At 48.0% G+C, this 63,827-nt stretch overlaps 4 protein-coding genes and 1 pseudogene across 11 annotated transcripts; 3 read left to right on the top strand and 2 right to left on the bottom strand.

The window, feature by feature from the left end:
- Nucleotides 1-21,506: 21,506 nt before the first annotated feature.
- Nucleotides 21,507-23,335, top strand: LOC101769781 (high-affinity nitrate transporter 2.1). The gene has a single exon (XM_004952086.2). It carries the CDS (start codon nt 21,594-21,596, stop codon nt 23,175-23,177), a length of 1,584 nt encoding a protein of 527 aa, XP_004952143.1. The 5' UTR covers nt 21,507-21,593; the 3' UTR covers nt 23,178-23,335.
- Nucleotides 23,336-28,729: 5,394 nt separating this feature from the next.
- LOC101770188 lies at nt 28,730-30,574 on the bottom strand (annotated as a pseudogene).
- A 16,457-nt stretch (nt 30,575-47,031) lies between these two features.
- On the top strand, nt 47,032-48,689 carry LOC101769101. 8 transcript variants are annotated; one of them, XR_001164294.2, is made up of 3 exons: nt 47,032-47,511; nt 47,871-47,929; nt 48,194-48,689. XR_001164294.2 is itself a non-coding variant. In XM_012846799.2 (3 exons), the coding sequence occupies exons 1-3, from the start codon at nt 47,411-47,413 to the stop codon at nt 48,311-48,313; spliced, it is 294 nt and encodes a 97-aa protein (XP_012702253.1). In that variant the 5' UTR covers nt 47,032-47,410; the 3' UTR covers nt 48,314-48,689. The 8 variants fall into 8 exon arrangements, 2 of the variants coding, with proteins under 2 accessions (XP_012702253.1, XP_004952142.1); XR_002675876.1 differs by having other exon boundaries at nt 47,600-47,929; XR_002675882.1 differs by having other exon boundaries at nt 47,032-47,711; nt 47,745-47,929.
- Nucleotides 48,690-50,544: 1,855 nt separating this feature from the next.
- Nucleotides 50,545-52,334, top strand: LOC101768698 (high-affinity nitrate transporter 2.1). Its single transcript, XM_004952084.3, has one exon. It carries the CDS (start codon nt 50,610-50,612, stop codon nt 52,191-52,193), a length of 1,584 nt encoding a protein of 527 aa, XP_004952141.1. The 5' UTR covers nt 50,545-50,609; the 3' UTR covers nt 52,194-52,334.
- Nucleotides 52,335-58,196: 5,862 nt separating this feature from the next.
- LOC101768294 (high-affinity nitrate transporter 2.1) lies at nt 58,197-60,051 on the bottom strand. The gene has a single exon (XM_004952083.2). The coding sequence runs from the start codon at nt 59,963-59,965 to the stop codon at nt 58,385-58,387; it is 1,581 nt and encodes a 526-aa protein (XP_004952140.1). The 5' UTR covers nt 59,966-60,051; the 3' UTR covers nt 58,197-58,384.
- Nucleotides 60,052-63,827: the final 3,776 nt, after the last annotated feature.

Raw genomic sequence — 63,827 nt, 5'->3', positions numbered from 1 at the left:
GAAAGTTTACAAATAAACCCATATAGTTTTCAGAATACACCCTCATTTGGATTGTGACTATTAATCGTGATCTAATATTTTGCAAATAAACCCTCTTCCACATCTGTCATCTGGCTCTCCAGCCTCCCCCCTCCTCTCGATAGCGCCACACACCTCACCACCCATCCATCACAGGCGCGACGTCCAAAGGAAACTCTCAGACTTTTGCAATGAGTGCCGGAAACGCGCGATCCGCCATCTCCTCCAATGAACGCGTCGCCCAGTTGTAGTACTGTCTGTGTCTGTCCGTTGTCCCTAACAAGCAGAGCCCAAGCCCAACAGAAACAAGTGCTAGGTCCCAGTGTTAATGAGGTGTGTAGTTTGAGTTTGTTGATATGCCGTGTAGATATCTTTGTGTAAACAACCTGGACTTGTATCGGCCTTAGGGATAGATTCATCTGTTAGAGATTAGCTTGTATAGAGATCTCCATAGGGATAGATTCATCTGTTAGAGATTAGCTTGTATAGAGATCTCTCACCGGCGCAATGAAGGTACAAGAGGCGAAGATCGCTGACAAGGAAGGGAAGAAGCATCCCAACCCAGCGTTTGAAGAATGGGAAGCCAGGGATCAGCAGATCCTTAGCTTTTTGTTTGCGTCGCTGGGGAAGGACATCATGACGCACGTCACCTACTCCAAGACAACGGCAGAAGCATGGAACTCCATCGAGGCCATGTTTGCCTTGCAGACCCGTGCAAGGGTCGTCAATCTTCGCATCTCCCTGCCCATGACAAAGAAAGGTAACATGTCAGTGGCTGATTATTATACTAAGATGAAGGGCTTTGGCGACTATATGGCAGCAGCAGGACGTCCCCTCGATAAAGGAGAACTTGTCGAGCACATCCTCACCGGCTTGAATGGAGAATTTGAGTCACTGGTGTCGGCTCTGGTGGCAAGAGTCAAGCCAATTGGCATGGAGGAGTTGTACTCCCAAATGCTAAGCTTTGAGACCAGAATGGATCTCATACATGGTGGAGGTGATCACAGCTCGGCCAATTGGGCTGGGCGTGGTGGTCGCGGAGGCAGAAGGGCGCTGGACGTGGTGGTCGTGGTTGGGGCTTTGTGCCTATAGGGCATGCACCCCAGGCCCATGAGTAGGCCCTGAACGGCCCACTAAGGGACGTACTCGGATACGATCAGGACAAGGGGGCTACGCAGCAATAGGCGTATCCCACTCGGACTAGTTAGGTGTGCATTTGGAAACTACTCGGACCACACCGAGTAGAACTTTGTAATTATACCCGACTAGGATTCAGACTTGTAACCCTGCCCTCCCGAGTATATAAGGGCGGGTAGGGACCCCCTCAAAGACAACAACTCCAGTTCATCTAAGATCAATACAAACAACCCACAGGACGTAGGGTGTTACGCGATCTAGCGGCCCGAACCTGTCTAAATCGTGTTCCTTGCGTCACCATCGACTCCTTGATTCTTGACGGCCCTTGCCGCACAAAATACCACCTAGGGTACCCCCTAGGCGGGTTGCTGGTCTAAAACACCGACAGCTGGCGTGCCAGGTAGGGGAGCTCGTCGAGTTTCTCAGTGTGAGCTCGATGGCACCTATCGTCATCAAGCCTGTCTTCATCATCGAAGCAGGCGCAACTTTCGTTTTTGGATCCTAGCTCTGCATCGCCGACGATGCCGGATCATTTCAGCGCCAAATCATCAACATCCAGGAAAAGAAATCAGACGATTCGGCCAGGAAAAATCAAAATTTCAAAGTCAACAACCTCGAGTTCGACTACGCGTCGGACTCAACCCCGGTTCGGAGTAGTCGGTCCAAGTCACTTCTCAAATCAACTTCGACTCAGAAATGGCTCCCATACGGACTCCGCAAAGCAGCCAAAGTCTACCAAAGTTCCCTCACTCGAACTCAACTCGAACACGGGAAAGACGAAGACGACGACTCTGACTCGGACTATGTCCCAGAGATCCCACTGATAGGACCAGCCCAAGGACTGGTAATAACTTTAACAGCGCAAGGCAGATTCATCCACTGGCTAGGAATGAGACCATCCCTCCTCGCCCGCGACTACAAGTCGCTCCTTGTCGCTCATATAGACAACCTCCCATACCAGGAAGGTGTCCCACTCACTTCAAGCCGCAAGGAAAGTTCCACACAAATAGCAACATCAAGCTCTGGAAGCTACTACCTGTGGCGGATCCACTTCGGATTAGCTTGATCACGCAGGGTTAAGCCGCCTAACATGCGACACTCCTGCCTAAACCAAGTTAACACGAAGTGCCGTCGGATTTCATCCGATTAACCACTTGAACAGGATCGAGTTTAGCAACCTCACACGAAGGTGAGTGGTTCCAGAGAATACAACGAGTCCACTGAGTTAGGCAAATTTACCCATTTAGTTCGGCCATAAAATCCAACATCAGAGTTTTACAGGGTTCCAAAGAAACAACAGGGGAAAACACTAACGGAAGACTTCGTCGGGGTCGGATGTCCTGGTGAGGCCAGCCGGAACATCACTAATTCCTCTCCTCGCCGTCCGAGGAGGGATCCCACTCGACCGTCCAGCCCGGCGGGAGCTGGGGCGGCCAAGCGCCAGCAAGAGAGGGGTCGGAAGCAGCAACTTCACCTGAAAAACAGGAGCCACAACAAGGCTGAGCTGCTAAGCTCAACAAGACTTAACCGATAGGAGTAAGCTACTCCTCCTTCTAGACATGCAGGGCTTTATGTCTGAGGGGTTTTGTTTGCCAAAAGCACTAAGTAAAAACCTATTTTCCAGTTTTAGCTCCGGTTCTAGGTTCATTTACCAGTCTAGGTTTTGCAACCTATTCTAAGCAATCATAGAACCAAACAAGATGTATAGATAAATCAACAAACATGTCATCATCAGATTCCTCATTTACTCAGGGTGACATAGCGATCAAGCAATCTCAAGCTGTGAGAGGCAGACGAATCGATTCGAGTTCTTTAACCATGCATGGTGAACCTAGCCTCACAACATCCGTGCACCCGGAGGTCGCTTCCTGTGTCGGCCTTCCCCATCAATCCCCTAACCCGTGTCGGGCCCATTTTCTTTGGTGCAAGGTTCCACAGACCCGGCCTCTGCCGTCCCGTGACCACGCTTGCCACCATGTACGACAACCAGCAGGGGAAACTCCGTTCCAGGAACAATGGGGCGACCGCTCACGTCTAGGTCCAATCCGGTACTAGGCTTCCTTATCCCATACTAAGTATGAGGCTAGTACTTTCAAACACTTGATCACGAACACCACCACTGTCGGGCCTTAGCAAGATTTCATAGACAGACGGGGCAACCATCCGTCCACCAAAGAGTTACCAAACCCTGCCCTGTCCATCGTCCTTATAGTTATAACAGGAAAGTAGACATCCAACTCCTACAACTCGCGAGTGACAGGAAATCACTCGGCTTTTACCGTTTCCTAGTTAAGCAATGCAACTACTCGGTCCAACAGCTAGTGCTCAGATCATGGGGATGACTACGTCATGCATCTAGGGTTTCAAACAACTCCTATACGTAAATGCACAAGCATGTTACAGAAGGCATGCGCAAGTTTGGTAAAACACGCAGGGTTTTCATGCAACCGGGGCTTGCCTTCGAGCAAAGAGGAAGGAAACTGCTCGACTTCGGGGGCGACTTCGGCTTCAGCGGGCAGGAGCTCTGCTACACCTTCGTCTTCTGGCGCCGGGTGTAGCTCGTAGAAGCCGTCGGCGAGGTGCAGCTCTACACGAATGCAATGCAAAAGTTAGCATAGACGGTTATTTCAACAGCAACACTGGCTCGCCTGAGCCCAGAAACTCGCGACAAGGAGCAGGAGGGTAGGGAGGTTCAAGAGAGCGGGTGATGATCAAGAGGAAAGGGTAGGAAAGGAACTTATGATCTGATCCTTGAACTAGAGGATGTGATATACTAGGAATCCTCAGACACAGCGCTGAAGGGTTCCTAAATTTTACACATACACCCTCGGGTTGAAGAAAAAGATCACAGCCGAAGCCTCAGGCGAGGCGGATAAGGGTCGGCGGAACAGGTAGGGTCGGGCGAGACGGAACCGGGGTCGGGCGGATAGGAGGGGTCGGGCGAAGCGGACTGGGGTCGGCAACTCACCTTCTTCCTGAAAGGAAAGCTTGGGGTCGGAAGGAGGCAGACTTGGGTGGGGGGGGAAACCAAAGCTTTGAACAACGGCTAAGACCGGCAATGCTTCGGCGGCAGCGGGGCTTCTTGCAGATCACAAGTAAGATTTTACGCAGCACGGAGGAGCAAGCGGCTGGGTGACTTGGAGAAACTGAGGGGGAAGCTGAGAGGAGAGTTCCTCAAGAACTTGGTGTGTGGCGTTAGGAGCTCGAGCAGGGAGCGAGAGAATGGCTGAAGGCAACAATGGCGGAGGGAACTCCGGCGACTGGTGCATTCCTTTTATAGCTGCTGGAACGGAGAAAGGAAACGGCGCGGGAGAGAGAGAAGGGAGCGGCGCAAAGGCCGGGAAGAAGCAATGGAGTGCTCTGCCGTGGCGGCGATTGAGCGAAGAGGGCGGTGGTGCAGGACTCCGGGGGTGACGCCAGCAGTCATTGGGTTCTGCCGTCAGGGCGGCGTAGGAGCGGGTAGACCGGTGGTTGAGATTTGGCGGAAGGCGGGCGTCGTCGTGCGGAAGAGGTGATAGAAGCGACCGGTTTAACGGCGGTAGAATCGAGGGCGCACAGGTGAGAAGACAGGCAGCCGCGGGTGCGCGGGCGAGCGCGGAGCAACAGATTGTCGGGCGGCTTCTGACAGGGCGGGGAAAGGAGCTGTCGCTGCCGCGGTCGGGGTTGGCGATGGAGGAATCGTCGTGTAGCGGAGACCAGGCGGCGCGACTGTGGTCGAAGTGACGGAAAAGACGGGCGACATCGGGCTCTGGGGCCGGGATCTGGCGGCGTGATGATGGGCGCGGGAGGCGAGGCTCTACAGAAAGGTTGCAGAGGGGCTTCCGCCGCCATTGGGGAAGGGGGTGCGAGAATCCACTTGGTCGCCAGCCAGAGACAAAACTGAGCGGCGGCGTCGGAGAAAACGAGCCACGCGGTAGGGCGACTCTGAAGCGGGCATGCAACTCGAGTGCGCCTGTCGCGGAGGATCTGGGAAAAAAAGATCTCACGGGTCCACCGGGCGGATAGAACGGACGCTTGAGGAAAGCTTAGCAGGATCCGACGGTGGGCTGAGCTCGCCGGGGTCGGGATCGGAGTGAAGCGGGGAGGGGTCGGATCTCAGGGGTTGGGATCGGGCTGAAGGCTGAGCACTCAGGCGCGGTAAAAGCAAGGTAGATGACTATGATCAAGGGCTCCAATTAAGATTAACTCGGAAGATTAGGGGTCGGTCGTCACACTACCCAGACAGAGAAGTCTTTGTTATTACTCAAAATAACAACCTAGGTACTAGCCACCCGACGACTAGCACAACTCGACAACGTCTCAGAAGACGAGTCATTAGCTAATGCCCCACAAGATGAAACTTCTGAACAAAGAAACCAAAGAAGGATGCGCAATGCTACTCGGGCTGAACGCCGACAAACGCTGGCTACAAACATTCCCATCACCAACCTTGAAAGAGCATTTGATGCAGTACAGGCTCAAGAATACAACACTCCACTCGTGGCAATTGCCTCGATCAACCTCATATCAACGCTCATACCTCGAGACAGAGACAACGAAGTCACAGCTCAACTCGCGCAGCGAGGAAATGGACTAATCTCACAACTCGCAGAACAAGCTTACAAGCTACTCGACAAGGAATCTCCAATCCCGTCTGTTCCCCGCATTACGGCTCATCAAGAGGGCAGTAGAGGTGCTGCAGTTAACAACAACTTCAATGAAGTACAAAGGAATGACAACGAAGTAGTGAACCAACCAAGGCAACACAGCCAAGGCCCGAGTAAACACAACGCTCCAGCATGACAAAAAGACGTTGGGGAAGTTAGCTGCACCAACTCCGCAAAAAGTCCTCGCCATACTCAGAAAAATCATGAAGTATCAAATTTTAGCGATCTACAAGAAATAATAAACAGTCGGCATGAGCGAGAAGTCGACAATTACAACCACTTTCCTCCTTTCACAAATCGGGTAATGAGGACAAGATTACCCAAAAAGTTCAAACCAACAGGAATCACTAAGTATGATGGCAAGCAAGACCCAATTCAATGGCTACGATGCTACTCGTTGGTAGTCCAGGCTGCTGGGGGCAATAACGACACCAAAGTTATCCATTTTCCCATATGCATGGAACCCGCACCTCTGACGTGGCTTGAGTCACTCAAGCCTAGATCAATTGACTCTTGGGCAGACTTGACAAAGGCTTTCACCAACAACTATGCCGGCTCCATGGTTAGACCGGGCAACAAGATTGACCTAAGTCAAGTAAAACAGAAAGAAGGCAAAATGCTATGCGACTATCTGCGACGATTCTTCGAAAAGAAGACCACTATAGTTGACATTTCAGAAACAGACGTCATCGAGTGCTTCCAGAACGGACTCTACGATCGACGAACATACCAAGACTTTGGTAGACGATGACTAGCCAGTGTCAAAGACCTCAAAATCATGGTACAACAGTGGGCAAATGAAGAAGACAAAGAGCGAGAACGGTTCGGATCTCATCGTAACCGAGGATGCGACAACAACAATGACCAGGAAAGAAATCGACACAGCGATACTCAAAACAACTTCTCGAGTAATCAAAATCGCAAAAGGAAACCTGACAACACCATTGCTTCCATGACTAACTCCGAAAAAAAGAGATCCCGCAAAAAAGATGAAGGGCCAACCTTCACCGAACTACTCAAAAAACAGTGCCCATGGCACCCGACCAGCAAGCACTCGGCAATTGACTGTTACAGCATGTGTCGAGTAATGCAAGACTTGCCTGCACCACCACCTCCCGAAGAGTACAGCAAGAAAAAAGATAAGGGTAAGAACAAAGTCCACAACGACGAAGAAGGAGAAGGCGACTTCCAGACCGCCTCCAAGACAGTCAACGTCATTTTTGGCGGAATTCCAGGCACCGTCATCCAAGTGGGCCAGCAAACTTGTACTTAGGGAAATCATGGCCATTGAACCAATAGATCCAACACCGCTAAAATGGTCAGAAGTACCCATAACCTTCAGCAGAAAAGACCAGTGGACCAAATTCTCAGAGCCAGGCTTATTCCCTCTAGTACTCGACCCCGTTGTGGCAGGATCAAAGTTAACAAAAGTACTCATTGATGGCGGAAGCGGACTCAACGTCATTTTCGCCAAAACACTAAGGAAGATGTGCCTCGACGTCACAAAAATTCTCACCCCAACAGATTCACCCTTCTATGGAATCGTACTAGGAAACGCAGCTATACCACTAGGACAAGTTGTCCTGCCAGTTACTTTTGGAACTAAGGAACACTACTGAACTGAGTACATCAGATTTGAAGTCGCCAACTTTGAGACATCTTACCACGCCATACTCGGAAGGCTAGTGCTAGCTAAGTTCATGGCCATACCACACTATGTTTACTTGGTATTCAAAATGCCAGGGCCCAAGGGAGAACTAACGCTATGAGGAGATCTACGGCGATCTTACGAGTGCGACATCGAAGCCATGGAGATTGCCGCAACTTCTTAAGCACCTAGCCCCATGCAACAAGTTTTCACAGCTTCAAAGAAACTTCACCCAACTGAACTCGAGATCCCAGAGAACAAGTCGGGGTCAACTTCTTAAGCACCTAGCCCCATGCAACAAGTTTTCACAGCTTCAAAGAAACTTCACCCAACTGAACTCGAGATCCCAGAGAACAAGTCGGGGTCCACAAAGGTGAAACCAGCAAGCGAGAAAGACTTCAAACCAGTCGATCTCCAGACGGGCGACTCTTCCAAGACAGCTCTGATTGGAATAGGGCTAGATCCTAAATAGGAAACCACGCTCATCAGTTTTCTTCGGGCTAACCATGATATCTTTGCTTGGAAACCATCTGACATGCCCGGTGTGCCCAAGGAATTGATTGAGCACTCTCTAAACATTGATCCCAAAGCTACTCCAAAATGACAGCGCTTGGTTGTGGCCGCGGGAACACAAGCGGCGCCAACAACAGCAACCCGCGGCAAGGAAACTACACCAACAATCGCCAATACAACAACACCAACAAGAAGATCGCCTACCAAGTCTACTTCAAGAAGAGCCATACTGCTACAGAGTGTTGGCACCATTTCGAGGAGGATTACGTCTCGGAGGAGAAACATGCTGCGGCGGCTACAAGTTCATATGGAGTTGACACCAATTGGTATACAGGTACCGGTGCAACTGATCATGTGACTAGAGAGGTAGAGAAGCTGCAGATCAGAGATAAGTATCATGGTGGTGATCAGATCCACACAGCTAGTGGTTCAGGTATGAATATTAGTCATATCGGTCATACTACTGTTCGTACCCCTAATCGTAATATTCATCTCAATGATATCTTATATGTTCTTGAAGCAAAGAAAAACCTGGTATCTGTTCATCGTCTTACTACTAACAACTCAGTTTTCTTAGAATTTCATCATGATTTTTTTTTATTAAGGACTGGGCCACGAAGAACACACTTCTTAAAGGGAGATGCCTCAAAGGTCTTTATCCACTTCCTGCGCCCACGTCATCCACAATAAAGCAAGCATATGGTGTCACCAAGTTACCCCTTTCCTGGTGGCACATTCAGCTTGGTCATCCTGCTTCATTTATTATTAAGCAAGTTGTCAGTAGAAACAATCTCCATATGACTACTAGTGAGTCTGTATGCGATGCTTGCTAGCAAGCAAAAAGCCACCAGTTACCATATCCTAGGTCTTTCAGTGAATCTAAATTTCCTTTGGAATTTGTATTCTCTGATGTCTAGGGTCCTGCACCAAAGTCTATTGGGAGAAAACAATATTATATTAGCTTCATTGATGATTACAGTAAATTTACTTGGATCTATTTGTTGAAATATAAATCTGAGGTTTTTCAAAAATTCCATGAATTTCAAGCTATGGTTGAGAAACAATTTGATCGCAAAATTCTCACCATGCAAACAGATTTTTTTTGGGGGTGATATTAGAAACTCCATTCTTTCTTTACAAAAGTTGGCATTGTCCACTATGTATGTTGTCCTCATGCTCATCAACAAAATAGCTCGGCTGAACGTAAGCATAAGCATATAGTAGAAGTAGGGCTATCTCTTTTAGCTCATGCCTCCATGCCTCTGAAATGTTGGGATGATGCCTTTCTTATCGCCACATACTTGATCAACAGAACACCCAGTAAAGTCATACACGACACCACCCGTCTGGAGCATTTATGTCACCAAAAACCTGAGTATGAGTCCTTTCAGTTGTGCTCGTTGGCCACATCTTAGACCATACAACACACGAAAGCTTGAATTTCAGTCAAAGCAATGTGTTTTCCTTGGGTTCAGTGACATGCATAAAGGATATAAGTGTCTGGATGTAGCATCTGGCCAGGTGTATGTATGTAATTTTTGAGTAATCCATCTATCCCTTCAGCACTTTCTACTCCAATGCAGAAGCAAGGCTTAGATCTGAGATCATTCATCTACCTTCCTCTCTTTTAAATCTAGGTTATGGAGGTGTAGCAGTAGTAGATCTTGTGGCCTCAGCATACTGATCGTTTACATGAAGATTGTAGTGAAGATCAGGGAGAAAATCCAAGCAGAACCACATCAAATACTGATGCTCTGGAGCAAACCAGTGCTGGCGTGGGACACGAAGAAGATCAGCACGGAAACCTGCAGCGTCAGGCAATCGGATCATGTACAGGATCTACGCCAAGCTAGGCAGGCGGGAGCGCAGGCGAGGATTCTGCAGGCTAGCCTCGGTCGGGAGCCATCGCGCACAACTCCGGGACCGACACGTGTGCACCGCCACCCCCGCCAGAAAACGATGACGCCACGAGGCAGACGGGGGATGGACATTCTGTCTGTGTGGTCCCCACCTTGGGTGACGCTACCGCACGACGACATGCGATGACCAGCGGATCTGGATCTTCTGTGGGTGGATCCAGATCTTCTACGGATAAAAGAGCTTCTGCATCAATTGAATCATCGCTTGGGCCTCCTGATGAGCTGGATACTCAGCCACAAACTCGTCTACAACGTGGCATACAACGTCCAAAGGTATATACCGATGACACAGTTCGATATGGTTGTTTTACATCTATTGGTGAGCCTCATAGTGTTGAAGAAGCTTTAGGCAATAAGAATTGGAAGGATGCAATGGATATAGAGTATGATGCACTGATTAAAAACAAAACCTGGCATCTTGTCCTACCTATGAAAGGAACCAATGTGATAGGATGTAAATGGGTATATAAAATTAAAAGGAAGTCCGATGGAAGCCTAGACAAATATAAAGCTAGGTTAGTAGCTAAAGGCTTTAAACAACGTTATGGCATAGACTATGAAGATACCTTTAGTCCAGTTATCAAAGCCACTACTATACACATTGTCCTATCTATTGCTATGTCAAAGGGGTGGAGCTTGAGACAGTGCTTTCTTGCATGGCTTATTAGAGGAAGAAGTTTATAGGGAACAACCTCCCGGTTTTGTGGATGAGACGAAGTCTAAGTATGTGTGCAAACTTGATAAAGCTTTGTATGGGCTGAAGTAATCACCCAGAGCTTGGTAATCTCGTCTCAGTGCCAAACTTATTACTTAGGCATCCAAAGCTGACACTTCATTATTCTTTTATAACAAAGGCAGTCTAACCATCTTTGTACTTGTCTATGTTGATGACATAATAGTGGCTAGTTCAACAGACAAGGCAACAACAGCTTTGTTACAAGATCTCAAAGAAGAATTTGCTCTAAGGGACTTGGGTGACCTTCATTACTTCTTGGGCTTGGAGGTAAACAAGGTACATAATAGTATTATTCTTACATAGGAAAAATATGCAGCGGATCTTCTTAAAAGAGTTGGTATGTCAGATTGTAAACCTGTTAGTACTCCTCTTTCTACAAGTGAGAAGCTGTCTTTACATGAATGTTCACTCCTAGGGCCGAATGATGCATCACAACAATATAGAAGTATAGTAGGTGCCTAACAGTATTTGACTCTCACTAGACCTGACATTGACTTCTCAGTTAATAAAGTGTGTCAATCTCTGCATGCTCCTACCACAGTACATTGGGTGGCTGTACCCTCACTAACTGAAGGTTGTAGTACCTGAAAATACCTCTGAAGAAGTCGGAGGTGGGCACTGTCAGTCCTCTCTCAACGAAATGTGCAAGCATGACCGTCTCCTTCGGGTGCTCCACAAACTGCCATGCATTGCCAAAAGTAAGCCTCCACTCGAGTTCAAGTTTTGGTTGAAGAAGCTTAGCATCGACCAAAGCCTGGACCGCTGGTTCCTTCATCACAGAGTGCTGCCAGGTGATCCCAGGCGGCAGCGGCGCAGTCTGGTTTGTCGGGCCACACTTCGGCACCGGCAACGTGAGCTCTTTGCCTTTCTTAGATTTAGATCTCATCTTACTGGTGGCCACGGCTTCTCCTTGGGTTTTCTCCGGTTTCTTCCCCATCTTCTTAATGCGCATCAGTCAGTCTCGGAAAAGGTGGAGGAGGGAAGGATCGGTAGCAGATCTCACTCAAGGGCGAGGACAAGACAACAATGGCGGTGGCGGCATAGGGAAGAGCAGCAGCTCTAGATGCGTAGGAAAGGAGCACAAAAAATAGATCTACTAAAAATGACGTACCGATAATTACCACTGGGCCCCCCTGTTATATCTCCATCACCTCCAGATTCCAAGCGTCAATCAAGCAACGGTCAGATATAAATCAGATTTACCACCATAATTTCCAACGGATACTCTGACAAAGGTTTGACCATTTCATCGACTACAAATAATTGCCTAAGTGCTCGAGGGCTGCGGATACTATACCTGCTGGATAAAGTTTTCTTTTTTTTGAAGACTACTAAAGTTAGAGCAAAGTCACATGATTGACCCTCAGCATGATTCTTCGATTCAACCTAAGGCTTGGGGACTACTCCATATAGAGTGTGATTGTCATCGCACTACCATATAAAAAGTCTCAAGGAAAAGGTTACTCGAACATTGGAGGATGCTGAGAGTACCTTCCAGTCGCGCAACAGCACCAGTACTCGAAGGATCGGCCGCATCTACAACTCAGAAAGCACCAAGGAGAACTCAGGCGACGTCCTCAAGTACTTGTAGCTTTCCTCTCGACTACAAAGTACTCGAGGGCTTGTCGAGCATACATCCCCAGGCCCACGAGTAGGCCTTGTACGGCCCACTCAGGGATGTACTCGGATGAGATCAGGATATGGAAGGCTACACCACAGGGTAACGTAGCCTCCACAGACCCCTGAAGACTAGTCGGAATAGATAAGGAAACTACTCTACCGACTAGGAGTAGAATTCTATAACCATGTCCGACTAGGACTCCACCTTGTAACCCTGCTCCCCCGACTATATAAGGGCGGGCAGGGACCCCCCTCAAAACAGAAGCTAAGAAGTTCAATACAATCAACATATAGGATGTAGGGTATTACGCGATCTAGCAACCCGAACCTGTCTAAATCGTGTTTCCTTGCGTCACCATCGACTCCTTGATTCTCGACGACACCCACCATACAAAAAGACCACCTAGGGTACTCCCTAGGCGGGTTGCCGGTCTAAAATACCGACAACTGTGAAAAGAATTATGAGGTATGTAAAGCAATGCATTCAGTTGGGAGTCAAAATACAAAAGTCAGGATCTTCCTTGGTAAGTGCCTTCTCGGATGCAGATTGGGCAGGATGCATAGATGATAGAAAATCAATGGGAGGTTTTGCTATTTTTCTTAGATCAAATCTTGTGTCATGGAGTGCACGAAAACAAGCAACTGTATCAAAGTCTAGTACTGAGTCTGAATATAATGCCACAACAAATGGTACAACAGAGGTTATGTGGATACAAACATTGCTTGGAGAATTGGGAGTAGCAAGTCCACGAGCTGCAAAATTATGGTGTGATAATTTAGGTACTAAATACTTATTTGCTAATCCTATGTTTCATGCTAGAACAAAGCATATTGAAGTGGATTACCACTTTGTGAGAGAAAGGGTGTTGGCGAAACTCCTGGAGGTCGATTATTTACCCACTGGAGATCAGGTGGCTGATGGCTTTACAAAAGCACTATCAGTACGACTTCTGGAGAATTTCAAGGCCAATCAGTTTTTAAAGAGGTGTGTAGTTTGAGTTTGTTGATATGTCGTGTAGATATCTTTGAGGTGTGTAGTTTGAGTTTGTTGATATGCCGTGTAGATATCTTTGTGTAAACAACCTGGACTTGTATCGACCATAGGATAGATTCATCTGAGTCTTGTCACCGCCAGCAACTAGTCAGGCCGATCGATCTTGGCCGCATGAGGTGGATCCAACGACTACGAAGGCGGCAAGGAGTGGACCGTATTTCATTTACCGTCCACCCCAAGAATCGGATGTTGCTGGTGGGACGCGTCCATGGCACTTCCGATAGCGTCCTGGAGCCCATGCCCAACACGTGCTTGGCGGCAGTGCCCCTCTCCAGTCGACGTCTGCGACGCGTTGAGCTGTGGCGCGTCGAGGCCAACACGCCCATGAGGTCGGCCATGGGCGGCTCAAGAATGGCATTGTCATCACCGGAGTCCGTCTGGGCGCTGCTGTTCCCTGGCTTGTAGATGGCTTCCAACTCACTGAACAGCTTGTAGTTGCCGCGGCTCGCGGACGCGGTGCCAACGGCGGAAGCAACATTGTTGTCATTGTCAAGATTAGCGGATCAAGACTACAGCTAGTAAATTTCTTTTATGAGCGTAAGGCTTTGGATGGTGGCGTGAGAAGACATGGGGTTAGACTGGTTCGGGTAAGGAAAGCCCTACGTCCAGTATGAGGAGCTGCTCGTGTTACTCACGCAAGGTTTGTAGTAGGGGATACAAACGGGCGAGAGAGGGAGCCGGTCCCAAGTCTCTTGGGTGTGCACTGATGCTCGTGAGGTGAGTGTGTGTTTGTTCTCTTGGCTTCTGAGTCCCCTATCTCGGGGCCCCTGGTTCTCCTTTTATAGCGCAAGGAGGGTTCAGGGTTATAGGTGAGATCGGGTATCTTGAAGAAGTAAAATAGATAAGCTAAGTAAAGTAAAATATAAGGAGAAGGACCAAGTCCCCGGGTCGCTGTCTCCTACTCCGGCCTTCGGCTCCTGTCAGTGCAGCCACCGTAGGAGGGCGGCTGCCGTCGGATCCTGTCGCCGAGCATGATGATGGTGTCTGGTCGTGGCAACTGTGCACGTTGGGGGAGACGGCTGACCCCTGTTGTCCTGCTTACGTCCTGTGGAACACGGATGTCACGTCCCTGTCGCTGGATACGCTGGGCGCGAGAACGGGCGGCGCTCCCTCCTGTACCGAGCGGCGCATGCTATGAGTGCCCTATGGCGAATCAGGGGGAGCCGCGGCCACTATAGCCTGTGCGGTCGTGGCTACAGTGTTCCGCCCGGGTACTTGTGGCGGGTCACGTCGAGGGGCGCGGGCGCCTTTCTGCGCGTCAGAGCCACGGCGCATTTATGGCAAGATTGGTGGGAGGCCCACGAGATCCGCACCCTCACCTACCGGCCTGCGCCTGAGGCGGACCCTTGTCTTGTGGGCCCGGATGAGTCTGACCCCCTACGCCCAGGGTCGCGTGAGGCGGAGCCCTGCGGCGAGGGGTCGGGCGCACCCGACCCTGGGATCGTGGGTCGGGCGAGGAGGAGTTTCGCCATCGAGGGTCAGGAGTGTCCGACCCCGGGGCCCCGGGTCGGGCAAGACGGAGCGAGATGTTCCCTGCCCATGCTGGGTCAGCGGTAATCATCATTATCGCAGGTGGGCCTGGGTCTTCATGATTGTTGTTTTAAGGGGCATTAGGAGGTCGTTAATATTTTCCCCCAACAGTTGTCGTCGCCTTTCTTGAAGTAATTGGCCACCTCGGCAACAGCAGGCAGCACGGGGACTCTGGCGTGGTGACATTCTCCTTCCCCGGCGCCCTCTCGCTGCTACTCATGCTATGTAGGTACTCGATGTACAACGGCAGCCTGCACATCCAACAAGACCAACAATGTTGAGATGGATCGAAAAATTTGAGGATAGAGGAATTGTTGCATGTCTAGAAGAACAAGATACATGCCGGCGCAGTGGCCAGGCTTTGCTTCTTTCTTCCATATCATCGGCTGGAACCTTTTCGGCGAGTCAATCATCTATAGTAGAAAACGGGGAGTTGAAAAGTAGGTGCTCGAGTGAGAACGGGGTGTGTCCATTAGAGTTTGAGGAATTGCCATGCTCATCAGCATCAGCAGCATCGCCTCTTTCTCAATCATGCCACTGTTATTGCTCGTCCTCGCGAGGTCTCCTCACCGGTCCACCGCCGGAGCCGGCTCTCAGTGGCCGCCACCGCCGCCGACATGGAGCATCATGCCGCTGCCTGCTTCGCTGCCTCCGTCGTTAAGGGCATTGTTGGTGCCCCACGTGGTGTTGCTGCCATCGCATGGCGGCTGCTAGGAACGTTGGTCATCCATGCAATGCATTAGATTGAATTGCGCGCACCACGATGGCCGACACCGGCAGGATGGTTGCGCCATGTGTTCCGGCTCCACGGTTCGTACGATGGCCAGCTCCGTGTGTGCTCATAGCGACAAACCAGAGCCACCAACATTCACACTCACACCATCACGACGACAAACCGAATGGACGCGCAAGAACCTCTGCATGGCCAATCAAGCTCTGCAGCCAGCGGGGATGCCTTCCTGGGCGGCGCCGGGGCTCACTTGATATCAACAAAGCTCCGCGCCGCGCAGCGTGTCGTTGAGGTGAACGACGGCCCATTGCACCATGGTCCTGGATGACATGTCTGTGCCCGCAACTATGCAAGACGACCGATCTCGGCCGCATAGGGCAGATCCGATGACCAGGAGAGCCCAAGGGGCACAGTTGCGCGGTAACAATGGGTGCAGATAAAGGGATTTCGGTTTCAAGGATCCACAGATTTTGGAGCACCTTAATTGGCAATTACCTTTATATTTGGAAGAGATAAGATTTCCTTTCAGAGATGGTCACATTGACCCAAGGTTGACCCTTTTACCCACCAAACTAATTGGCTAAAGGCTCAGGGGCTGTGTGCCACGTGTCCATCGATAAAAAGTTTTTTCTCTGGATTTTTAAAGGGAAAGTGATGCAAACTACACATTGACCATCAGCCTGATTCTTCGATTCAACCTAAGGCTCGAGGGCTACTACATATAGAGTGCAACTTTCATCGCACTTCCATATAAAATTCAAGGTTGAAGAATACAAGACTAAGTTAAATAAGGCTTGAGCACATTCTAGCCGCATGATAGTTTTCGGGTACCTTTGAAGATTCAACTAGAGGAAGTACTCGAAGAGCACCAAAACTAATCGATAAAATCTACAAAGGTACTCAAAACTGCTACATTTGACTAAAAAGTACTCGGGGACTTGTTGTACATACATCTTTGGGCCCACCAGAAGGTTTGGACAGTCCTAAATATGGGGCTGGACACTGAGACGTATTTAACATGGAGACTATGGTGCATGATGGTGTAGTCTACGTGGAAAGATAGGAACTAGTCAAGGATTAGGAAAAGTATTCGTAGCAATAAGGGTAGAACTAGTCTAGTCGAATCCGACTAGTTTTCTTGTAACCAACCGACCTGTAACCCTACCCCCGGTAATATAAGGTGAGGCAGGGACCCCTTCCAAGGCAATGCAATCCAACCAACACATAGGACGTAGAGTATTACGCTTATCAGCAGCCCAAACCTATCTAAATCGTGTGTTTGCGTTTACCTTCGAGTTCCTGATCTCGAAGAGCCCCACTAACCAAAACACTACCTCGAGCTCTCCCCTCAGTAGGTTGTCGAGTTTAAACACCGATACGTACCTCATCCAAAATCCGACTGAGCATACATGAATTCCAATGTATGTAACGCCCCGTCCTCCAAAGCTGCACCGCCCAACCCTTCCGAGGGGCGGGCACGCGTACACATAGCACCCTGCTTACACTTTCGTCCTCGCTTCGTGTAAAAGGGTTAACCCGAAGGTGCTATGGCTGGTTGACGAAGGCTTATAAGTTGCCTCCACCCTTGCTAAACTAGCAATGTGGTACTAAACATGCGCACCTGCGCTAATGGGCCACACTGGGCCAACCAAATTGGGCCGGGTGTCACAATGTACAAGCATGATGCCATTATATTCAGGCCACGTTTGGTTCCCAGGTCTAAAGTTTAGTCCACTTAGATACTAATTAGGAGTATTAATTATAGACTAATTACATAATCAATTGCACAGATGGAGGCTAATTCGCGAGATTAATCTATTAAGCCTAATTAGTCCATGATTTGATAATGTGATGCTATAGTAAACATGTGCTAATTATGAATTAATTAGATTTAATAGATTCATCTCACGAATTAGCCTCCATCTGTGTAATTAGTTTATAATTAACTTATATTTAGTCCTCCTAATTAATGTCCGAAGATTGATGTGATATGGATTAAACTTTAGCTCAAGAATCGCATGCTTACAGGGTCCTTACAAAATAAAACTCCATACAGGGTTACAGTGTCTCCTTGGTCTGTCAGATGTGACGTGATCTTCCTCCTCCTGCTCCTCCTTTCGACTTACGATATTTTTGAGTACTGTACTAGGCTTTTGTAAGGCCCACACAACTCAATGAATGGATGACGGCTCAGTTGCGCCTTTCCGCTACATGGGCCTACCTGAGCCTCACAGGGAAAATAATCGAACTTTTTTTATTTTTTTATTTTTTATTTTAGCATTTTCCAAAAAAATATAGTCGGATGAAAAAATTGTAAAACTAGGTTATTGTCGCCAGCTGGGCCGGCGGTATAGGCGGCGGTAAGGTCTTACCGCCGGCTACCCCTCCACACCACATTTTCAAAAACTCATAACTAAGTTATATCAACTTGGATGGATATAAACTTTATATGAAACTTGTATATCTTGATAAGATCTACAACTTTGTAGTTAAAACTTTTTTCATTTGATGTCATATTGGTGCTCAAATAATCGATACAAGTTTCAGATCTAAAATTCAATTTTTAGATCTGAAATTGAGCAGCACACCTTCAAAAAATGATAACTAATTCATACAAGCTCAGATAGAAATAAGCTTTATATTAAAATTGTAGCCCTCGATGAGATTTACAACTTTATAGTTCAAACTATTTTCATTTGGAGCCATTTAATTACTGAAATAATTGACACAACTTTCAGATCTAAAATTCAATTTTAGATCTGAAAATTGTGTCGATTATTTGAGTTCTAATATGACATCAAATGAAAAACATTTTAACTACAAAGTTGTAGATCTCGTCGAGATCTACAAGTTTTATATAAAGTTTATCTCCATCCGAGTTGATATGAATTAGTTATAATTTTTTGAAAGTGTAGTACGGAGTGGTGTACCCCAGTAAAGATCCTTCCGCCGGCCCAACTGCCGCCTGGGCCAGCGGAAGAGCCTTACCGCCGGTCCAGCCGGCGACAATAGCCTAAATTTGCAATTTTTTCATCCGACTATACATTTTTGCAAAATGCTAAAATAAAAAATATAAAAATAAAAAAAGTTCAAAATAGTCGGCTTCTTCCTGCTACACACGTCCCCGCTCACATAAACCTTGACCCAGCCCAATCAAAGAAAAGGATTCCGAGCCTGCCTGATCTGAATATCTGATTGCCGTCAAACTCTTGTGTTTGGGACGTGAGTGTGAGATATTTTCAGCTCCCAGCTTCCGGGAATGCAGCAAGCTGGCGTGTACTATAAAATGCTTGGAGAGTACACCTCTCTCGCTCCATTAAGAAGCCAAAAGCCACCCTTTCAACGTTCCCTAACGGTGACGGTATTCTATACCATTGCTGCTTCCATCTTTTAATTAATACAAGAAAGAGGTTAGAATTATTGTGTTCAAGACTTTGTATCATCTCTATGTAATGTTCTTTAAAATCAATAAATAAAGCTTTCTTTATCAAAAAAGAGGGTGCCGTGTGTTGACAATATGAACGTTTGACTGTATACAGCCAACTTGTAAGCTGTCAACCAAGTTTGCAGAACTTGGACGAACCAAAGTGGATGCATCATACGTAACACAACTTGTAAAATCAAATTGTGAAATATGCATATACATTAGATCTTTTAATTGGTAGAGTCAAATGCCCTTGAAAGCAACTGCTAGCTAGCGACATGCCAACTTGTTGACAATAAGTAATCACGCATGCACTTACTTATTGTCAAGAAAGAGCCAACACCTACTGCTAGGTTATTTGCGACGGCAGCTTAGAGCTAGCTAGGTTATTTGCAATTTTGCATTGACTGGCCACATGAGGGGGTCAACAATAGAATTCCTCGTTCCTTTTCGATTTTTCAATAGAATTATTTTTGCATTTGACTACCTCCGAATTAGTGTGTGTGTATGCACAAATTAAATGCGGTGATTCAGGACCTCAAGAAACCAGAAGAGCTCCTTCAATTCGTCGGCAAACTTAACGACAAATATTGTACCGTCATGTTTTCACTCACGATTATTCACAAAGCAGCACACGTACTATGCAATCCGATTATTCACAGGCAGAGAACACACGATGCAGCTTGATTGGAGCATTTGGGTCAGAATTATGCATGTGATAGATCGATGTCGATCTCTGTTAGGGTACTAAGTAGATAACTGATCTTCCATCCAGTAGCTTTTGTCCCGGATAACTTTGGATCCGGGACTAAAGGGCCTTTAATCCCGGGTCTAAATTTTGTAGACTGGCGGAGCTCTTTTAATCCCGCCTGGTGGTTTCAACCGGGAAAAAAGTGGAGGTTTTAATCCCGGTTGGAGCCACCAGCCGAGATAAAATGAATTAGTGCCGGTTGGTTGCTCCAACCAGGACTAAAAGGACACTTTTTAGTCCCGGTTGGAGCCATCAACCGAGATAAAATGATTAGTCTCCGTTGGTCACTCCAACTGGGAATAAAATGGTCCTTTTAGTCCCAGTACCAACCGGGATTTATCCACCTCTCCAACTTCTCTCTCCCCCCTATCTAGCGACCCGCGCCCACCCTTATCTCCTAGCGACCTACGCCCGGCCCTGTCCCTTCTCTCTATCCTTATCTCCTAGCGCTCCTCTCCTTCTCCCTCAGCTCCCTTCCTCCCCGCCTCCTCTTCCTCTGCTCCCTCCCTCCCTCGCTCGCCCACACCGCGCCACCCTCGCCCACGGGGAGGAGGAGGCCAGGAAGGCAGGGAGGGAGGGAGCCGGGAAGGTGGGCGAGGGAGGGAGGGAGCAGAGGGAGCGGGCGAGGGCGGCGCGGGCCTAGCACGGAGCGGGCGGAGCGGCGTCGGCGGGCAGATGTCCTCGAGGTGTTACGGCTCTTGTTTGAGGCAACCAGGAGCGATGAGGTCAGGCATACGAGCTTCGGGCGGAGGCGAGATTTTTGGGTGATGAATCGAATTGCTTGGTTTCGAGCTCATATCGATCTGTTCTTTGCATGATGCGGGAGCGAACTTTTTTTTATTTTTTGGAAACTTTTTAGTCTCGGTTGGGAATAACAACCAGGACTAAATGGGGGGCTTTAGTCCCGGGTGAATGATCCGGGACTAAAGGACCCCTTTTATCTCGAATAATTAGTCCCGGATGGGGATCTATAACCCCTATCAACCGGGACTAAAGGCTCGTTTTCCACCAGGGGGTCGTCATCGACGGAATTATATATATAGGAGTATGGATGAAAATCTACAATAAGTATTTTGCAATTTGGATAAAAGTCGTCGACAGACCGGTGATCGACCAATGCAAAGCGCGCGTATGCGTCAGATGATGTGAATGGTGTTCGTCTATCCATCTCTGGCCGTTCGATTGCTGCAAAAGATGAAGCAGCTAGCTAGGTTAACTCGAACGGAACAAGAAGTCGGCCCAGCAGTAAACACGCAGCGCGTCAGCCTTCAGCTGCCTCTTTCTTTAATTTCCCTAGCAAGCAAGCTACATCCTGGCCTTTATTGGTCATCTGAAGCTTAACATATCAGTCGTCGTCGTCGTCGTCGACCAGCTGAAAAAGAAACAAGGCTTGCGGCAGCTGGCAGGTATGGCCATTTTTTTCTGCAGCAGGTCAGCAGCTGCTAAAAATCTAAACCGATTCTGGACACGCAGCCAGTTGCCCCCCCAGCAGAAGATTCTGATCCTGGGCCGATCCCACGGGATGAGGCCAGGGCCATTCCAGTTCCGGTGATGCGGCGCCGAGGAATCCCTTTCCTCTTCCAGCGCTGAGTACATCAAACTCCAATAATCCTTCACTCATCCCGTCAGGTCCAATAATTCGCCTTGTTAATTCAACAAACTCGATGACCCCTCATGTCGACGGCCTGGCACGAGTTCTCAGGCGCCAGCGTCGTGACCAAGATGCCCAAAATGTCAACTCCCCGGCTCGCTATATATACTCCGCAGATGCAAGCCGAAAAAGCTCCAACCAAGCACCAGCATTTGCGAACACCAACCACTCATCAACAAGAGCAAGCAAGCTCAAGAAGCTAGCTTGAATTAGGCTATGGCGGACAGGGAGCGCGGCGCGCCGGGGAGCTCGCTCCACGGCATGACCGGGCGCGAGCCGACGTTCGCCTTCTCGACGGAGGATGCCACGGCGGCGAGCAAGTTCGACCTGCCGGTGGACTCGGAGCACAAGGCCAAGACCATCAGGCTCTTCTCCTTCGCCAACCCGCACATGCGCACCTTCCACCTCTCGTGGATCTCCTTCTTCACCTGCTTCGTCTCCACCTTCGCCGCGGCGCCGCTGGTCCCCATCATCCGCGACAACCTCAACCTCACCAAGGCCGACATCGGCAACGCCGGCGTGGCCTCCGTCTCCGGCTCCATCTTCTCCCGTCTCGCCATGGGTGCCGTGTGTGACCTCCTCGGCCCGCGCTACGGCTGCGCGTTCCTCATCATGCTCGCCGCGCCCACTGTCTTTTGCATGGCCATCATCGACGACGCCGCAGGCTACATCGTCGTCAGGTTCCTAATCGGCTTCTCTCTAGCGACGTTCGTGTCGTGCCAGTACTGGATGAGCACCATGTTCAATAGCAAGATCATTGGTACCGTCAATGGGTTGGCCGCCGGCTGGGGAAACATGGGCGGCGGCGCCACGCAGCTCATCATGCCACTTGTCTATGATATCATCCGCAAGTGCGGCGCCACACCCTTCACGGCGTGGCGTCTCGCCTACTTCGTGCCTGGGTCACTACACATCGTGATGGGAATCCTTGTGCTCACCATGGGGCAAGACCTCCCCGATGGCAACCTCCGTAGCCTCCAGAAGAAGGGCGATGCCAACAAGGACAAGTTCTCCAAGGTTATGTGGTACGCTATCACCAACTACCGGACATGGGTCTTCGTCCTGCTCTACGGCTACTGCATGGGCGTCGAGCTCACCACCGACAACGTCATCGCTGAGTACTACTTCGACCACTTCAACCTGGACCTTCGAGTTGCCGGCATCATCGCCGCCTGCTTCGGCATGGCTAACATCGTGGCAAGGCCCCTGGGCGGGATCCTCTCCGATGTTGGTGCGCGCTACTGGGGCATGCGTGCCCGCCTTTGGAACATCTGGATCCTCCAGACCGCAGGCGGCGCCTTCTGCCTTTGGCTTGGCCGCGCTACCACACTCCCTGCCTCAATCACCGCCATGGTGCTCTTCTCATTCTGCGCTCAGGCCGCCTGTGGTGCCATTTTTGGTGTCACCCCTTTCATCTCCCGCCGCTCCCTTGGCATCATCTCCGGCATGACTGGCGCCGGCGGCAACTTCGGTGCAGGACTGACCCAGCTGCTTTTCTTCACCTCATCCAAGTACTCCACGGGCATGGGCCTGGAGTACATGGGCATCATGATCATGGCGTGCACGCTGCCCGTGGTGTTCGTGCACTTCCCCCAGTGGGGATCCATGCTCTTCCCGGCCAACGCCGGCGCCGTTGAGGAGCACTACTACAGCTCCGAGTGGAACGAGGAGGAGAAGAGCAAGGGGCTCCACAGTGCCAGCCTCAAGTTTGCCGAGAACTGCCGCTCTGAGCGTGGCAGGCGCAACGTCATCCAGGCCACCTCCAACACGCAGCCTAACAACACGCCAGAGAACGTATAGGAAAATTATTGAGTACATATATATGCAGGCATGATATAAGCAAAAAGACATGAGGTTGATTGTAGCACTGCAGCTAAGTGAGAAGTTTCTTGTGTACTTGTAACCACTTGTCTCAAATCAAATACAAACATTTTATCTTACTATGAGACCTTTTTTTTGCCTCCATGTTACTCTGTACAGGCATGCTACAACAAGAATATATGTGTCCATTCGGACTGCCCGGCCGGTCTGGCGTGAGCCCGGCAAGACCCGTTAATTTTTGTGCCATGCCGTGCCAGCCCACAGCCCACAGGCTGCACCGACGGGCAATGCCATTTCTGTGCCAGGCCGGCCCGTCGAGCACGGGCGGCTTTGGGCCACGCGAGGCACGGCAGGCCCCCGCGCCGCGGCCGCTGTCAGCCTCCCTCGCGCCGCGCCCGCCGCTGCCGGCCTCCCGTGCGAGTTGTCGCCACTCCCGGCCCCTCGTGCCCGTGCGAGCCGTCACCGCTGCCGGCCTCCTGCGTTGCCACCGCTACTGGCCTCCCGCACCGCTCCCACCGCTTTAGCCCCTCAGGCTACCGCCGCTCCCGGCCTCCTGCGCAAGCTGCCGTCGCTCCCGGCCCCTGGCGCCGCCGCTAGCCTCCCACGTCGCGCCCGCCGCTACTGACCTCCCACGCCACGTCCACTGTTTCCGGCCTCCTGCGTCGCGCCCGCTGCTCTAGCCCCTCAGGCCGCCGCCGCTGCCGGCCTCCCGCGCAAGCTGCCGCTGCTCCCGACCCCTCGTGCCGTCGCTGTCGGCCGAAGAGGAGGCGGAGGTTTGGAGAGGAAGGGGAGGATTGAGGCATGGAGCCATGTGAGAGATAGAGGAGGTGGCGGTGGGCAGCAGATAGGGTCACAAGGAGAGGAGATAGGGTCACAGGGAGAAGAAGGGGGGACGGGTGAGAGCTAGCAGGCTGTTGTTGGACCGGTAGGAAGGAGGTTAATGGGCCATTTTGGGCCGACACATTAAAATCATGCTGGGCCAGGCCACCCATCGGGCCGAGGGGCAGGCCCACACCTGTCATGAGCCATCACGTCGGGCCAGCCCGAGCTTGAAGAGTTACGGGCTAGGTCGGGCTTGGAACGGGCTAAAAAATCAGGCTTCATGCCGAGCTGTCGGGCTGTATGGACATCTATAGACAAGAACATAAATATTCCTAGTATTTCGATAGACTTAATCATTGCTGACAACTATAGCCATTGAATCTAATTTGTTCGAAAAACTCACAAACCTCCACCGTTATGAGAAAGAACCTCACATAACCTGTGCACACTGATTGTTCATCATTATGGTGAGCGGTCAGGCGACCTTCGGGTCCTCGACCCACCAGTCAGACCTTACCCAGTGTTTCTCGCTCAAGCTCCTTCCCGGTTCCATGATGGATTCTCCCAACATCGATTTGTGCCTGGGGCTTAATTTCTCTGCCAAGGTACGATCTCTGCTTGGTGCTTGGGTCACACCTCTCTTCCCAGATGATGCCTCAAGTTTCTAGCAATCTCCAATCACAACATCATGCTAAAAGAATCAATCCTATGGGAAGCATACAAGGAGAGGCTTGGTACTTCAGATTCTCATCCCATGGTATTTGACCTAGAACAGCTCCTTCAAATATCTGACAACTTACAATGCTTAGAGGAACCATTTAGTCATGAAGAGATAGACTCTGTAATTCAAAATATGTCTACTGATAAGTCTCCTGGACATGATAGCTTTAATATCAATTTCATTAACAGATGCTGGCCTCTAATTAAACTAGATTTTTATGACCTTTGGGCATCTTTTCATTTTGGAAATATATGTCTTTGAAGCATTAATGGTTCCTATATCACTTTATTACCAAAAATAGATGTGGCTTGTAAAGTGTCAGACTTCTGGCCAATCTCTCTTCTGAATACCTCCACGAAGCTTCTGACAAAGCTCCTAGCCAAATAGATTACGGAAAGTCATCATAGATATTATCCACAAAAATCAATATGGATTTATCAAAATAAGGACCATTCAAGATTGTTTGGCTTGGGCTTTTGAGTATCTGCATCTATGTCATAAAACAAAGAAAGAAATTGTGATTCTTAAACTGGACTTTGAAAAAACCTTTTATACGATCGAACATGAAGCAATGTTGACTATCATGAAACATAAAGGTTTTGGGACAGCATGGCTGGGTTGGATGCAGCAAATTTCAGTTCAGGTACTTCCTCCATCTTGTTGAATGGAGTCCCAGGGAAAACATTTCATTGCAGACGAGGAGTAAGACAAGGGGACCTCCTCTCTCCACTCCTTTTTGTTTTGGCAGCTGACTTATTATGATCTCTTCTAAATGATGCTAAGAGACTTATTACAATCTCTTCTAAATGATGCTAAGAGACAAGGGCTTCTATGATTACCAATTCTCCTCTCTCACAGTCAGAACTTCCCCAATGTCCAGTATGCAGATGACACGCTCCTTATAATGGAAGGCTGCCCCTCCCAACTGCAAATTCTCAAGAACATTCTTCAGTCATTTGCTCTCTGCACTGGCCTTACAGGTAACTACTCTAAGTCCATGATGGTGCCAATCAATGTTTTAGATGAAAGGTTACAAGCTCTATCTCAGCTATTTGGCTGTGCAATGGGAACTCTGCCATTCACTTATTTGGGTCTGCCTCTAGGTCTCACAAAGGCAAAAGTGGAAGAATTCCTTCCAATGGTGTCTAGATGTGAAAGGAGACTAGTCAGCACCTCATCTTTTCTGTCTCAAATAGGGCGTCTGGAATTAACCAATTCAGTTTTCACTACTCTGCCTATGTTTTATATGTGTACTTTTATCCTACATAAAACATTGTATAAACAAATTGACAAGTACGGAAAATATTGCCTTTGGAGAGGATCGGGTATTAACAACAAATCTCCCCCTAAAGCAGCTTGGGAGATGGTTTGCCTCCCAAAGAAAGAGGAGGGTTTGGGTGTTCTGAATATCAAAACCCAGAATGCGGCTTTGGTACTGAAATTTTTCATAAATTCTTCAATAGAGAAGACATTCCTTGGGTTCACCTGATGTGGGAGAAATACTACTATAATGGCAAGTTACCAAACCAAGTAAAGAAATGTTCTTTTTGGTGGAAGGATGTGTTAAAGTTGATCGACAAATTTAAAGATTTGGTAGTGGTTACCATTAATGATGGACAGACATGTTTACTTGGAATGATTTATGGAAAGAATGAGTACCTGCCTAGGCATATCCTCACCTCTTCTCCTTCACCAAAAAGCAACACATCTCGATTCAAAAGCTCAGGAAATAGTGGATATACAGCATTTGTTCCATCTCCCTCTATGAGCTCAAGCTCTTGACCAACTAGTTCATCTCGCTCACATTTTGGAGGACCTAGCATTAAATAATGATCCGATGTGTGGACATATATATGAAGGAACTCTTATTTCTCATCATCAAAAGTCTACCGCCATCTCACTGGCCATAGATAGGTTCACCGAGTGTTCTAGTGGCTATGGAAATCACGTTGTCAAAACAAACATAAAGTCTTCTTCTGGTTGGTACTTAAAGACAGGCTCAGGAACATTCTTATAAGGAAGAACATGTTCCATTTTTCATATGATTGTGTTCTATATCAGCATGAAGGTGAGGAAACCTTATTTCACCTTCTACTTGGTTGCTCTTTTGCTCAGGAATGCTTGATTCACCTTGGCCTGTTCTTGAAGCTTTCTAACGAGCCCTATGCAATTTTAGAAACCTTCAGAACACAGCTACATGTACAGTTCTTTATGGAAATTATCATTATTATTAGTTGGAGCATCTAGATAGTTAGAAATGATTGGATCTTTGAAGGGATCTCTCCTTAAGTGCAAACATGTTTGATCCGATTCAAATTAGTTTTTACTCAGGTTATTCTTAAAGTAAAAGAGGACTGGAAACTTCAAATGTCTTCATGGCTAGAGCAGACATTGTAATGTTTATGATCTTTTTCTTTTTGTGCTTTGTTTCATAATTTTTTTTAAGTTAACATCCTCTCTTTAATATATAATATAATCAGCAGGACCTTCCCCTCCTGTTCCATAAAAAGAAAGTTTCACTAATACCGGTCGTTTGAAATACAGGAGGCGTGAGTTTAATACGCTTACCATTTCGGAGAGAAGAAAAAAAAAAGATACACTCAATAAGTAAATTTGCTGAAACAGACGTCTTCTTTATCTAACCTCAATTACTGGTAGAAAATGCTACTTTAGTATGAAAATACTGTGCTCTTATGGACATCTTGTGACCTTATTCTGTTCACATGGACGACTTACCTCATCCAAAATCCGACTGAGCATAGCTGTGAGTTGATCAGCTAGCTTTGCCAAAGTTTGTATAAATTCAATGGCCATGCTAATTTTGTTAATAATAAGGCATACGCATTTCAGATAACTGTCGACTACTACCGGATCAGCAGGTCGCAACGATTGGAGGCAGCCAACATGTCGACGGAAGTGCATGCACATATATAAAAGAAACTGGCAGGACAGCTCAGGTACTTGTTGGCCCCATCCATAGGCTTATCACCAGCTGCTGTATGAAATATGCAATTGGAGATTAATTGGCTGATCTAATAATCCAATGTCAACTTTGAAGCAAACGAGACGTGCAAAGTCAAAACAAGCATGAGGTTCATGAACTGTTGCTGCAATTGTGTATAGGTCAATGAGTGAGAGCGACTGTCAGTGCTAAGTACATGGCTCGCTTGCAGATAAGCCAGCGCACGTTAACACTGTCATGCTGGAGGAGGTAGTGCCTGATACACAACCGGTGGGAAATTTAAGGTGAAATGATGACAGATCCAGAAACTAAGGTGTATTTTAATTTGAACATATCAAAATCTATAGTAAGTTTTAGCCAACAATTAGTCATGGGTTAGGGCATCAGGGACGGAGGCAATGAGCTCATTGAACGCGGAGTTCTTGCCTCCATTGAGCAGGTGGCTGATGCACCTCCACAATGGACGGCTGGACGGGGCCGTGGGGGCGAGCCCTGCTTACCCAATGGCTCATGGTGGCGGATGATGCAGCTGGGCGAGGGGCGCGGGGGTGAGCCCTACTTACCCAGCGATGCGCGGCGGCAGATGATGCGGCGCGTGGGCTCTCCAGTGGCAGACGCAGAGGCGCAGGCGAGCATGTCGAGGCGTGTGGCATTATGGTTGTTTTGCCATGGACTACTGCCGCTTGCCCTACTTGTGAACACAGGAGCAAAGGCTGGACCTCGCGTCAATTGCAGTAAAGTTTGGGGAACTTTTTACAAAATCATCAAGAGCTATTCCAAGGACTGCGGGTTGATTACGAAAAAGTTAAGAGACTTCTTTGAAAAATAACTATAACAGTTGGAAGAAACAACCGTACTTTAATATTAGGTAGAAATGAGATATCAATACTCAAAATATAGCGTTGGAGATCATACATGGTCAAACCATGCCTTACACTATGTTGTAAGAAAAAAATGATCAATATATATTTTTTTCATTACTTTCTCATATCAAAAGGTAGCGGCAAAGAAAAATATAATGAACCCTTGTGCACCTACTATAATCCATTTATGTATGTATACGATGAGTGTGACAACATCTAACTTTTTATGTGTACAACAGCAATACGTGTTACACAACAAAATGCAAACTTTGCCCTCACCGATACAACATACGTGTGCTTGTAACCTCAGAGTAGGAACATACGCACAAACACAAACAGCAGGAGTTTCTCTCAGACGTGCTCTGGCGTGTTGTTAGGCTGCGTGCTGGAGGTGGCCTGGATGACGTTGCGCTTGCCACGCTCAGAGCGGCAGTTCTCGGCAAACTTGAGGCTGGCACTGTGGAGCCCCTTGCTCTTCTCCTCCTCGTTCCACTCGGAGCTGTAGTAGTGCTCCTCAACGGCGCCGGCGTTGGCCGGGAAGAGCATGGATCCCCACTGGGGGAAGTGCACGAACACCACGGGCAGCGTGCACGCCATGATCATGATGCCCATGTACTCCAGGCCCATGCCCGTGGAGTACTTGGATGAGGTGAAGAAAAGCAGCTGGGTCAGTCCTGCACCGAAGTTGCCGCCGGCGCCGGTCATGCCGGAGATGATGCCAAGGGAGCGGCGGGAGATGAAAGGGGTGACACCAAAAATGGCGCCACAGGCGGCCTGAGCGCAGAATGAGAAGAGCACCATGGCGGTGATTGAGGCAGGGAGTGTGGTAGCGCGGCCAAGCCAAAGGCAGAAGGCCGCCTGCGGTCTGGAGGATCCAGATGTTCCAAAGGCGGGCACGCATGCCCCAGTAGCGCGCACCAACATCAGAGAGGATCCCGCCCAGGGGCCTTGCCACGATGTTAGCCATGCCGAAGCAGGCGGCGATGATGCCGGCAACTCGAAGGTCCAGGTTGAAGTGGTCAAAGTAGTACTCAGCGATGACGTTGTCGGTGGTGAGCTCGACGCCCATGCAGTAGCCGTAGAGCAGGACGAAGATCCATGTCCGGTAGTTGGTGATAGCATACCACATAACCTTGGAGAACTTGTCCTTGTTGGCATCGCCCTTCTTCTGGAGGCTACGGAGGTTTCCATCGGGGAGATCTTGCCCCATGGTGAGCACAAGGATTCCCATCACGATGTGCAGTGACCCAGGCACGAAGTAGGCGAGACGCCACGCCGTGAAGGGTGTGGCGCCGCACTTGCGGATGATGTCATAGACGAGTGGCATGATGAGCTGCGTGGCGCCGCCGCCCATGTTTCCCCAGCCGGCGGCCAACCCATTGACGGTACCGATGATCTTGCTATTGAACATGGTGCTCATCCAGTACTGGCACGACACGAACGTTGCTAGAGAGAAGCCGATTAGGAACCTGACGACGATGTAGCCTGCGGCGTCGTCGATGATGGCCATGCAAAAGACAGTGGGCGCGGCGAGCATGATGAGGAACGCGCAGCCGTAGCGCGGGCCGAGGAGGTCACACACGGCACCCATGGCGAGACGGGAGAAGATGGAGCCGGAGACGGAGGCCACGCCGGCGTTGCCGATGTCGGCCTTGGTGAGGTTGAGGTTGTCGCGGATGATGGGGACCAGCGGCGCCGCGGCGAAGGTGGAGACGAAGCAGGTGAAGAAGGAGATCCACGAGAGGTGGAAGGTGCGCATGTGCGGGTTGGCGAAGGAGAAGAGCCTGATGGTCTTGGCCTTGTGCTCCGAGTCCACCGGCAGGTCGAACTTGCTCGCCGCCGTGGCATCCTCCGTCGAGAAGGCGAACGTCGGCTCGCGCCCGGTCATGCCGTGGAGCGAGCTCCCCGGCGCGCCGCGCTCCATGTCCATCCCTCGATCTCTCTCGTCTTGCTGCTGCTCGACCTGTGTCACTGTGTGTGAGCTAGCTGAAGCTGCTAGCTCGATCGCTGTGGCTTTGTGCTTGGGATGCTGCTGTCTAGCAACGACAGGAGGAATTTATAGCTCTCGTGGTTGACATTCTGCACACAGTACCGATCAGTCGGTGTCTGGTACGGCTAGCTGCTAGTGATGGTGGAACCGGTGTTTGACCTTTGGGATCCTGGATAAGTACAGCCGACTATAGGCTGAGACGACAGGATTCGATCGATAACCTGCTGATTAGTTTTTATTTCTGATAATGAAACAGCAAAGCGTTGACACTGCGGCGCGGGTGCAGAAGAGGCAAGAGGAGAGGTTGGAAGAACAAAGTCAGAGGCTAACCTGCGCGCCGCATCTCCGGAGTTATTGCAGCTTGGGAGAGTGAGAGGGCAACCCATCCGGCTTTCCCGTGGCCTTGGATTCCTCCAAGGATCAGCCAATCCGTAAGCCTACTCCCGATAATATAAAACAAGGTGGGGATCTCTTCTAATACAATTTAATCCAACCAACATACAGGCGTAGGGTATTATGCTATTCAGCGGTTCGAATCTGTATAAATCATGTGTTTGCGTTTACCTTCGAGTTCCTGATCTCGACGAGTCCCACTAACTAAAACACTATCTCAGGCACTCCCCTCGATAGGTTGCCAGATTTAAACACCGACAGCTGGCGCACTAGGTAGGGGCTCTTGCCGGGAATTCACTGGTGAACTCAATGGCACAAGTCATCATCAAGCCAATCGTCACGTTTGAAGTAGGCATGATGTCCACTTCGTCTCTTGGGTTTGCATCGCAGACGGTGCTGGAAATTTCCGCCTCCATATTGTGCCGGCTCTGGAGATGAAGCAGCAAACCATGAAGCTCCAATCCAAAGCTCTGGAGGATCTCGTCGAGAATTTTGGCAAATTTTTAATTTCTAACCTAGTCAAAGGCTGGGGGACGAGGCCGAGTACAACTCGACTTCTTCCGCTAGTCGGATTAACCTTTACGAGCCGACGCATAAGCCATTGTTCATGTCGGATTACCACTAGAGTCGATTCCCATTCGGACTTCACAACACAGCCACTAATTATCACACTGCCCTATCCAGATCACAATCCGATATGGATATGATCAAGAACTTTGACTACTACTCGGACCCGGATAAAGAAACTCCTTTATCAGGTCCACAACAGGGCCTGGTAATCACATGAACTCCCCACGGCAGATTCATCTATTGGCCCAAAATGAAGCCACTCGCTCTTACTAAAAATGATGATTCACGGCTCATTGCTTACCTCGACACTCTCCCGTACAAGGAGGGAACTTCTTTGTCACCCATCTACGAGGAAGACAACACCACGAAGGTCATCACCTCGAGCTCGGGAATCTATTCCCCAAAACAAGAACTCTTCGCTCTCATTACTGGGCAACAGGACGAAAAAGAAGAGCAACGGGATAGAAACCCGCCACACGAGCGTCACCCAAATGACGTCTCGCAGGATGAGCTCACTGCCAACGTTGTCAGAGAAGAGGATCAAAGAACTCGACGACGAGTAAGAAATGCTACAAGAGTAGAACGCCACCGCCACCTTGCAGCGGGCCTACCAATTCTGAACCTGGATAACGCCTTTGAAGCAGTTCAAACGTATCACCATCGTACTCCCCTCGTCACCATCACGTCTATTGATCTCATCACCCGCACGATGTTGCAGAACAAGTACACTAGGCAGTTGGCTGAACTGGCAGAACACGCGTACGAACAACTCGATCAGCAGAATCCAATATAGTCAGTCCAACGCACCGCATCCCAGCGAAGTCAACATTGCAGCAGCCATAGAGGCCCTCCGTCTAGACCAAGTCAACTCGAAGACATCAGACCAAGCTAAGCTGGAGCTGAAGGTAGTCGAGCAGGACCCTCGGGAGGCCGTGGCCACCGTGGGGATAACCTAGAACCCAAACACCCAGTAGAAGACCTCCGCAACAAGATCACCACTAGCCGCGACGCCCGTACCATCATTGACGGATGGCGCCGCAAGCACGAGCAAGAAGTCGAACACCTAAGAGATTATACTGATGGGTTCCCCGTCTTCTCAAGATGTGTGAGAAGGACAACTCTACATGAAAAGTTCAAACCTCCGGGTATCACCAAGTATGATGGCAAGCAGGACCCAAACCAATGGCTCCGATGCTACTCGCTATCAGTACAAGCAGCTAGGGAAAACGACAACACCAAAGTCATCTACTTCCCCATATGCGTGGAGGTGGCGTCACTCACGTGGCTCAAATCGTTGGACAAGAACTCCATCAACTCATGGAAAGACCTCAAGGTGGCATTCACCAACAAATACGCAGGGGCAATGCGGTGTCCTGGCAACAGGATCGACTTGTCCAGGTCAAACAACTAGAAGTCGAAACCCTGCAGACCTACTTACGTCACTTTTTCGACAAGAAAGCCACAATCGTGCATATCACGGAGCATGACATTATTGACTGCTTCCAGAACAGCCTCCACCACCGCCAAATGTTCCACGACTTCGGCAAACGACATCCCGCTGATGTCAAATCTCTCAAGATCATGGTATAGATGTGGGCAGACGAAGAAGACAGGGAGATTGAAAAGTTCGAATCCAATTGCAACAAGGGTCAGCACAACAACAATCATAAGAATGGCCAACACAATGACAAAAATCGCAACGATCTCCCTAACAATGACAACCGAAATAATTACTCGGGAGGTCACAACCGCAAGCACAAGCCAAACAAAACTTTCACGGCAATTTCACTGTCATCAAAGAAAGGAGGCGGCAAAAATCAAGATAGGCCCTCATTCAATGAGCTTCTAAAGAAACAGTGCCCATGGCATCCATACCACAAGCACTCCACAATAGATTTTTTAGTCTACGCAGAGTTATGAAAGACCTACTAGAGCCATCTAGCACCAAAGACAAGGACAAAGCCAAGGAAGATGAAGACGATGGTGACAATGGAAAGTTTCAGAACTCATCCAATACCATCAGTGTCATCTTCGGTGGAACCCTGGGTACTGCTACTAAGTGGTCCTAGAAGCTCGCTCTTCGAGAGATAATATCCATTGAACCTGCGACGCCAATGTTCCTCAAATGGTCCGAGGTGCCAATTAACTTTTCCAGGAAGGACCAATGGACTAGTTTCTCAGACCCAGAACGATATCCTTTCGTCCTGGACACAGTTGTCGCTAGCTCCAAACTTACTAAAGTACTCTTCGATGGCAGTAGGGATCTCAATGTACTATTCGCCAAGACACTGAAGAAGATGGGCCTTGACATCACTGATATGCTTACCCCCAATGAACTCTCCATTCTATGGGATCGTCCTGAGCCACGCGGCTGTACCCCTTGGATAGATGGTTTTGCAAGTTACCTTTGGGACCAAACAGCAATACCTGACAAAATACATCCCGTTTGAGGTAGCGGATTTTGAAACATCGTACCACGCCATCCTCAGAAGACCAACATTAGCCAAATTCATGGCCATCCTGCACTACGTGTACTTAGTACTCAAGATGTCAGGACCCAGAGGAGTGTTCTCCCTGTGTGGAGACTTGAAAAGGTCGTATGACTGCAACATAGAAGCCATGGAGCTAGCAGCAACAACCCAAGTACCAAACAAAATGATGCAAGTCTTCACCGCATCCAAGAATCTGTTCCCGTCAGAGCTCGAGATTCTAGAAAAGAAATCAGGACAACCAAGGTCAAGTCGGCAAGTGAAGTAGACGTCAAAACCATTAACCTTGAGACTGGTAATAGCTCCAAGACATCACTGATTGGCACAAGGCTGGATCCTAAATAGGAAAGTGCGCTCGTTAGTTTCCTCTGGGCCAACCGAGATATCTTCACATGGAAACCGGCGGACATGCCGAGGATGCCCAGGGAGTTGATCCAGCACTCACTCAACGTGAACCAAAAGCTACACCTAAACAGCAACGCCTACAATGATTTGCCCAAGACAGAAGGGAAGCCATCAAGAAAGAACTGGCCAAACTACTCGTGGTTGGCTTCATAAAAGAAGTCTATCATCCAAAATGGCTTGCCAATCCCGTCCTGGTGCGAAAGAAAAACAACAATGAGTAGAGGATGTGTGTTGACTACACAGACCTCAACAAACATAGTCAAAGGACCCCTTCGGGCTCCCGAGGATTGATCAAGTTATCGACTCACAGCTGGATACGCCCTCCTCTGTTTCCTCGATTGCTACTCGGGGTATCACCAAAGAGCTATCAAAGAGGAAGATCATATCAAGACCACGTTCATCACCCCCTATGGAGTTTTTTGCTACACAACAATGTCTTTCGGGTTGAAGAACGCAGGCGCCACTTATCAATCATTTGGGTGACCTCCTGGTGGACTGTCGGGCTAGTAAATCCGACACCAGGAGTGCTTTCAAAAGCAGCTACACCGCAACGTAGAGTTTTACGTGGATGATGTGGTTGTAAAGACCAGAAATCCCAACAACCTGATTGCGGATCTAGAAAAAATCTTCACAAGTCTGCGAGAATTTCGGTGGAAGCTCAACCCGACAAAGTGCATCTTCGACGTGCCCTCCAGAAAACTACTCGGGTTCATCAGTAGTCACCGAGATATTGAAGCTACCCCCGAGAAGATTTCTACCATCACCGATATGCATGCCCCATCAGGTATCAAGGATGTCCAGATGCTGACTGGATGCATGGCGGCCCTCAATAAATTCATCTCAAGGATTGGAGAAAGAGGCCTACCCTTCTTCAAACTACTCAAGCGGCAAGACAAATTTTAGTGGACCGAAGTGGCAGATCAAGCCCTACAACAATTAAAGGACTTCCTATCAAAACCTATAATCCTCATGGTGCCAAACCCCAATGAAGACTTGCTGTTGTACATCGCCGCGACTACCAATGTCGTCAGCACGGCGATCGTGGTTGAAAGACTAGAACCAGGCCATGTATACAAAGTATAGAGGCCTGTTTACTTCGTCAGCGAGGTGTTGTCAGATTCCAAGGCCAGATACTCGTTGGTCCAAAAATTGCTATACTCACCTCGCGAATGCTACAACACTACTTACAGGAGCACAATATCTCCGTCGTCATAGATTTCCCTCTTAGAAATTCTCCACAATCGGGATGCAACAGGAAGAATATCTGAGTGGGTTGTAGAACTCGGAGCATTGTCCCTGGAATTCAAGTTGAGGACTGTAATCATGTCCCAGGCCCTAGTTGATTTCATGGCAGAGTGGCGAGAGAATCAACTACCAATGCCGTCAGAGCACCCAAAGCATTGGGTCATGTATTTCAATGGATCATTCAAGCTCGAGGGCACTAGCGCAGGAGTACTCTTGATATCTCCCAAAGGTGAACAACTCAAATACATCCTGCAAATTTTCTAGGAAGTATCCAACAATCAAGATGAATACGAAACACTTTGGCATGGGCTCCTTCTTGCAATCTCGTTAGGAATCAAGTGATTGTTGGTCTACAACAACTCACTGGTGGTGATCAATCAAGTCAATAACAAGTGGGATCTGCACAAGGAGAACACAGATGCATATTGCCTAAAAGTACGCAAGATAGAGAACAAGTTCTCTAGTCTGGAGTTCCACCATGTAGTTCGCGATAACAATGTTGCCGTAGACATCCTATGCAAGCTTGGATCTACTCGTGCTCAAGTTCTAACAGGGGTTTTCATCCATGACCTACACAAGCCATCCATATCGGAGCCGGCACCATCAACAATCACTTATCGAGGCCCTACCGCACCAGATCGAGAGGTTATGATGATCGACGTAGACCGGAGACCTCTCTTCATTGACTACATCAAAGAGCACAAGTTACCTTCAGACAAAATAGAGATCGAGAAAGTCTTACAACGCAACAAGAACTATGTTTTAGTTGGAGACAAGCTTTACAGAAGAGGCACAACGTCATAAGTACTCTTGAAGTGCATCATACGGCAAGATGGCAAGAACATACTAGAGGAGATCCTTAAAGACATTTGCAGCAATCATTCGTCTTCACGCATGATCGTGGGAAAAGCTTTCAAAGTAGGGTTCTATTAGCCTACAGCTCTCGTTGACGCCGAGGAACTAGTCCGCCGATGCCAAGGATGCCAATATTTTGCCAAGCAACAACACGTCCCTGCATACAAAATGATCACCATACCACCCTCTTGGCCCTTCGCATGCTAGGGGCTCGACATTATTGGCCCACTCCCTACCCTTCCTGGAGGATTCAACCGAGTACTAGTGGCAATGGACAAGTTTACCAAGTGGATCGAGGTGAAACCAGTAACCTGCCCCAAAGCAAACAGAGTACTCAAGTTCCTTGACGAAATTGTCCACCGCAACAGCTTCCCCAATTGCATTATCACAGACCTGGGGTCCAACTTCAACAATCATGAGTTTTGGGAATATTGCGAGAACAGTAGGATCGACATCCGGTACATCTTTGTCACTCATCCACAGGCCAATGGCTAGGTTGAGCGCGCTAATGGGATTATACTGGAGGCTCTCATGAAAAGGCTGCATGATATCAAAAACACGAAAGGAGGAAAGTGGCTCAAAGAACTACCCAATGTCCTCTGGGGACTCCGTACCCAGTCGTGCAAGCCTACAGGATTCGAAGTTAACCTACCTGCCGACGTCATCTGGAAATCCCCAAAGGTTGAGCCGTACGAGGAAGGTGTAGCAGAAGAAACAAGGCATCTAGATTTAGACAGCCTCGAAGAAGCTCATTGTGCAGCACTCGTCCAGTCTGCAAGGTACCTTGAAGAAATCCGCCGCTATCATGATCACAACGTCAAAGAATGTTCATTCAATATAGGCGATATGGTTCTCAAGCGTATCCAAGATACCAATGGACTACACAAGTTAAACTCACCATGGAGGGACCGTTCGTCGTCTCCAAGGTCATTGGACCTAGGTCATATAGGCTCCAACATCTCTCTGGTGAAGATGTCGACAACTCGTGGAACATCAAGCAACTATGTCGATTTTATCCCTAATTTAGATTTGCATATTCAGGCAAATTGGCCATCGGCCCTAGTTGTAGATTTACAATTTAATAAAGCAGACATATTTTTTGTCGTAATTCGACTACTTATTTCTACCTTACTGTGGCTTGCAGAAGCAAGTTCGTAGAGCTATTCAGCTCCCTGAGTAAAATCGCCCAATTGCGGCTTGTAATAATAAATCTGCAAAACTCCAACGAGTTATAAAAGCTCCCTAGGAAAAAATCACCCAAATACGGCTTGTATTAACAAGTCTGCAAAATCTCAATGGGTTATTCAACTCATTGGACAGAATCACCCAATCACAGCTTGCAGAAGCAAGTTTGCGGTTCACAAAAAGGTTATTCAACCTTACTAAGACAAAACTGTCCAATCGCGGCTTGCAAAATCAAGTTTGCAGCTAGTAAAGCGACAACTTATTGGACAACTCTATCCAATGCAGCTTGCAAAGATGAGTCAACACTTCTTCAGAGGTTACCTAATCACTTGACAAACTACTCATTAGGCTATTTAGCCTAAATCATGGCTTGTATAAATAAGACTGTAGCTTTAAGCTTTCCAGAGCATAACATCGATACAACTCAGAGAAGTTGTAATGATAGGCTCTAATCACTTGAAGAGATTACTTGCCCAGTGGTCTACTACCTAGATACCTTGAGTGCTCGGGCTCCACAAAAGGAGGCGTGTCTTAAGTACTCTACATCGTGTATCTGATGAGACTTATCAAAGAAGCCTTGTGCGCAGACACTTACATCTACCGTACAAGCAAATATCAGGGAAGATTGTAAGATGCACTAAAAAACAATAAGTCGAAAGTAGCAGAGATTGCAACAAGACTTAGAAATATTTACATTACAAAGCATTCGTATCATGTTTTCAATACAGAACTAATGTTTGCTTTAATACAGAACTACTCAAGGACCTGATGATTGGCTACTTCTTCTGCAATGGGGTCCATCTCCTACAAGTAGTCCTGAAAGAGTTTATCCGAACAATCCTCTACTATACCCTCTGCAACAGGAGCCAGATCAGCTTGATGATAGAAAGACTTGATGAAGCTCAACAGTTGCTTGGAGAAAGACTTCGCCATCTTCTGAATAAAGCCGATGAATTTCTCTAGCACGTCCTTGAGTACTTCAGGTAGCGGACGAGACTCCACACCCTCAACTAGATGCTCCACCATATCTGCTATTGGCTCGGCCGCTTCAGATATCTCCTTTAGAGCGAGTTTGGAAGTTTCCAGCTTTGCTTCGCGCTCTCAGATGGTCTTCATGGCATTGACCAGATCAACCTCGCCATCCTCGCGCATCCGCGTCTCCTTCTCCAGATCATGCTCCAACTTCTCAACATGATGCACCAGCTTATCGTGTTGATCTGTCACCTGGTAGAATGCATTCTTCCAATCGGTGATTGATGTTTGAAGCTCTAGTTCCAATTTCTTATATTCTGTACAACATTAGCACGGGATCAGCAAGATCGTTAGACAATTAGTAGTCAAAAAACATCAAAGGAGAGGAGACTACCTTCAATTTTCTAATTGAGAGACTTATTGCGAGCAACAAGATGATCCATTTCATCCTCCAGGTCTTGAATCCGGCTCTAGAAGGCCGCCCTTGTACTATCGTGCTTCATCATCAAGCGGGAGGTGTACAATTTCTCCTTGGCAAGCTCCTTCTCCAATACTTTAGCACAGAGTTTGGTATCACCATACCCCTCGAGCATCTCTGACTTGCGACGGGAGCGATTGATCAAGATCTAGAATTCAAAAATCAGTACTCGTGTTAAACACATGGGTGCCAGTGATCATGCCAACAAAGCAAGGAAAATTCAACTCACCTCCGCATAAGTGTCAAGATGACGGTGCATCTCCATGATAGTAGCTATCATCTCTGGGTTTAGTAGTGGATCATCAATCAGCTGGATGTCCTCCAAAGTCATATTCCTATCAGTGCTAGTCTCAGCTTCCGCGCTCGCATGAGGGACCATCTCAAGCCTTGTTGACATCCCCGCCTGGGAAGATGCATTGACGGTCATGGCATCAAGAGTTGTCACCGCCTCGACTTTTATCTCTGGCTCGGGGGCTACATCTGCAACCACGGTGCAAGAGGTAGTCGTCGCTTCACTAGCAATTGGTTGCTCAAGGGTTGTAGAAATAGTCGCCACGTCCACAACAGCTGGCACCTCCTCGGGTACTTGATGCTCAGAGGTTAAGATATCAACATTGGTCGTTGTAACAAAAGCAGCCATCACCTTTTCAAGTACTTGTTTCTCGGGGGCTGGCACTACAACCTCAGTCAATGATGATATGACATCTCGTATCAACACTACTACAAATGATACGACACCTAGATTGTCACGGGGTGTTCCTCTGGCTACAGATTTTCTTCGGCCGCGGCAGCATCCTGGACTGAAGGGCCATCGCCATCGGTCACGGACCTCAAGCTAGGCCCTCCAAGGTCCATATCAGAGGATTTCCTTCATAAGACAAAGTTTTAGCGACACAACAAGTTGATTTTGAGTTGCAATTAGTATACTCAGAAAGGGCATAAAAGATTACCTTGACGATCTCCTCAGCTTTAGTGTGGGTTCTCCAAACAACCGCAGCAGCTTGACAGCTGGAGAAGGTGCTTTCGGCGCGGCCTGCACATCCATAATAGGATCTTGGCCAGCTTTGAGCTCCGCCTCTTCTGCTCGAGTTGTATCTGCGCCAGCGGGTTTCATCACCGGAGGATCACCCTTAGTGACATTTTGAGGCTCTGGATCATCCTCAATTTTGATTGGTGACTTGTTTTGAGCGGCCACAGCAGCTGCATTCTCCGCCTCGGTTGCATTTGAGTGCCTGCAAACCACCAATGTCATCTTGAGTAGACACGGTGGTGCTATTGGAATCGCCTATTGGGAATATACGATCCTTAGGATCTTGTCCTTCCTCATAAGTAATTACTATAGGCGGCACATCTTCTGCGGTGACAGACTTCTTCATGACCTGTTTTGCAATAACGGATCACTTCTTCTTCGGTGGTGGAGGAATCGCAGCTTCAAGCTCATCTGCAACTGAGTGTTTCCATATTCCGGAGGAAGACCCAGCCTTAGTAGACGGCTGAGCCCTGACTTCATCTACAGCATCAGAGCTAGTGCCGCTAGAGGACTCAAGTACTTTCTCCTCTTGGTCGTCATCACTCTTAGCGCTCTCCGTCGTATGCATGCGAGGAGCAACTTCACAAGTATCTTCCGATCCGGGAGGAGGAGGAGGAGCAGAAAAGTACAAGCTGACATCTTTCTACAAAGAAAGACAAGTTGGCAAACCCAACAACTTCAAATAAGTAGTCGGGGGCTATGGCCATGGGTACTTACACGCTTTTGTGGGTTGGCGGCGTTGAATTTTCGCACAATAGTAGGGATATCGCCCACATTTTTGAACATCCGCTTCAGTCTCACCATAATTTCATGGTGAGCTCATCAGGAGAAAGTTTGGATGGATCATTGACACCAGTATACTCATAACCCCAATGACATCGCTGCTACAAGGACTGGATTTGTCGCTTCAAAAAACTGAAGGCTACTCCAACTCCAATGAGTCCTTCTTGCTTCAGCTTGGCTATTCTATCAATGAGATCGGGTAGTTGGACACAATTCCCATGTGTTGGCTCATCAAGCCATTGGTTGTTCCAAAAGGGGCAATGTCCTATCAGTTCGGGTAGGATCATGATTGCCAATATAGCATCATTTTGCCTTCCACCCAGCATTGGAGTCTATCAACTCATAATCTAGATGCAGGTTGCTGAGTTTCTCCCACATCTGGATACCAGCTCCTCCAACTACTTGAGTGTGATCCCTCATCAGTTGTATCCGACTACTTGAGTGTGATCCCTCATTAGTTGCGGCTTTACATAGAAAAATTTCGGAAAAACTGGAAGTGGGTAGAAAAGCTTTGCAGAAATGCACAAATATGGCAGTGTGGAGAATTCTATTGGGATTTAGATGAACGAGCTCCAACTTATAGCAATCCAGAAGACCACAAAAAAAGTCAAAAGTTGGCAGTGCAAGACCACGCTCGATGAAATTGGCAACCACAAGCATCTTGATCTCCTCCTCTTTCAAGGATGACCGCTTCCAAGCGCAAGCAGGAGTTGGCAGCGCGGTCTGATTGATTTTCCCGTACTTGGACGCTGGCAACTGAAGATCTTTTTCCTTACCAGATCCTTTCTTCTTCTTTTCCCCCTTGACAGCGGCAGCCTTCCTGAAGCGTCCCCACATAAGCAGAGATTAAATGTGATACAAATATCAATCCCAGGAGGCTAATAACACATTTATTCAACAGATGGTTCAAGAACCGTACAACTCCCAAGGGAGCGGGCGCGGAAGCCACACCAAAATGATAAGTAAATAAACAATGGTAACAATCCAATCTACTGTCCAGATGAACGCTAGACAGCACTCGGAACTACACGCCAGCGAAAGCATCCTGCAAAGGACCAACGCCACAGGCAACATTAGGTGCGGAAGCGACCACCTACTCGATGTCCTCAGCAACGAAGTATGGGTCTTCCTCTATAGCAACAAAATAAGGGTGAGTACAAAAGTACTCAACAAGTCCAACCACACCCACGGAGGGGGTAAAAATAAGAATATGCACAAGTCATAACAAGGATAAGGCTAAGGTTCGTTTGCAGTAAAGCTAGGTTTTTAACACATGCAAGGGTTCACTTTAAAAAGGTTTTCACAAAGCATTTATTTAGTAACCGAATATTTGAGTGGGGTTGATCCTACACAAAGGATCTAAATTTTAATGCTACCAGACTCCCTGTCCGCGGTAGCCTACGGCACAACTACCAGACACTTCCAAAATCCAACACACACCATAAAAATTATCCATCTCCCAAAAGCTAGTTATGTGCCTAAACCATAACTTATCCAACACCGTGGACACGGCTATTCGAATAGGTTTTATCTCTGCAGAGGTGTACACTTTACCCATAAAGTAGGGTACTGCAACACGAACACCTTAGTGTCAGCGCGGATCCAATCAAAGCCATTACCCACCTTAGCTAAGACCTGACTAGCCAACACGGAAGCAACCAAGGGGCCGATGACCTACCAACAAGGTCTTAACCGGGACCTAAGCCACACGTGCTTACTCCTTCTCCATGGTCTCCCGTTGCTCACCAGCTCTCCTGATGGTTAACAGACTAGCTAGTGGGATTTATGCTAAGCCTTTGCTGCATACAAAGGTCGAGTGGTTGCACAATAAATTGGGTTAGGCAAGATGACACATCAACTTGGTTCATAACCAAGACAAGACGGATATCTCCCAACCTGCTCAACCACTAAGGTACGAGGCCAATTTGGCATTTTACACAAGAAACACTCATCCGTCTAATCTAAACATCCTCTTTTATCTTTCACCAAAACCCCATTTATTTTCACCAAAACACTCACGCATTTATCTTTGGCAAAACATTGTATTCATGATGGAGTTATAGTAAAGAAAGTAATCAATTCATAAGCATTCTAGCAGCAATTATCTTCTAAACAGAGCATATCATATTCAGAGATAATTCTAGGTCATCAAGGAATAGTCATAGCAATCAAGAGGTGGCTATCCAACCGGGTTTTAAGCGGTAAAACAATACGCACTTTATAAAAATGGTCAATAGGTTGTGTCTATAAAACTAGGATAAATATGCATCAAAGGGTGAGATTGGACATGCCGTCCTCAAAGCCTTCCGGGAGTTCCTGCTCGCGGTATAGGTCCTCGGGCTCCAGCTCGCAGTACTGGCTTTCAAGCTCCTCTTTGGGCTCCTCCTCCTCGGTCACTCCGCGATCTAAGGCACACACGAGCGAGCACACAATAAATAAAAGAAAATAAAGTTTTACCCATTGAGCTCGGAGAGAGGGAGTGAACAATAAAATAGAGGAAGGAAGAGTGTTTTTAGGGAAATGGTATATGACCCGATGGGAATATGTTTAAGAATGGAGTGGTCGAATTTGGGGTTCATAGGAGAAAATTTGGTGCATAAAATGTCGCCAAGAAGGTGATTACGGGTTGGTTTTAAAGAGTCCAAGGACCTTTTTGTAATTATCTTTGAGAGAGGGAGGGCTCCTAATGAAAAAAGAAAAGAGACGGGGGAGGGTCTCGGTGTACAAAGGAATAAGGGGAGGGACAAAAGGCAAAACTGCCTTTCTTCCTCACGAGATAGAAACAGAGGAGGGGGATGGCCGGGCATGGGCGACGGCCTAGCCACATAGGCGCCGGCGTCCCAAAGCGCGGCAGCAGCCGGGGAGTGGGGGAAAAGGAGAGGGGAGTGAGGGGGTTCCATTCCCCTTCTCACCTTGGGCTAGGCAGCTTGGAGGGGAAGCTCCACGATGGCGGCAGGATGCGGCGGTGGCGGTACAGGACGACAGTGCTGGGAGCACAGAAGGGGGAGAGAGATGGCCAAGGCTTGGTGGTGGAGTGGAGGGCCTTTTATAGGCCAGAGGAAAGAGGGAGGGGGCGGCCAACGGGCAGCGCACAGGGAGGCGGCACTAATGGCGGCCGGGATGCTCGGGCACAAGGCGAGGCACAAGGGCGGAGCACAGGGCGGCGCTGTGCCGTGCGGTGCGGAGACCAGACGTTGGGCGGCGCGGCGATTTGGCGGCGGGCAGCGCGCCGGTGGCAGGAGCGGTGGCGAGGTGCGTGCGTGGCGTGGCGGGGTTGGGCACGGGCACCAAGGTGAGATCGGGGCTAGGGGCATGCGGCAGCGGGGAGCGGTGGCGTGCGTGTGCGGCGAAGAGTGGGCCCAAGCACAGGCAGAGGCGGGGTCGGGTGCAAGAGCGAGCGAATGCACGGTCAGGTTCGCGACGCGAGGCGCGTGGCACGCTGGGCGCTGTGGTATGGTGCGGGCCAAGGTGCAGGGCGCGCGGGCAATGAGGCTGGGATGGTGGCGTGCGGCAGGGCGGCGGGGGCATGCGTGCGTGGTGGTGCGACAGGAGGGCGCGGTGGCGTACTGGGGCAGGCGCGTGCGGGAGAAGGAGGAAGCGGAAAAAGGGAAGAAAAAAGGAAGAGAGAAGGAAAAGGAAAAAAAGAAAAGGGAAAAAGAGAGATGGAAAAAAGGAGAAGAAAAGAGAGAGAGTGAGAGAGACGGTGGCGATTGCGGAAGTGGTCACGAGCACGGGTGCGGCGGTCTTCCAACTGGCACGCGGTGTGACTTGCGGAGAGGAAAAGGGAGAAAATGGAGGGTGGTCGGCGGAGATTTGCGGAAGCGATCGGGCTGGCAACGAGGCGTGGCGCACAGGTGAAAAAGAAAGAAAATGGACGGTGGTTGGCTTTGGTGCCGAGACAGTAGAATCGCCAGGAAGATGGGATTTGCGAGCTCAAACGGTGAAAAAATTTTGGAAATAATTTTTAGCGAGTGATTTAACTTGGTGAATTTTTCCAGGACGTTACACTTCCTCCGCATCCTTGATGTCACGACTTTCTTCTGTCACATACACTCGGGGGCTAAGTGGTTGGGGGGCGCTAGTGCTCGGAGATTAGATAGCGGCGGCACTACAGCTACAGTATGGAGATTGGAAAGGCAACTGGCAAAGGTGAAATGGAAGGGATAACTTCCTCCGTTATTTATCACAGTGGTGCGGTAACAACGGATACAAATAAAGGGATTTTGGTTTTAGGGATCCGTAGATTTCGGGGCACCTGAATTGGTAGTTACCTTTATTTTTTTAAGAGATAAGATTTCCTTTCATAGATGGTCACATTGACCAAAGGTTGACTCTTTTGCCCACCAAACTAGTCGGCTAAAGTCTCGGGGGTTGTGTGCCACATGTCTATCGACAAAAAGTTTTTTCTGAGCTTTAAGGAGAAAGTGATGCAAATTACAGATTGACCCTCAGCTTGATTCTTTGATTCAACCTAATGCTCGGGGGCTACTCTATATGGAGTGCAACTTTCGTCGCACTTCCATATGAAATTCAAAGTTGAAGGATACAACACTAAGTTAAAGGAGGCTTGATTACATTCTAGCAGCATGGTAGTTTTTGGGTACCTTTGAAGATTCAACCAGACGAAGTACTCGAAGAGCACCAAAACTAGTCGGTAAAGACCACAAAAGTACTCGGAACTACTTCGTTTGACTAAAAAGTACTCGGGGGCTTGCTGTAAATACATCTATGGGCCCACCAGAAGGTTTGGACAGTCCTAAATATGGGGCTGAATACCAAGACGAATCTGACATGGAGACTATAGCGCAAGACGGCGTAGTCTACATGGAAAGATAGGAACTAGTTGAGGATTAGGAAAAGTACTCGTAGCAATAAGGGTAGAACTCGTCTAGTCGAATCCGACTAGTTTTCTTGTAATCAACCGACCTGTAACCCTGTCCCCGACAATATAAGGTGAGGTAGGGATCTCTTCCAAGGCAATTCAATCCAACCAACACACGGGACGTAGGGTATTACGCTATTCAGCAGCCCAAACCTATCTAAATTGTGTCTACATTTACCTTCGAGTTCCTGATCTCGACGAACCGACACTTCCCTCGATAGGTTATCAGGTTTAAACACTGACACGTACCTCATCCAAAATCCGACTGAGCATACCTGTATTCCAATGTATAAGCATGATGCCATTATATTCGGTCGTCCTAACTGCTTGCATACAGGGTCCTTACAAAATAAAACTGCATACAGGTTACAATGTCTCCATGGTCTGTCAGATGTGACGTGATCTTCCTCCTCCTCCTCCTCGAGTTAGAATCTTTTTGAGAGATGACGAAGCTATTACTGGGTACTGTGCTGGGCTTTTGGAAGGCCCACACAATGGGTGCATCTCTATTTCTCCCCTCTCTCAATTGCGCCTGGACAACGGCTCAGTTGCGCCTTTCCGCTACATGGGCCTACCTGAGCCTCACAGGGAAAATAGACATGTGTTCTTGCTACACACGTCCCCGCTCACATAAACCTTGGCCCAGCCCAATCAAAGAAAAGGATTTCGAGCCTGCCTGATCTGTGGAGGCGTTTGGTTCCCTTTGCTTATTTTTAGCACGTGTCACATCGAATGTTTAGATACTAATTAGAAGTATTAAACGTAGACTATTTACAAAATCCATTACACAAGTGGAGGCTAAACGGCAAGATGAACATATTAAGCCTAATTAATCCATCATTAGCAAATGTTTACTGTAGCAACACATTGTCAAATCATGGACTAATTAGGCTAAATAAATTCGTCTCGCCGTCTACCCTCGCTTTATGTGCTGTCATTTTGTAATAGTCTACGTTTATTACTCCTAATTAGTATCTAAATATTTGATGTGACGGGTGCTAAAAATAAGCGGGGTGAACCAAACGGGACCTGAATATCTGATTGCCGGTGTCAACACCGTCAAACTCATTGTGTTTTGGACGTGAGTGTGAGACATTTTCAGCTCCCAGCTTCCGGGAATGCAGCAAGCTGGCGTGTACTACAAGGGCACGTTTATCTGTGAGCCGTCTGGGAGTCGGCGTATTTGCAAAAAGGTCCTCGTCTGAGCCAAGCGACGGGCGCCGTCGTCTCGCGAGACGATGACGCGGGCTCGTGCTCCAACACCCGGCAACGACCTCCACGCCCCGTTGTACGATCCATCCGCGTACCTCCGGATCGAGTGCGAAAATCAACCCGTGCTGCTCCAACCGATTCCCCTCCAGCTCCCCTCCCTCCGCGCGGGAGGCTGACGGGAGGCGAGGCCGGATAGCTGAGCCGCCGCCGCGCCACGCCTCCTCTGGCTCCCCTCCCTCCGCATGGGACGCCGACGGGAGGCGAGGCCGGATACCTGGGCCGCCGCCGCGCCACGCCTCTTGCCGCGGGAGCTGAGACTCAGAGGAGGAGGACGACCAGTAGTGCGGCGGCGGCCATGAGTTGGAGGAAGGGAGGGGGCGCAGATTGCGTGGCTAGGAGCTGGGTGCTGCTGCTCTGCGTCGGGAGCTTCTGCCTCGGCCTGCTCTTCACGAACAGGTAACCAATCAATCAATCCGGTGCCCGATAGGATGTTCAGATTCGAGTATATTGGTGGCTCGTTCTGCATAGTCCCGAGTATTCGTAGGATGGATGCGGGTGAGATCCGTGGTCTTCTGGTGAGCTCACTTCTACATTTTGCGGGGAGCGGATGCGGGTGAGATCTCTCCAGGATGTGGACATTGCCTGAAGCAAGTGAGGTAGCTATACCAAATGAAAGAAGAGGGAAAGAGGTAGCTATACCAAATGAAAGAAGAGGGAAAGAGTCTAAGCTTATGGCTGGAGACTGTAGTATAACGAAATTGTTTCTAATTGCAGTATACAAAAAGTAATTTTTTTCTCTCTTTGATTTGATTCAGGGAAGCTTCTACGAAATTGTTTCTAATTGCAGTTGAGCTGGCTTCTTGCAGGACTTTAGGTAAGACAATAGCAAATCTGGAGACAGAACTCTCTGCTGCAAGAACTCTACAAGATTATTTTGGGGTGAATCCAAATCCGTTGTTTTGCTATGCTGCCAAAGTTTCTGTGGTTCTTTCTATTGCTTATAGTACATCTAAGAGAACAAATTTTCTTTGAGGTAAAAATAAGGAAATCAGTTGCCTGAACTCTTTTGAGTTCATTTGGAGCTGGTCTCCTTCTGGTTGTGTTTTAAACAAAATCGATGCCTGTCTTTTCTTTGCAGAAAAGGATCATGGATGATGGCGTGATGCTGCAGCTTCCGGTGGATTTGATCGATAAGATCCTGTCTCACATCACCAATCCTGCCTCCCTAGCATGCTTCAACCTGCAAGTTTTGGCGTAATATCATAAAGGGGAGAAGCTTCTTTCTTGATTGCCTCAGGAAGCATGCATTGCATTGAGTGAAGAAGCAACAAAATGGCATACATAGATCATATTTATCCCTAATCACCTTGATTTGAATGAATTAAATAACTTGCAGACAACTTAAAAGATAAATCATTGTACAAGCTGTCGGTTTCACTATCTATATGTGACTTACAGACGTCTAAACTGTTGAACATACCCTAAAATGCTTGGAGAGTACACCCCTCCCGCTCCATTGAAAAGCCAAAAGCCACCCTTTCAACGTTCCCTAACGGTGCCGGTATTCTATACCATTGCTGCATGCTTCCATCTTTTAATTAATACAAGAAAGAGGTTAGAATTATTGTGTTCAAGACTTTGTATCATCTCTATGTAATGTTCTTTAAAATTAATAAAGCTTTCTTTATCAAAAAAGAGGGTGCCGTGTTGACAATATGAACGTCTGACTGTACTGTACAGCCAACTTGTAAGTATGGAAAAGGTGCACATATCTGTCAACCAAGTTTGCAGAACTTGGACGAACCAAATTGGATGCATCATATGTAACACAACTTCTAAAATAAATTTGTGAAACATGCATGTACATTACATCGTTTAATTGGTAGAGTCAAATGCCCTTGAAAGCAACTGCTAGCTAGCGACATGCCAACTTGTTGACAATAAGTAATCACGCATGCACTTCGACACAGTATTTATCATAGCTAGCTCTAGCTTATCTTATAAATTGCAACAAACCTGATAAGTTCAAAGGGTCAGATACCACTCACCTAGTGCCTATCCCTATCTATTTATATTTATCACAATTCAAAGCTGAAACACACAAGAAATACCGAGTTGCAGGAATTTTCATGTACCAACAAAATAGTTTCAAAAATGACATGTGAAAATAAACTTACTGTACATTTCCTGATTATTCACAGGCAGCGAACACACGATGCAACTTGATTGGAGCATTTGGGTCAGAATTATGCATGTGATAGATCGATGTCGATCTCTGTTAGGGTCGTCATCGTTGACAGAATTATATATGTAGGAGTATGTATGAAAATCTGCAATAAGTATTTTGCAATTTGGATAAAAGTCGTCGACAGACCGGTGATCGACCAATGCAAAGCGCGCGTATGCGTCAGATGATGTGAATGGTGTTCGTCTATCCATCTCTGGGCGTTCGATTGCTGCGAAAGATGAAGCAGCTAGCTAGGTTAACTCGAACGGAACAAGAAGTCGGCCCAGCAGTAAACGCGCAGCGCGTCAGCCTTCAGCTGCCTCTTTCTTTAATTTCCCTAGCAAGCAAGCTACATACTGGCCTTTATTGGTCATCTGAAGCTTAACATATCAATAATCAGATAAGGAATTAATTAAGCAACGCTTCATCAGATATTTAATTAGCAGGGATCAAGTACTGAATTATTAGACGGTTCGTTCCACTAGCATGCATGATTAGGGTCTGAAGGTTCGTTAAGCCCAGTAGCCACAGATTTGAACCTTGCAGCTGCAAAACGGCATGGATAAATTTTAAGATCCTCCTGCTTTATCAATGAAATAGGCACAATGTCGTGCCCGTTCCTTCAAAAAAAATTTAAACGAGCTCAATTTTAACACAAGTGGCCGAGATCGATTTATTACCTGAGCCGAAAGTTACAACACAGCAATGTCTGAAGTCTGAACACAGTTTTGATTACTATCAGAAAACAAGGCTTGTGAGCTGACAGTTGCTGGTGTTTACAGTGTGAATGAAACTTGGGCAAGTTTCAGTCGTCGTCGTCGTCGACCAGCTGAAAAAGAAACAAGGGCTTGCGGCAGCTGGCAGGTATGGCCATTTTTTTTCTGCAGCAGGTCAGCAGCTGCTAAAAATCTAAGAACCGATTCTGGACACGCAGCCAGTTGGCCCCCCAGCAGAAGATTCTGATCCTTGGCCGATCCCACGGGATGAGGCCAGGGCCATTCCAGTTCCGGTGATGCGGCGCCGAGGAATCCCTTTCCTCTTCCAGCGCTGAGTACATCAAACTCCAATAATCCTTCACTCATCCCGTCAGGTCCAATAATTCACCTTGTTAATTCAGCAACTCGATGACCCCTCATGTCGACGGCCTGGCACGAGTTCTCAGGCGCCAGCGTCGTGACCAAGATGCCCAAAATGTCAACTCCCCGGCTCGCTATATATACTCCGCAGATGCAACCCGAAAAAGCTCCAACCAAGCACCAGCATTTGCGAACACCAACCACTCATCAACAACAGCAAGCAAGCTCAAGAAGCTAGCTTGAATTAGGCTATGGCGGACGGGGAGCGCGGCGCGCCGGGGAGCTCGCTCCACGGCATGACCGGGCGCGAGCCGACGTTCGCCTTCTCGACGGAGGATGCCACGGCGGCGAGCAAGTTCGACCTGCCGGTGGACTCGGAGCACAAGGCCAAGACCATCAGGCTCTTCTCCTTCGCCAACCCGCACATGCGCACCTTCCACCTCTCGTGGATCTCCTTCTTCACCTGCTTCGTCTCCACCTTCGCCGCGGCGCCGCTGGTCCCCATCATCCGCGACAACCTCAACCTCACCAAGGCCGACATCGGCAACGCCGGCGTGGCCTCCGTCTCCGGCTCCATCTTCTCCCGTCTCGCCATGGGTGCCGTGTGTGACCTCCTCGGCCCGCGCTACGGCTGCGCGTTCCTCATCATGCTCGCCGCGCCCACTGTCTTTTGCATGGCCATCATCGACGACGCCGCAGGCTACATCGTCGTCAGGTTCCTAATCGGCTTCTCTCTAGCGACGTTCGTGTCGTGCCAGTACTGGATGAGCACCATGTTCAATAGCAAGATCATCGGTACCGTCAATGGGTTGGCCGCCGGCTGGGGAAACATGGGCGGCGGCGCCACGCAGCTCATCATGCCACTCGTCTATGACATCATCCGCAAGTGCGGCGCCACACCCTTCACGGCGTGGCGTCTCGCCTACTTCGTGCCTGGGTCACTGCACATCGTGATGGGAATCCTTGTGCTCACCATGGGGCAAGACCTCCCCGATGGCAACCTCCGTAGCCTCCAGAAGAAGGGCGATGCCAACAAGGACAAGTTCTCCAAGGTTATGTGGTACGCTATCACCAACTACCGGACATGGATCTTCGTCCTGCTCTACGGCTACTGCATGGGCGTCGAGCTCACCACCGACAACGTCATCGCTGAGTACTACTTCGACCACTTCAACCTGGACCTTCGAGTTGCCGGCATCATCGCCGCCTGCTTCGGCATGGCTAACATCGTGGCAAGGCCCCTGGGTGGGATCCTCTCCGATGTTGGTGCGCGCTACTGGGGCATGCGTGCCCGCCTTTGGAACATCTGGATCCTCCAGACCGCAGGCGGCGCCTTCTGCCTTTGGCTTGGCCGCGCTACCACACTCCCTGCCTCAATCACCGCCATGGTGCTCTTCTCATTCTGCGCTCAGGCCGCCTGTGGCGCCATTTTTGGTGTCACCCCTTTCATCTCCCGCCGCTCCCTTGGCATCATCTCCGGCATGACCGGCGCCGGCGGCAACTTCGGTGCAGGACTGACCCAGCTGCTTTTCTTCACCTCATCCAAGTACTCCACGGGCATGGGCCTGGAGTACATGGGCATCATGATCATGGCGTGCACGCTGCCCGTGGTGTTCGTGCACTTCCCCCAGTGGGGATCCATGCTCTTCCCGGCCAACGCCGGCGCCGTTGAGGAGCACTACTACAGCTCCGAGTGGAACGAGGAGGAGAAGAGCAAGGGGCTCCACAGTGCCAGCCTCAAGTTTGCCGAGAACTGCCGCTCTGAGCGTGGCAAGCGCAACGTCATCCAGGCCACCTCCAGCACGCAGCCTAACAACACGCCAGAGAACGTATAGGAAAATTATTGAGTACATATATATGCAGGCATCGTACAAGCAAAAGGTCATGAGGTTGATTGTAGCACTGCAGCTAAGTGAGAAGTTTCTTGTGTACTTGTAACATTTTATCTTACTATGAGACCTTTTTTTTTGCCTCCATGTTACTCTGTACAGGCATGCTACAACAAGAACATAAGTCGCAGAGGTTGTACACTTTCACCTGTACATGCTACAACAAGAACATAAGTCGCAGAGGTTGTACACTTTCACCGTAAGTCGCGTAAAAGTTCAAGAGAAATTTAGATCCAACCATGCCATGCTGATCAGGCACTCATCACACTACTGATGTGTGACTGCATAGGGACGCTAAGAGGCCTTTACAAAAATTCCCTAATAAGTGATAACCCGCCAAGGTTTCCTCATAAGGGGATGAACCCTCCCCCAAGTGGTGTATATACCCCTTGACTGGACAAGCCATCGCACAACCTATCCGTCCCTCTTGCCCTTTCAGTAAGACTATCACAAACTAGAGTCTTTAATTAATTAGCCAAGACCAGAGCCCGTTCGTCTTATGGTTGTACTGTTTTCATGAGTGGTCTCTCCATGTTCCAATTAATACATGGTATTCTTGTAAAATAAGCATAGATAGAAGGGTGGTTAGGGACATTTGCCTTTCGCCAAAGAAAAGTTACTCTTACTTCCCTTCAGCTCTTGCTCTCTTGGAACTCCTAATCTTCAAATCTTTCGAACAGCGATCCTTCTAAGGATCTACTCGAAGCAATCACCAGCACAAACATACAAGCAAACAAACAAGTACAACTAAAAATAATACAACAAAATATAAGAAAATCTTTAAAAGAACGTACAAAAGATAAGACTCGATTCTAAGATCATGCGAATGCAAAGAACTACGGTTGAAAAGGTACAGCTATCGAGAGATTTGGATTATAACAGAAAAGACAAGAGCTACATGCTTCATTTATTTTAGTTGAGAAAACAATCTAATGATATTTAAGAGAAATACCCTTAGTTGGAATTAATCAAATCATAAGTCTAATTTTATTTATAAACATTCAAGTACATTTTATGCAAATGAAACATTTAATTTGAAAAAAAAAAGTATACATAAACATCTAAGCATACAACTTTGTATTTCGAGTTCAACTAAGCAAATTATATTAAAAACACATTTATATTTACTTTAGTCAAATTAACATTTAATAAAGAAAACTCGAGATATAACCTATGTAGCTTTTACTTGTAAAACAAATTAAATACACATCAATCAAATTAAGTTTAATTTATAAAAAGTGAGGTATATCTCTAATTAGATATTTATTGGAAAAATATTTAAGATAAGCATTAATCAAATTAATACTTATGATGAAAAAGGGGTCTAACACTAAATAGCTTTTAATTAAAGACATCATGTTTAATAGGTATTAACCAAATTAATATTAAATTTATTTTTAAAAACATGCAATGATGAAAAATATCACCACTAACGTGTAATTTATGTTGTTATGAATCTAACACAACTTGAACGGATAGAAACGGAGCTAAAACGTGAAATCTATGGACTAAACAAGGTTCTAAGGATCTAATCGTGATTAACCGTAGATACAAGGGCTAGCAAGGAACATCCCCGAGACACAGTGAACAGTGCCTGCGAATAGGAGAAAGGTTAGGTCTAGATCTGAAAAGTTCATGGGTTGGACTGGTTTGCAAAGAATCTAATCTAACTAGGGGTTTATATGTAAGACATGCAAGACTTAAGGAACAAGCTTTCAGGGGCCAAAATGCAAAAGCGGCAGGGCTTCTTCTTCCTCCTCGCTTGCTTGCGGCGGCTCTAACCGGCTAACTCACCGGTGCTCCGACGGCCTAGAGTCTCGGACGGGTGCCGCAGGAGGTGGAGGAGGTCGAAGGGATCGCAGGGGTGGCTCACTGGCGGTGGGGCGGATGGATTCCGGCCAGAAATCGGCTCGGCGGCGGTAGGGCGGATGGATTCCGGCCAGAAATCGGCTCGGCAGCGGTGGAACACAACGGTCGGCTCGGACTTCACTAGCCGGCGGTGCTTCGATGACAAGATGACGGCGCAAAGAGGCGACGGGTGTGCAGCTCGGCGAGGGCAAGCTGCTGGTGATGCTACCTCGCTCTAGTGGCCGAAAGAGGCAGCGAATCTGAATCGACCATAGCCCCCGGTGGCGCTCTGCTTCGCGGGCGACTCTGGGATGCGCGGCGGTGGAGCTCCGGGCGATTGACGGCGAGGTCAAGTGGGTGTCTTCGGCTCGGTGTCACGCAGCTTCTGGCGGTCGCACCTTCCTCCCGTGGCGCGCTAGAAGGAGGCAGAGAATTGGAGTTGAGGCGGGGCTCTGTTTCTCCCACTCCAGACGTCGACGCAACACAGCAAGGCAACGAGGCAGCGGCGGGCGAGGCAGCGAGGCGGGCGGCAGTCCTACACGTGTAGGGTAGGCGGCAGTCCTACGCGTGCGGGGCAGGCGGAACGGCTCAGGCGTGCGAGGCGCGAGGGCCAGCGGGCGGTGGCGTGTCGCACCCAGTTTTAAAATAAAACCAAGTGCTATATATATATATGTATATATATGTATATATGTATGTATGTATGTATGTTACGATCTAGTTTCATACATATAGTGACATCATCCATCAATGACAGTAATAGTATCACGTAAAGGAATATAAATAAATATTTACGAGTCTATCAAAGATACACAGCTTAATCTTGAAAACGGAGGCTCCAAACTTCACTAGCAATCGACCGGGGGCTCCGTACGCCTAGAACTCAACATCATGTTCAGAAAACTTCACACACCTTCCTCTTTTGAGCAGTAGTAATCAAGGGTGAGTACACTTATGGTTGGTACTCAACAAGACCACAAGAACTAACCGAATAATAATTTAAGTACATCTTCAAGTTTATTAATCATGTGAGGGTCCAGGCCGCTCTTGACCGTGAGCACGGCTGTCATAACAGTTTTACACTCTGTAGAGGTTGTACACTTTCACCATCAGGCACTCATCACACTACCGAGGTGTGACTGCATAGGAACGTTACAAGGCATTTACAAAGATTCTCTAGTAAGTGATAACCCGCTAAGATTCCAGTGTCTGGCGTGCATAAACCTCCCTACTAGGCATAGTGTCTTAGCAAGCCTACTTCCCAAGAGGACTTGGCTATCCAACGACTCAGTCCCCCCCCCCTCTTGCCCTTTCAGTAAGATTACCCCATACTAGAGTCTCTAATTAATTAGTCAAAACCAGAGCCATATAGTTCTTGTGGTTGCACTGTTTTCCTAGGTGCTCACTCCATGTTTCAATTAATATTATCATGGTATTATAAACAAAGCATAGGTAGAAGGATGGTTAGGGACACTTGCCTTTCTGCAATAAAAAGTTACTCTTACTGCTCTTCACCTCTTGTTCTCTTGAAACTCTTAATCTTCAAATCTTTCAAATAGCAGTCCTTCTACTCGAAGCAATCATCGGGCACAAGCATACAAAGCAAACAAACAAGCACAACTAAGAACAATACACCAATCAAAGAAAAGCTTTAAAAGAACTTACTAAAGGATAAGGCTCGAATCTAAGGTCATGCGAATGCAAGAAATACTGGGAATGAAACTATGGTTGAAAAGACAAAGCTATCGAGAGATTTGAATTATAGAAGAAAGAGAAAAGCCTACATGCTAGCAACTTCCAGTCGATTGCCTGTGAAGTTTGGAGCCTTCATTTCCAGGATTAAGCTGTATATCTCTGATAAACTCGTAAGTCTTTATTTATATTCTTTTACGTGATATTGTGGTTGTTATTCACTGATGATGTCACTATATGTATAAAACTAGATCCTGGCATACATATAGGTAGCACTTCATTTTGTTTTAAAACCGGGTGTGACATGACGCGGCCGGCGACGTGGCCATCGGCGCGGGTGGCGATGGGCGCACAGGCAGGGTGCGGCTAGGCAAGGATGGCGGAGGCGGTGGCGGTGCAGCAGGGGGTCTCGGGCGCCCGAGGTGATCCCTTTATAGGACGCGGGGTGGCACATGGCGTGCTGGGCACGTACGCCCAGGATGGCCGGTGGCAGCGCTGCCGTGCCGTGCTGGACCTAGGCACCAGCGACTACTGGGCTTAAATAGGCTTGGCGGGCTGTCAGCTGGGCCACGAGTTGGGCTCGTGGGTGCGGGCTTGGCCCAAAATGATAGGATAAGTTTCTTTTTTAGAAATCATTTCCCGTGTAAATAAAAATTCAAAAATCTAGATAATTTATTTAAGTCACGAAAAATACTCTGAAAATCCCAAAAATTCCAGGAAAATTCCTAGAGATAGATTGGGATATGAGGAATCCAAAAAAAATACTTGGAGCTCATGCAAAATATTGTATAACCTTCTAATAAATAGATTTAGCTCTAGAAAAAAATGAGAATAAATTACAGAAAATTCTGAAAAATTTTAGAGGAACCTAATCATCGTCTGAATGCATTTTTAAAAACTTTTGCACTTATGAAATACCAGAATGCATCAGCATGAATGCACAGACACAGAACATAATTATTTAATTTTAAAAAACAAACAATTATTTTCCATACTAAATTTCCGATAAAGAAAATAAATATTGGAAAAATTTTAAAATGATGAGAAAATTATTATTTAATTTTTCTTTTTAATCACATCCTGAAATCCAAAAATTTCAAGGCGTGACACCCGGTAACACGAATCAGTCCTTGCCTTGTCCTTGCATAAAAGTCAATTACTGGTAGAAAATGCTACTTTAGTATGAAAATACTGTGCTCTTATGGACATCTTGTGTCCTTATTCTGTTCGCATGGACGACTTACCTCATCCAAAATCCGACTGAGCATACCTGTGAGTTGATCAGCTAGCTTTGCCAAAGTTTGTATAAATTCAATGGGCATGCTAATTTTGTTAATAATAAGGCATACGCATTTCAGATAACTGTCGACTACTACCGGATCAGCTGGTCGCAACGATTGGAGGCAGCCAACAAGTCGACGGAAGTGCATGCACGTATATAAACCGGGAGGACAGCTCAGTGCTCCAATGTCAACTTTGAAGCAAACGAGACGTGCAAAGTCAAAACAAGCATGAGGTTCATGAACTGTTGCTGCAATTGTGTATAGGTCAATGAGTGAGAGCGACTGTCAGTGCTAAGTACATGGCTCGCTTGCAGATAAGCCAGCGCACGTTAACACTGTCATGCTGGAGGAGGTAGTGCCTGATACACAACCGGTGGGAAATTTAAGGTGAAATGATGACAGATCCAGAAACTAAGGTGTATTTTAATTTGAACATATCAAAATCTATAGTAAGTTTTAGCCAACAATTAGTCATGGGTTAGGGCATCAGGGACGGAGGCAATGAGCTCATTGAACGCGGAGTTCTTGCCTCCATTGAGCAGGTGGCTGATGCACCTCCACAATGGACGGCTGGACGGGGCCGTGGGGGCGAGCCCTGCTTACCCAATGGCTCATGGTGGCGGATGATGCAGCTGGGCGAGGGGCGCGGGGGTGAGCCCTACTTACCCAGCGATGCGCGGCGGCAGATGATGCGGCGCGTGGGCTCTCCAGTGGCAGACGCAGAGGCGCAGGCGAGCATGTCGAGGCGTGTGGTATTATGGTTGTTTTGCCATGGACTACTGCCGCTTGCCCTACTTGTGAACACAGGAGCAAAGGCTGGACCTCGCGTCAATTGCAGTAAAGTTTGGGGAACTTTTTACAAAATCATCAAGAGCTATTCCAAGGACTGCGGGTTGATTACGAAAAAGTTAAGAGACTTCTTTGAAAAATAACTATAACAGTTGGAAGAAACAACCGTACTTTAATATTAGGTAGAAATGAGATATCAATACTCAAAATATAGCGTTGGAGATCATACATGGTCAAACCATGCCTTACACTATGTTGTAAGAAAAAAATGATCAATATATATTTTTTTCATTACTTTCTCATATCAAAAGGTAGCGGCAAAGAAAAATATAATGAACCCTTGTGCACCTACTATAATCCATTTATGTATGTATACGATGAGTGTGACAACATCTAACTTTTTATGTGTACAACAGCAATACGTGTTACACAACAAAATGCAAACTTTGCCCTCACCGATACAACATACGTGTGCTTGTAACCTCAGAGTAGGAACATACGCACAAACACAAACAGCAGGAGTTTCTCTCAGACGTGCTCTGGCGTGTTGTTAGGCTGCGTGCTGGAGGTGGCCTGGATGACGTTGCGCTTGCCACGCTCAGAGCGGCAGTTCTCGGCAAACTTGAGGCTGGCACTGTGGAGCCCCTTGCTCTTCTCCTCCTCGTTCCACTCGGAGCTGTAGTAGTGCTCCTCAACGGCGCCGGCGTTGGCCGGGAAGAGCATGGATCCCCACTGGGGGAAGTGCACGAACACCACGGGCAGCGTGCACGCCATGATCATGATGCCCATGTACTCCAGGCCCATGCCCGTGGAGTACTTGGATGAGGTGAAGAAAAGCAGCTGGGTCAGTCCTGCACCGAAGTTGCCGCCGGCGCCGGTCATGCCGGAGATGATGCCAAGGGAGCGGCGGGAGATGAAAGGGGTGACACCAAAAATGGCGCCACAGGCGGCCTGAGCGCAGAATGAGAAGAGCACCATGGCGGTGATTGAGGCAGGGAGTGTGGTAGCGCGGCCAAGCCAAAGGCAGAAGGCGCCGCCTGCGGTCTGGAGGATCCAGATGTTCCAAAGGCGGGCACGCATGCCCCAGTAGCGCGCACCAACATCGGAGAGGATCCCACCCAGGGGCCTTGCCACGATGTTAGCCATGCCGAAGCAGGCGGCGATGATGCCGGCAACTCGAAGGTCCAGGTTGAAGTGGTCGAAGTAGTACTCAGCGATGACGTTGTCGGTGGTGAGCTCGACGCCCATGCAGTAGCCGTAGAGCAGGACGAAGATCCATGTCCGGTAGTTGGTGATAGCGTACCACATAACCTTGGAGAACTTGTCCTTGTTGGCATCGCCCTTCTTCTGGAGGCTACGGAGGTTGCCATCGGGGAGGTCTTGCCCCATGGTGAGCACAAGGATTCCCATCACGATGTGCAGTGACCCAGGCACGAAGTAGGCGAGACGCCACGCCGTGAAGGGTGTGGCGCCGCACTTGCGGATGATGTCATAGACGAGTGGCATGATGAGCTGCGTGGCGCCGCCGCCCATGTTTCCCCAGCCGGCGGCCAACCCATTGACGGTACCGATGATCTTGCTATTGAACATGGTGCTCATCCAGTACTGGCACGACACGAACGTCGCTAGAGAGAAGCCGATTAGGAACCTGACGACGATGTAGCCTGCGGCGTCGTCGATGATGGCCATGCAAAAGACAGTGGGCGCGGCGAGCATGATGAGGAACGCGCAGCCGTAGCGCGGGCCGAGGAGGTCACACACGGCACCCATGGCGAGACGGGAGAAGATGGAGCCGGAGACGGAGGCCACGCCGGCGTTGCCGATGTCGGCCTTGGTGAGGTTGAGGTTGTCGCGGATGATGGGGACCAGCGGCGCCGCGGCGAAGGTGGAGACGAAGCAGGTGAAGAAGGAGATCCACGAGAGGTGGAAGGTGCGCATGTGCGGGTTGGCGAAGGAGAAGAGCCTGATGGTCTTGGCCTTGTGCTCCGAGTCCACCGGCAGGTCGAACTTGCTCGCCGCCGTGGCATCCTCCGTCGAGAAGGCGAACGTCGGCTCGCGCCCGGTCATGCCGTGGAGCGAGCTCCCCGGCGCGCCGCGCTCCATGTCCATCCCTCGATCTCTCTCTCGTCTTGCTGCTGCTCGACCTGTGTCACTGTGTGTGAGCTAGCTGAAGCTGCTAGCTCGATCGCTGTGGCTTTGTGCTTGGGATGCTGCTGTCTAGCAACGACAGGAGGAATTTATAGCTCTCGTGGTTGACATTCTGCACACAGTACCGATCAGTCGGTGTCTGGTACGGCTAGCTGCTAGTGATGGTGGAACCGGTAGCTCCTTTACGGTATACACTATTAGGCTATACTACTGTTCGAAAACCTTTACCTATAGTATGCACGAGTAGTATAGGTAGTATAAGAATATCATGGTAAAAGAACATAAATAGCATCACTATAATTTTATTTTTAATATTAACATAAAGTTTAAAAGACTATTCTATTTGAAATATCACTTTATAATAATTACTAAATTATCCATAATAATAACTAGTTAGATCTTACATATGTATATACCGGTAAGTAGTATAGTAGTATTTTGTACCGCAAAAGAGCTCGAACTGGTGTTTGGCCTTTGGGATCCTGGATAAGTACGGCCGACTATAGACTGAGACGACAGGATTCGATCGATAACCTGCTGATTAGTTTTTATTTCTGATAATGGAACAGCAAAGCGTTGACACTGCGGCGCGGGTGCAGAAGAGGCAAGAGGAGAGGTTAGAAGAACAAAGTCAGAGGCTAACCTGCGCGCCGCATCTCCGGAGTTAGTGCAGCTTGGGGAGAGTGAGAGGGCAACCCATCCGGCCTTCCCATGGCCTTGGAATCCTCCAAGGATCAGGACAAGAACTGTTCCAAATACACCAGGATGCCTGCTCGGGGTCGGCAGCGCAGAGGAATTCAGATTGGTAACAGCGGCGCTTGCTTGCGTATGCCGACCCTGACAGGCGACATCTAGCGAGCTTCTTCGGCTCCTGGATCAACTCGTTTTGCTACAACCAACCGTGTGAGTGTGACCTGACGTACGACAGCGAACAAGCTACGTCTGCTCACCGATCGAACGAAGGGGATGGAAGAAGGGGACAAATGACCTCTTGAGCTCTCGGAGAACAATGCATGCATCAAATACATGCTCAAAGTCTTCTCTGTAATTTGCCTCTCCTACAATATGCACACACATAGTCCATTGTTGTTAGTTTGCTTACATATACGCGTGCAACTTGTGGTTTCAATTGTTCAAAACATGTTTAAAAAAAAATTGTTCAAAACACGAGGTAGGTATTTCCATATTCGGTGACGGAGCCAGAAATTCAAATTTACGCTGGGAGAGGAGGACAATAGTGTTAAAATTTTCAAAATTTAATCATAATCTAATTTTTTTTGGAAATTTGCAATTCCAATGTTACAACTTCTTACCATCCAATTCTAATGTGCCTGAGGGGTTTTTTTAGTTCGGGCGGAGAAGGCCGCAGGACGGCGGTACAAGGATGAGCGCATGCTACTTGCCAGCAAGCAACAGCACAAGAAGGAAAAATGCTAGACTTAGGAGAAAGGAGGGAGTCACCAGATGCACGGTCCAAGATTTGAGTGTGGAAAGTGGGTGTTAAAAATACCCGGGTGTGTGGTGTAGTCGGCAGAGGAAGAAGGAGAAACTGCAACCGGCTGTTGTTGAGCCTCAATAATGAGAATTGTTAATCACCAACAAAGAACGAAAGAAAAATGCATTAATGAAGTGTCCATTGAAGAAGCTAATTAAAAGAAGCATATTGGCCCTTAGAACTTATCTGGGGTGCCGACCCTGTTATACATACCTTTCCACACGACAAGTTATGATCAAGAGAGTCAAACGCTCAAACTACATGGATGACACATTGCTTGCGCATACTGTATATTTGATGAGTAGGCGTTTGACTTAAGCATCCGGACAAATAGTTGCATCGCTAATCAAGTTTGTCTTGGCTTTGGTACAGAAGCCGTACAAGGGGCCACGATCTAAACCAAAGGTATCGTTCAATATTTTGGAAAGGTTGCTCTTGCAAATTGTATAATATTGGGACAAAAGAAACTGGAGCCAATTGATGACATGGGCTTGTTTTCCAAACATGGTCATTTATTTCTTGGGCTGAATTCTTCTATTTGCATGGGCTCAGTTCTTCCTATGGGTTTGATGACATGGGCTCATACACAGTCGGGTGTTTATTTTCTGGCCCATTACTCACTTGTTTCTTTCCAGATTTCCAATTTTGCAAGAAGATAGATTACACACATTCTGATGTTTGAATTAGCCTCCACAATAGACTAAAGTTCGCAAATTGTTGAATCAAATGTAAATAAAAATATTGAATAACATTCCACCATGATGGACTGTAATGGTTAAACCGGACAGGCTTTCGTTCGGTTGTCTGGGAATAGATCAGCATCAAGATTTATTTCGAGCCAGGATCAAGTGAAACCTCCTGTTTCATTCAATCCCCCTGCTTTCATTCCTCTCTTCATTTTCTTAATTCCTATGACCTTTTGCTGTTCGGTTGAGCAAGACTGAAGTTGGACCGGGAATCTCCAATATCAATACTAGAACCAAAAGTTACTATCGCTAGTACAACACACAAGCTCATTTCTACACAAGCTAAAAAAAATAGCTGGTTGTGCAAAGATAAAAAAAATAGCTGGTTGCTGCAAAGATATCTTTGACATACTTATTTACATGCACCTGTTCTGCAAAGTAATTTCTGTATCAAATACTTTTAGGAGCCTTCTTGGCCACTTTGACAACTTAGTTTAATTTACAAACCAAGTGAAAACACATACCATTTCAATATCCAGATGATCAGAATGATACAAGACACGACGGCTTGAGTATTTTTCAACATGATACAAAGCAAGTAAACTAAGACTCCAAACACTCTTTTAACTTTTCCAGAGTTTCCACAAAGTGAAATTTCTGCAAGGTACCATGCCATCGAGACACCTCTCTCAATTGGCTTTTACAAGACCTGGATAAAACAAAATTTAAATAATTATTAAATAGAGGAAGCGATATCTGAAAACATGCACATGCAGTCATGATGTATGCAGACCATGAACTAATGGTACATGAATAAATCCACAAGGATATACATCAATTTTAGGTGCTAACAGGCAAAAACATGCTCACTCATGTGCTACTGCACTTAACAATTAAAATAGATTACAGCTGTACTAGAACACAATGGAGTGGGATCGCTTTTGTTGTAATCAGGAGTAACACCCAACATTCAGATTTTTCCTCAAAGCAAAGTGTTCCAATAAACTAAAAGAGATATATTCAAAGCAAAATATTTAGCAACTAGGCAAGCAGCTAACAATGATTAGAAATGCTCGTGACAGTAAGGTAACTTGCTATGCAATAACAAGGATAAGGCACTAATTGGTGTACTGGGTAGGTGTCAAGCAAAGGAAGTCAATACCTGCCAGACCATCTCATTCCTAAGCCAAATCAAAGCAGATTCTTGATCTTCTTCACTGGCACAAATGAAAGTCTCTTCATTTTCTTTGCTCTTGGTGAAGATTGCATAAGCTTTAACATTTTCCTGTTTGGTCACTTCCATTGTGTTAATGACCAATATGCACCTTTTGATGGAGAATTTATCACCTTTAGCAGCCTCCTTATCACTTGACTTCTTTTCTCTTACCTTATTTTCTCTTGCTAGCTGTTTAGTTTCATCTTCTGCTTGCTTAGTCCTCATTTCAATGAATCTCTCCATCATGGCTTCAATTTTGCAGTCTTTCTAGGCATTTGTCCTTCCTTTTCTAGTTTCTTTCTTGATGCAGCCATGTCCACTTCTTGCCTCCTCTTCTTCATCTCTTGCATCCTTTTCTTCATCATTTTCATCACATGCCTCATGAATTTCCTGTAGGGCTTCTTCCTCAGCTTGTGCGCCATCTTC

The sequence above is a fragment of the Setaria italica genome, chromosome I (genome assembly GCF_000263155.2).
Source record: "Setaria italica strain Yugu1 chromosome I, Setaria_italica_v2.0, whole genome shotgun sequence".
Classification (NCBI taxonomy): domain Eukaryota; kingdom Viridiplantae; phylum Streptophyta; class Magnoliopsida; order Poales; family Poaceae; genus Setaria; species Setaria italica.
Note: the sequence above shows the minus strand (reverse complement) of the source record. Positions and strands in the feature narration are given on the sequence as shown.

Excerpts from the sequence above, each read along its gene's own strand:
- LOC101769101 (XM_004952085.3), top strand. The coding sequence starts at position 47,411 with ATGAGTTGGAGGAAGGGAGGGGGCGCAGATTGCGTGGCTAGGAGCTGG. Across the intron at positions 47,512-47,870 it reads GGCCTGCTCTTCACGAACAG|GGAAGCTTCTACGAAATTGT; the intron begins GTAACCAATCAA and ends GATTTGATTCAG. Across the intron at positions 47,995-48,193 it reads CTCTACAAGATTATTTTGGG|AAAAGGATCATGGATGATGG; the intron begins GTGAATCCAAAT and ends TTTTCTTTGCAG.
- LOC101768294 (XM_004952083.2), bottom strand. The coding sequence starts at position 59,965 with ATGGACATGGAGCGCGGCGCGCCGGGGAGCTCGCTCCACGGCATGACC.
- LOC101768698 (XM_004952084.3), top strand. The coding sequence starts at position 50,610 with ATGGCGGACGGGGAGCGCGGCGCGCCGGGGAGCTCGCTCCACGGCATG.
- LOC101769781 (XM_004952086.2), top strand. The coding sequence starts at position 21,594 with ATGGCGGACAGGGAGCGCGGCGCGCCGGGGAGCTCGCTCCACGGCATG.